The following is a 72,089-nucleotide window of genomic DNA, read 5'->3' as shown; positions in this document are numbered from 1 at the left end:
GCCCTAACCAATGAAGGTGCAGTCATCAACCTCAAAGGGATGGCCTCTGGATACTGTGTGGCATGGTCCACCAAGACCAGGGTGAGCCTGTTGTCTAAGGCTGTATTGGGAACAAGCGACCAACAATATTGATGTCAACCCTCTCAAAGAGAGCACCATTGCCAGGCAAGGTAACCAGGGCAGCCTTACTCTTCTTCTCTGCTTTCCTGATGGCCTGGCAGGTCGGACAGGACCTGCAGAACCTGGCTTTCTCTAGGGCCATAGAAGTGGGGGAAAAGTCTGGCAAATGTCTTGTCCTGCTCCTGATGTCCTGACAGGGGCATGTTATGAACCAATTCCAGTAGGAAGGCACCATAACACTGGGGGACCACCACCGCATGGGCTTCCCCATGTTCAGGAATAGGAGGTAATTCTCCCAATTGATAAGGTGAATCCAGAGGTATTACGTGATGTCTTGGCCTCAGCTTGCTGCCTCAGGCTCCCCAGAGGTAGCCACTCTTTCTGCTTCCAGACTCAAACAGGCAGGCCTAACATCTCCCACTTTGCTCACGTCATTGCATTACAGACAGTCTACATGCATGGCAGGGCTCACATCTACTTTTAGAGAACTTGAGACCCCCACCCACTGAAAGGGAACAAGAGCCACTGGGGAGTAACTCTCACAGTTGTCTGCGACTATGACCTTATGGAATGTATTAAGAAGGACTTGCTCTGAAGACTTCAGGTGACACCTTACAGTAGTAAGGCTGGCTCCTGTGTCCTCATAGCCAACTCCCTTTGCTCATTGATGATGACCCACTGCTTATACTTAAAAGTATTTCAAGGCATATGGGTTTTGGTGCCATACCTCTATGCCCTAGAGATACTAGCGTAACCTATTTCCTCTCCCCCTAAGTTAACTGGGGCCACCTTCTCCCCAAGTGCTACATTCTGCAACCTAGGTGTCAGCCCACTAGTAGGGTGCTGTGCCCTCTAGTGGTGTCTGTCTGGTGCTGCCTATACTTGTAACACACAATACACTGGGGGTGATCCTCCCTGTCTGATTGTTAAAGAACCCATTCTTCTTTGATTCAGACTAGAACAGGATAATGTCATTCCCTTTGAGAATTATTTTGAGGTCTTTTTGAGAACTCCTTATTTTTTAAGTCTTTCTCTTTCTTCTGGTGCAAACTCAGACTACCCTTCTGGTGACCCCCCAGACACCTTTTTAGACAGTCTGGTGCTAACCATGAAGTCTCCCTCCTTAGCAAGTCTCCTGGGGTCAGTGAGCTTACTATCAACCAGGTGCTGGCTGAGCTCTGTAAAACAGATATTGAGCATGTGCTCTTTCTGTAACAGATTAAACAACCCAGTAATATCATCAACTTTGCTGTCCAGCACCCAAACTTTCAGGGCCTTGCTGTTGTAAATCTACTCAAGAATGTTTCTGCATCTTTTTGTTTTCCCAGAATCTAATGCAGTAATGTTCTGGGGTGAGCACAATCTTGGTGACAAGGATGGTTTTCACTGGGATGTAAGTCATTTGGTCCCCTACCTCTAGTGTAAGCGGGGTATCCATCCCCGCACGAGGCATGTGCTTTCAGAGAATAGCCTCCAAAACTCTTCTGTGACCCCGTGCATCTTAAGGACCACCTCAAAAGCAGCAAACCACCTATCTATGCCATCTCCTGCCACACAGATGGGCACTAGATCTTTATGTATGTGACCCTTAGTGCTGCCACCATACACTGTGGGGTTGCTGCCACCATTACTGCTGGATGCCATTTGCTTGGCTCTGATGTCTAGCTTTTTGAGACTCAACTCATTGGCCATTCTCTTCAACTCCATGTCCAATTTCTCCTCCTTTAATGGTCTCTCAGACTTCTTTTGTTTGGCTTCCATCTTTAGTTTGGCAATCTGCAGCCTAACCACCTATTCAGTCTTCATGTATGCCAGATCCTCTGGGGACAGGCCTTGTGAAGAAACACTGCACAAAGATGCAACTCAGGAAACACGTCATCCCACACCGCACAGTACGGAATCTCAGGGCTTCCATCCAGATTCTGCTGCTGCACCTCCATATAATCTTCATCATTCACACCCTCTTTTGCCATCAGCACCTGTGGAACCTGTGCTCAGGCCCTCAGAACTTTCTGAAGCTTCAAATGCTCTGGGCCTTTCTTGGTTTACAGTTCCATGTCCTTACATAATTGCTTCAGCTCAAACAGAGTGTAGCCCTTCAGGTTGATGAGCTTGAATGACATTTCTGAAGGTATAGTCATAGGCAGTCATGTAGAATGAGAGTGGATTTGGAAAAAACAAATAGCCAATCAAGAACTTAAAAAACAACAATCAGTATCAAATTACTTTCTGGGATTTTAGTATAACAAAAGAAATGTACGACATACCAGTTCCAAGTTTGCCTATCTTTGGGTGGATTATGGAAAGAGGTGGGCAGAACTTGTGGAGTTGAAATCCATGTAATTCTGCAGAGTTGCACAAAAACTCTGTGAAATTCCACAGAGTTCCTCTGCCCACCAACTAAGCACCCTAGGTATATTTGGCAACTCCAACATTTGATATTGCTTTTTTCTAAACAAAACTTTGGCCTATGGTACTTATTCTTTTACAAATTAACTGCCGCCTCCAGGTGGCAGGTGCTATGCCAGTTATTGGGAGAAGCTCCAATCCCCATGCCATTCTCTTGAATGCTTTGGTAATAACAGCTTTGCTAGAATCCCAAAACACATTCCTTGACTGGAAATGAAAGCCCTGCCTTGTCCCTCTGCAAGTGCTCATCTCAGCTCCAGGAGGAGCATTGGATATGCTGCTGCTGCAATTTCCCGCTGCTGAAATGATGAAAACTGTCAGGCGCACCGCCGGTAAGCTTGCAGCTGTAGGAAATTAGCCTCTTTCTAGCTTGGTTACCCCTCACTTTTGGCCTGTTTGTCAGTGTGTTTGACTGTGTCTACTGGAATCCTGCTAATCAGGACCCCAGTAGTTATGCTCTCTCCCTTAAATTATGGTTATTGCATACTGGTAACCCAGTATTTCGCCCACAATTGGCATACTGGTGCCCCCTTACAAGTCCCTAGTATATGGTACTTAGGTACCCAGGGTACTGGGGTTCCAGGGGATCCCTATGGGCTGCAGCATATCTTTTGCCACCCATAGGGAGCCCATGCAAAGGCTTCTGCAGGACTGCCATTGCAGCCTGCGTGAAAAGGTGCATGCACCCTTTTACTGACATTTACACTGCACCAGGTCACTTATAAGTGACCCCTATAACAGGCCCTCCAGCCCTGAGGGCAGGATGCAGAGTACCTGTGTGTGAGGGCACCCCTGCACTAGCAGAGGTGCCCCCACGACCTCCTGCACTTCGTGAGTGCAGGGATGCCATTTTACGGGTGTACTGGACATAGGTCATTCCCTATGTCCAGCTAGATAATGGTAACTCCGAACATAGGCATTTTTGGTATCAAAGATGTAGGAATCATATCCCCATACTTTTACAAGCATTGGTTGCATGAATCCATGCACTCTCAGAGCTCCTTAGAGGACCCCCAGTAGTGCCATTACACCCTTCTGAGGTTTTCCAGGCAGATGTCAGCTGCTGCCACCTCTCACATGGGTTTCTGCCCTCCTGTTGCTCAGGCAGCTTGAGCCCAGGAAGGCACAACAAAGGATTTCCTTTTGGGAGGGGGGTGTTACACCCTCTCCCTTTGGAAATATGTGTTACAGGCTTGGAAGGGGTATCCTCCCCAAGCCACTGGAAATGCTTTGAAGGGCACTTTTGGTGCCCTCCTTGTGTAATCCAGTCTACACTGGTTCAGGGACCCCCAGTCCCTGCTCTGGCACAAAACTGGACAAAAGAAAGGGGAATGATCACTACCCTGTTCATCACCACCCCATGGGTGGTGCTCAGAGCTCCTGCAGAGGGTCCCTGGGTTTGGCCATCTTGGATCCAAGTTGGCAGGGAACTCTGGGACCATCTGACTGGCCAGTGCCAGCAGGTGACGTCAGAGCCCTCCCCTGATAGGTGCTTACCTGTTTAGCCGAACAATCCCTCTTTCAGGGCTATTTAGGGTCTCTCTCTTGAGTGGTACTCTAGATTCGGATTGCAAGACTCCAGCAGGAATCTTCTGCATCTTTTACTTCACCTTCTCACTGAAGAAACTGCATCTGTACCCTCCAGGAGCTCTACAAACTGCAACAAAGAAGAAACATTGTATCTTCAGCTCCTGCCAGCAACTGCAACTGTTTTCCAGTCATGCATCCTCAGAGGACAGCCTGCATTCAGCCTGCACCTGAAGAACGAAGGAATCTCCCTTGGAGTGTAGGAGCGACTCCCCCGCTTCAGCAGGCACCCCTCTGCATTGATGACGGCAGCATAGGTTCCTTCTCCTGACAAGTTGCCTGGATCCAGCATAATGGGTGGTGGACTGAAGTGATCCCAACGGTCCTGACGTCCTTCTGTCCAACTTTGGTGTAGGTGAGAGCTTGCCTCCCCATGCAATACAGTACCCCCTTTCACTGTGTGTTTTGCAGTTGCCAAGGCTTGTTGGTATCCTTCCACAAAGTTCTTCATGCACAGTGCAGGTCCAGCCCCCAGAACTCTATCCTGCGATGCACAGCTTCCTGTGAGGTTCTCCGGCGGCGTGGGACCCTTTGTTGTAGTGCTGTGTGGGCCTCCTTTTGTACCTCCTTTGTCCCCATGCTGTGGGACTCCTGTGCATGCTGCCTGGTCTTCTGAGGGCTCTCTGAGTTGCTGAGAGTCCACCTGGTCCCGGGCAGCGCCATTTTCTGCTAACCGCGAGCTTTGCGTGTGCCATGGCTTGTTGGCGGAATACAGCGACGCACACCTGACTGCAATCATCCATCCAGTGTGGGACATCATCTGCACCAACCAAGAACCCGCATCTATCTTCTTGGGTGCAGTACTGACTGTTGTTCTTCGCCGGTAGTTCTTCTTTTTCACCTTTATCTGGATTAAGAGAGGCTTCTGTTCTCCCTTGACTCTTCTGTGCTTCTTGGACTTGGTCCCCTTCTGTCACAGGTCTTCAGGTCCAGGAATCCATCAGTGGTGTCTTGCAGTCTCTTCTGGTTCTTGCATAATCTTCTTTCTTCGTGTTCTAGCAAAGTTCACCCCTGGGCTCTGGGGTGGGTTCTATAAGTTACCTTTGGTGTTTTCTAATACTCCCAGCACTTCTCTACACACTACACTTGCCTAGGTAGGAAACCAAAATTTGCATTCCACTTTCTGAGTATATGGTTTGTGCCCCCCCTAGGTTCATTTCTAACTATTGTGATTATCACAATTTGCACTGTTTTCTAACTGTTGTTACAGCTATTTCGGCATACTAGTGTATATGATTTGTGTATTACTTACCTCCTAAGGGAGTATAGTCTCTATGGTATTTTTGGCATTTGTGTCACCAAAATAAAGTACCTTTATTTTTGTAATGCTGAGTATTTTCTTTCATGTGTGTGAGCACTGTGTGACTACCGTGGTATTGCATGAGCTTTACATGTCTCCAAGTTAGGCCCTGGCTGCTCATCCACATTACCCCTAGAGAGCCTGGCTTCTAGACACTGCCTACATTCCACTAATAAGGGATAACTGCACCTGACATAAGGTACAAGTACCTTAGGTACCCACTACAAACCAGGCCAGCCTCCTACAGCTGCCTCCTTGGAGAAACGACAGGAAGCAAACCCAATGAATTCATTAAGATGGGAGAAGCAATTATTAATAATAAACATCAACCTACAGTGGAAGTTTGCATAAAAATGGCCTCTACCAAAGGTTTTATCTTTGTTTGGTGATTAACTCCAGACTGCCAAGAGAAAGCACTGACTTTTACAACATAGTTTGCATGACATCTTGAGTGAGTCAGGCTACAACCAGTAGTTCCACCTCTACTGCTCAAGTGACGCTATGCGCAGCACTTCAGCAACTTCTACTTCTGCAACCTTACTCTGAAATGATGTTTTGGAGCTCTGACACTTTTCAAAAACTTTTTAATGTTCCACTCCTCCTTGCAGGGATCGGGGATATGCCCATTGTGCACTCTAGGAAAGCAGGGCTTATATTTATCACAGCTGTGAGGCACACTATTACAATTAGCCAGTTTTGCTTATACTTGAGTTTGCCAACCTCAGAACAATGGATATCCGAGTTGGCACTCTCACCGGCATTACTCGGTGCATATTGTCCTATTCTGTCATGGCTTGCTGTGTCTATGGAAAAAAATATGCCCCAACCCGGAGCATCTTCTTACCTTTATGCAATACCATTAGTTTACAGACATTGGATTACACACCTGACTCCCCCAAGTGCAGCAGTCGGGAAGATTTTTGAAGTCCGTCTGCAAATGTTCCTGAAGGAGGTCAGTGAGGTGGGTAGCGGCTCCAACTCCTCCGATGCTTCAAGAATGTCAGGGTTGCCAGGAAGGTACCCGAGGACTGGAGAGACCAGGGTGTTAAGAGCAGCTCAATGCTTGCAATTTTCCACTGACTACCTTCCCTTTGCTGGCCCCGGGCTGACCCAGAGGCATGACAATAATGCTTTCCTGCACAGAATCCTGAAGCTTCTCATGTACAGAATGTCTGAAGAGACCTACAACATGTACATGGCAAATGAGGGAAAAAGCTCATGTCTCAGAGGTCCAGCTAAAGAAGAACTAGAATGCTAACCTAACATTCAGAATGCATCAGCGACAGCAGCCTTCATGACGGATGTTTACTTTGTACAGCTGTGTAGAGACTGGGTGGGAACCAGTAAATTCCGTCGGTGGTGGATGACAGAGTATTTGCCAAACTCCACACTCCAAGCAGAGCGTGGAGTAGCAAAATGCTGCAAACTCTACCGGCAGAGCGGAGTTTACTGCATACCCTTACGGACTGAAGGGAGATATATTAATCACCCTCTGTGTATATAATTATTGGTGGGCAAGCAAGCACTGACCTTGATTAATGTATACTTTATGTGCTGTATATTTTTGTGATAGGTACCTGTAAGATGTGTATGTATTTTTCTTTGATTCTGTGATGTTTTCTTGGTGAATGATAAATATCATAAGATGTATTTTTCTCTATGTAGAAGATTTTGATAATACACACGAAAGGTCCATAAAGACATATGGCTGACGGTGATTTATTGTATGGTTTGCAATTAAGTTGTATGCTAGCCGCCTTCTTGTAGGTTGCAATGTGAAGTTGAACTGTAAGTGCTCCTGATGCCCTAGATATATCCAGCCTGGCTACAGGAACAATGGACTAGCGTGACATTCTTTGTCTGAGAGCAGTTCTCTGCCTAATGATGTATTAGTGGGGCCGGGCTCAGCTCCACCTCCTTGCTGCCTGAGATAGTTTATCCAAATGGAATGCCACACCTGATCCCTGCATTGTACAGCTCTTTGGGAGGAATATACAGAGGCCAACTGCCTCTCACACTTAGGCATGTGACCTGGGAACAGGCTACAGGCATCAGATGGTTGGGACAAGCAAAATGCTAACTCTCTAAAAGTTGCATTTTCTGAGTTGTGGCATAAAATTTGAAATCTGAATTCAAATTTTTTTGTTTAAAAAAGTGGAACAGTCCCATTCTGAGTGGGTACTTTGAAACAATTTCCCATTTTTTCGTCCAAAAAGGGAAAAAGTGCAAACTCATCCTTTTCTTCAAAAAAGTGACAAAGTTCGATTCTGAGTGGGGACTTGGAAAACATTTCAACGTTTTTCAACCAAAAAGTGAAAACATCTGAATTCTAATTTTTTCTCAATTAAAGAGGATTTTAAATTACAATTCCTCAGATACCAAACATGACTTTATCACCTGTTCATAATCAAAAGTTAGCACTTATTAAATGTAATAAGGTAGCCCAATGTTATCCAATGGTAGAGGAAGGCTTCACGGTATTGAAAAATTAATTTGTGAGTTTTTCACTACCAAGACATTTAAATGTAAACGTACATGCCCAAAGTTTTATTTACAATGCACCCTGCCCTATAGGGTGTCTAGGGCCTGTCTTAAAAGTGACATATGTAATGAACATTGAGTTTTAGGCTTGGCAAGAGGGTTATATTGTTAAGTTGACTAGGCAGTTTAAAAATGCATTCAGGCTGCAATTGAAGACTCTGAACATGTAAGCAGCTACCTTTTGCTGCAGGACCACTAGTACCATTTGATTTACAGGCCCTGGGTATGTGGTATACCACTTTACTAGAGATCTCAAAGTAAATTAAATATGACAATCAGGTGTAAGACAATTTTTCAATGTTTTAGGGAATGAGCACTAGCACTTTAGCACTGGTTTGCCATGGCAAAGGTGCAGAGTCCTAGGGACAGCAAAATCAATTCTGCAAAAAGAGTAGGGATATTTGGGGTTGAGCTTGCAGAGATGGCCATGTCCAATAACGTGCTCAATCTCAATATGTTTATATCACCTAGGCTCGATTATTGTAATGCCATTTATCTTGAGCTACTGCAGTGCTTGATATATGAGTTCCAATAAGCTCAAAAGTATGAGGCATGATTGGTGCTAGGTTTGAGAAAGTTGGACCATGTATCTTATGCTTTAGCCTTAGCTGCCTGTTAAGAAGCTTTTTATTTTCAAAGCAGTATGTCTGGTGCATAAAGATGTTCCAATTGAAAGTGCAAGTGCATGCCAATAAACTCTGTACAAAACAAGCAACAAATAAAAACGGGTAAAGGTAAAAAAGGGAAGAAAAGAGAAAGACCTGGATTCAAGTGCACCGCGGTTGGGCAACCACCTTATTTTTGCACTTTTGTTTCACATTGTTGCCCCATCTCAGCTGGTGTGGCATGCCAAGACTACACGTTTCCTCACTCACAGCGAGCCAGTACTTAACTTGTAGAATAATAAGGGTAGAGCCCCAAGGGTTTGCACAGAAGCCCATGGCGTGTGCCAGTTACCAAGGTGGAGTTTTCTTGATTCCATACCTCATTAATCAATCACCAAACACTCCTTGCCTCTTTAGCTCACTATTGCAGGTTGGTTTTCATCTCAGCTTTCTCTTGCACTTTTATTCCATCTTTATCTTCCTCCTTTTCCCCTTTGTGTGTTTTTCTGTTGCTTGCCCTGGATCAGTTAGTTGACAAAATATAGGTGTGAGTTCTCAAAATGAGTGGTGGTGAGCTAAACTTACAACCACTGGCACAAAGTAAGCACTGCAGCTACCTTCCTGACTGGAGGTGATGGTAGGGAGTAAGGAGTCCTGTAGTTAAACCTGAATGTGTGAGTGACAACCATGCTGAGGGCATGAGCTAGGGCTATGACCTTAATGTTTAATTCTTGAATTAAACATACATTGTCAGATGAGTCGATAGGATCACAGTGAGAGCGTGCCAAAGATCAAACAATTTGGTAAAGTTGGAGACCAAAGATGCAGTGCTGATTGTTCAAATAACTATTGCTTTGCTGCCACACTACATTTTCGTGAATATACACACGGGTGGGCACTGTCTACCCAACTTTCCCATAAGTACTATCCAGTCAGGGTTTTTTTAGTTCTTTTTTTTTCTTTATTACCACACACTTGCCAACAGCTTTTATACAGCCATTCAGTACTCTCAATTGTGAACAAAATGAGAGGAATAATTGCCCAAGAGCACACATTTTAACAAAACAACGATGCAGAGATTAAAAATCGAACTCACCAAACTATTACTGGGGTGGCAATAATTCTAATGGAAAGGCCATGGGACTACCTCCCTAGGGAAATGTCACTGTAATCTTGACCCTCCACAGATATATCATTCAGTGTTTATTACCAGGTTATTCATGTACGGTGGTAAAGCCAGGATTCAATTGTAAGTTCAGTGGTATATCCACCCACCCTAATGAATTGCCCACCTTCTTAAGAGTCCTGTCAAGGTGCTTTTTAATAGAAGTCATTAACAGTGTTGTGCCTGTTTCCACCTCAAGCAAATCAAAAAAGGGAGAAATAGAGTGTGAGCAGATGATTTTTCAATAGCTGGTTAGTGGGCTGTATCTTTGGTGGATACCATTGTTGACAATTGGCGTTCCAGTCTTGAAAACTATTTAATTTCATTAAGTGATAGATTTATTCATTTTGTATACTCGCCTCTTTTAAGATGCTAGCCGCAAGCAGGCATGACTTACTCCAGCAGATGGCAAATAGGTTGGTACTCAAATACAGTAAGATACATTAATCAGACTCAAAAAATTCAAGATCCATTAGAGTGAGATCATTTAAAATGCCTCCTTGTGAGAAGGAAGTTATGGAATTAAACCACAAAAATGGGCTCTGCAACTCATAATCTCCCTTGCTCCCTAACAAATGCCCTGTGATGTGTCCATGCCGGCAGTGTCTCTATCCACATAGTGCATTCACGCCTTTAAAGTGTCACCACACAAGTAAAAGTACCCTGTAAAACTGTAATTGTCACTCCAAGCTCATCACTTTTTGCTCTTCACTTGAAAATACTGTTATCACCAACTCCAACTCTCAAGCCCTACAGCTTGTTTGATGAAACAGAACCAGATCAGCTGAGATTATGTCTCCATTTCTGTGCACCAGCCGGGCACCATATTTATGGAATGGTGCAAGCCGGTGCAAAGGGTAGGCAAGGGTAAAAAAAATATGACTTTAGTCGGGTGGGGCTGGCGGTATAGAAGAAGGGGGCATAGCACCAAAAAATGACTTTAGACAGGTTACAGTAAAAAAAAATGACTCTAACCAGATGAGCGTCAGATTAGAAAAGGCAGGAGTCATGCCCATCACCCCAATGGCCAGCACAGGGGACAAGTGTCCCCTGGGCATGGCCACTGCACCCTGTGCCATGTATGGGGGCCCATTACAGGGCCCCCTATGGCACTTTAAAAAATAAAATGCAATACTTACTTTTACTTATCTGTACTTACCTGGGATAGGGTGCCCCATCCTCTGCAATTCCTCTGGTGTGGGTGGGGATGCCCCTGGGGCCTGGGGAGGACACCTGTGGGATTATTCTATGGTGTTCCACAATGGAAATAGGCCCACAGGTCCCCTAATGCCTGCCCTGACCTAGGAGTTAAAAAACGGGACAAAAGCAAGCTTTTCACCATTTTTTGATCTCTCCTCCCTCCCATGCACCATTTTTGCACAGGAGTATAAATATGGTGCTAAGGCCATAGAGTCATTTTTTGCATGGGAACGCCTACCTTGCATCTCATTAAGGCAAAGTAGGTTTCCACTTCCAAAAAATGACTTTAACTCCATACATTTGGTGCTAGACGGGTCTAGCACCAAAGTATAAACATGGAGTTAGTTTTGCATCAAATTAGAGTAAACAAATGACCCTGAGTAATTGCGTGCTATTTTGTTAGGGTGTGAATTGCCATATTGTATTTAAAGAAATTTAACAAAAAAGTAACTGGTTGTAACTTCAAAAACAGTAACAATACATGAATTGCCTAATGGATTTTACAGTGAGGTGCCCTCATTCCAATATTAAGTGTAAAAAAACACAATGATTTACCAGGAAAGCTCTGACTATGGTGGTCAAATATATCATGCCCTTCTTCACAATAAATATCCTTATATTGAAGATTAAGGTGAAATGTGAGTACATTTTTTGGAAGCTTCTTGCCCTCTCTTTTATTTATGAACAACCTTTTCCTATGTGCTTTATGAACCCTATTTTGGGGGGTTAGTAAATAATTTACTTAATATAAAACAACATATTTCATCTCTTCAAAAGTAGATAAAATAAGTTCACTCCTGGTGTCATTAAGGCATCTACAAAATTACTAGGATCCTAAACTCTGAGGCTTTTTAAAATACTTTAAGACACTAAGGGGGTCATTCTTACTTTGGCGGGCGGCGGAGGCCGCCCGCCAAAGTAACCCCGTCAGAACACCGCACCGCGGTCGAAAGACCGCTGCAGTGATTCTGAGATTTGCCCTGGGCTGGCGGGCGGCCGCCAAAAGGCCACCCGCCAGCCCAGGGCAAATCAACCTTCCCACGAGGACGCCGGCTCAGAATTGAGCCGGCGTAGTAGGAAGGTGCGACGGGTGCAGTGGCACCCGTCGCGTATTTCAGTGTCTGCATAGTTTCCCGCCATGAACAGGATGGCGGTAGGGGGTGTCTGAATCCCCATGGCGGCGGAGCGCGCTAAGCCGCCATGGAGGATTCAGAAGGGCAGCGGTAAACCGGCGGGTGACCGCCGGTTTACCCTTTCTGACCGCGGCTGAACCGCCGCGGTCAGAATGCCCTTCGGAGCACCGCCAGCCTGTCGGCGGTGCTCCCGTGGCCGGTGACCCTGGCGGTCACCGGCCGCCAGGGTCAGAATCAGGCCCTTAGTGGTTTCTGCTGAGGTTTCACCATCCATACACACTGTCAGGCTTTTCTTATATTCTTGCACATTGGTCATTTGTCAGCACTAGAATTATCACACTCAGACATACTGCAAAGGAAACTGCCTTATGAAAGCACAAAAACAAGAAACTGACATCTTTGCAGAGGTCACTTGCAAGATATATTGCAAGGTCTTTCCTAACAGCCCGCCTTAATGAGATACGTTAAACATGGTGCTTTATATATTGTGCAAGCTTAGGGTGGTTTTGTCTAGGAGCAGGGGTGGCTCCTCTGCAATGATGAAGGAGCGCCAACCCACTGGCTGAGCCACCAAATGAAAAATAAAACTATAGTTGCACTATCTCCCAGCAGCACAGGGAAGGGGTAGAACAGGGCCACAGGAGGTGGAAGGGAGGAGGAGGAGAGATTGCACTTAAGTGCGCATGCGTGTTTGGCCGGCCGTCTCAGGCCGACCAAACACACATGGAAACTTAGGTTTCTCCAGCCCGGCTGTGTTTAACAGGCGGGCTGGAGAAACTGCACAGACCCCAGGGAGGTGTCTGAGTGCGGTCACTGCTGCTCAGACCACTCCTGACACTGTTTTCATGTTATATTGAGCATGAAAGCAGTGCCAGGATTGCTGGGGAGCCTCCTCTAGTGTCCCAGGGAATGCTGGGACACCGCAAGAGGACCAAGGCGGCTGGAGGGGGTGGGAGATGGACGGTAAGTGGTTTTTTTTAAACGTTTCTCCCGTCGTCCCCTGTCGCCCATCCTCCCCTTGACATTTGCGGCGGCCACCGCTGTCAGGGACCAGCCACCAGAACATTGGGTCTTACACAAAGGTGACTTGCGTGTGGCAATGTGCAGTTGTCAGTATGTGTCGTCCTAGCCATACACGCTGTTATACCAACAGATGGCACTGTGCTCCATCTCCCTTCCGCCATTGACTTAATAGGCAGGTTGGGGGGTACGACATGGCAGTCTGCCCTCAAAGGAGGATGGACTGCATGCAAAAAAAAAAGGAACGCGAGGTGGCAAAAATCACCTTACCTGTGGTACACAAATACCCAAAGATGACCATACATTGAAAAGACCGATCCTAGTGAAGGTAATTTTGTTTTCTCTTTCAGGAGGCCTAAGCACCTCCCTCTGTTTGATTGGAGTATACACAAAGTCCAGGTTAGATAGTGGTACCTGGGTTTGAGGGCAGAGAGCACAGGCTTAATTACAAGGGGCTATATACCGAATTTGCTAACGTACTGAGAAACGCTACTGTTAACAATGCATTTGAAATCTAGTACCAAAAAAAGTGTACATTTATTTTCAATTACGCTACATATTGAAAAATATGGAGTAAAATTTGATACAATGAGCAGGAATGTTTAACAGTGTTTTTTCTCCTGTAATACATGTGTGGCAAACTATGTTTAAATGGGTTAGTACTTATAACCAGGAGGATCCTAACATGGTGTAGCACTGCCTAATATACTGTGGTCATTTGTCAGGAATAGTATTAACAAATGTTGTGCCACTTTCTAAATGGGGTTAAAAAATGTTGATGCTTTACAAATTCCTTTAAAATTATTTTTCTTTTCCTAATGTCACCTGAAATAATCCCCAATTTCAAGTTCAGAAGACTGACTGGTTTTGTTTTCCGGTGGGTAGGATGAGAGGTTGGGAACTCTATTTTCAGAATAGAAAGTTTGAAGAGCATGCATCATTTCTGTGTGATGATATATGGGAGCTGAAGAAGGCTTGTTTTTGATGATCACACCCCGCTGTGATGGCCCTTTCCAGTTCAATTTGCATTGCCCCAGTACTTTTGTATAACCCAGAAGTAGACTTGTCCTCCGAGTCTAGCCCCTTCCAGCTTCACACAGCATTAGCTCTAGCTGTCCACTAATTCTACACTTCTTGGTTTACTCAGAATGTAAGTCCACCATGTGAACCTCTTTAACTCGAGCCCCCACACCTAATATCGAATCCTGGAGAGAATGTTTTTGAAGCAGCTAAAGGGCCACTTCAGAATTTAGCTTGATGTTCCAAACGGTCTGCAGTTTGTTCCCTCACAACTCCCCAGCCAAACTGACCTATACGTCTAGATGAATTCTTTGACCCTCAGGTCGTCACACATTTTTCTACCTGTAGTTGCATACTTTTGCACCTTCATATTCAGATCCTCATTGGTTTATGAAGGATTTGTTGACTCTTCCTCTAAGCTTCTTTCGAAAGGTATTAGCCTGGAGTATCCTCATTGTTTGGGGCACATTTCTACCTAATATGGTTATAAAATAATGAATGTTCTTACTTTTGTAAGATTGTACCAACGCTTTCTGCTTACATAGGCACATTGTTAGCCTTACTTTTTGTCATAGTCAATTTTAAATTCAATTGTGAGAGACAATGTTGCTGAAGAGTTGTGCATTTATACTAATTACTGAAATTTCGATATAATTTGATGATTCTTGTAGTGTACTTATCAGCCCTGGCTACTGAAATTTTGGGGTATTATTGCAAAACTTTCAGATTGTAATATAGCTTGCCTTTGGGTAGTGGTAATTTATTAATTTCAGTTCTGGTATTTATTTGTAGTTTTGTGGTGTCTGTTTTCCGGTACCTAAATCTATTTAAGTTTTTAAGTCAGTCTTATTCAACAAACATTTGCTGTTTCTGTATATTTTCTTCTGGTTTTTAATTCTTTGTAATATGTAGCAATTGGACTCACAAAATACTCACAATACCAACATTCATATATCACAATTTATTTATTCTCTTGAGTTCCAAAAATGTTAAGGTCCACAAGTAACTTGTATAAAAACAGTTCTAATGTCATTTCTTCAGACTTTCTATAGTAAGAGCTGGTTTTTTTTCACTAATACCTTTGGCACTGTTTGACAAATCTTCACAAAACTTTCTAAAAACAAAGTTCAACCACCTCAGCTCCTTCCTAAAAAAGGGGAGGTTCTAAAAACATATTGTTCCTATGTTAATGGCCATTGGGAAATTTGAGAATTGATACTGAAAAAACAGCTGAAAGTAGACTTTTCATTATTTGGTCTAAATCCGTTGAGTCATTTACAAGAAATGTGTGTGTAAAGAGGTGCTCAGGGTGGTCATGAAGGGATGAATACTTTTGTGATATCTGGATGGTTGGGCCTCAGATTGGCTGACAGACATTTTCCTCCTGTAGGCCTTGTCAGTCCTACGGGATGGGACAAATTGTTTGGCTGGCTGTAATTTGAGGAAAAATGATGCAGCTACCATTGCAGGACATGAGGCTCAGTGCTTGTGTCGTTATCTAATCCAAAAATCTTTTAAGGGGGCAGGGTGGAGACACCCTAAGCCCCTGGTATTCATGAGGAGGGGCCAGAGGGACCCCCAGTTTGTACTGTATTTATGACAGTCCTTCAACAGGACCCATCACAGCTCTCCTATGATGTACCAGGGTACTCCTGCAGGAGTCATACTGCAGGATCAAGAATGCTTCTCTTTGTGTAACTTGCAATGTGCCATGTACCATGCAGGTGACACTTGGTCGTGATACTGTGGGGGTATCCTACTTCAATTAAAACATTTGAAAAAATAATGAATAATCAAGATGTGGGGTGGGGGTCTGTGAGGGATTGGAACTTAGACTGTACAGCCATTGGTCTGCAGAGAAAACTCGCAGCTTTATGCAGACATTGTAAGAAATTATTTTTATAATAAATATGGAAAAGACAAAGATTATGTTTTTTGTCAAAAACGTAACACATTTTAAAAGGTTCCTTCAAAAGGTGAATTCTTACAAATGCCTAGGGCTGCTTTTCAGTTTAAAATGGGATCATGAGAGTAAAAACCCTTTCTTGGCTTTTTATGATGCAGAAGTCTTGCTTTTAGATTCATTGATCTACTAAAAGCACGTTGAGAGTAAAACTTTAAAATGTATACTTTGTATACCAATGGGAAGCGTGATTCAAGCTCTCGTTTCGATTGAAATCTAATATCTCAATACTTCAGGGCAGGCTCCAATCTTCTAATGTTTTTCAATACATTATCCTTATGTGAACCTTTGTGAAAAATAGCTAAGATATGCTGGAAGGAAATCTTCTCTAGTGAAAGGAAACGTGCCATGGGTCTGATGAAAAGAATTAATGCAATTAAAACTATGCATGGCAAATTTGAGACTGTAGAAACGTGGGTTCCATTTCTAAGTATATATAATTTGAAAGACTCCACTATTTAATTGCCCCAAAATCTGGAAAGGAAATATTTATCTGAGAAAATCTCAATCATGTTTACATTAAATACATTAAATCATGTGGATCTTTTCCCCTACCAAATAAATCTAATGGATCCCAAGCTGTGTTTAGAAGTACTTAGGCTATGGTTTGCTAGTAATCAAATCTTTTCAAGATCTAAAATCTAATATTTTCTATGTCTGAACAGTATAAACATGTATGTGTTCATGTTTCCTTAAAATTAAATGCTCACCATGTCATATTGTTATTGACTGTCCATTTCATATAACAGCTGGTAGGAAGTTTCTGTAAGAAATTGGATTACTGGTCGAGGCGGCTGAAAGACCAGCTCCGTTCTCCCATCCTGCCAATAACAGCACATCCAGGCACATTTAACCTCTGTATTTTGTGTGGCTGTCTAGGAGGAATAGACAAAGCCCAACTGTCACCTACACCCAGTCATGTGATTCAGTGACAGTCTGCAGGCACTAAATGGCAAAGAGAGGAAAAAGACAATGTAATACATTTTCTATATTGTAATCCAAAATCCGACTTCACCTTAAGAGAGGATTTCTCATTACAATTCCAAAGACAACAAACATGAACTGGATACCTGTTCCTATTTGGAGTTTTTCACTACCAGGACATGTAAATCTTAAAGGTACATGTCCATCTTTTGAAATAATCGGTACCCTGCCCTCTGGGCTGTCCAGGGCCTTTCCTAGGAGACATAAGCATTAAAAAGGAAGGCTTGGGCCTCGCAAAAGGTTGATGTTGCCAGGTTGACATGGCAGTGTAAGACTGCAGCATCAGGCAAGTTTGCAAGGCTCCTTAAAAGGTGGCACAGCAAGTGTTACAGATCCACAAGTAGCATTTAATTTAGGCCCTGGGTACATGTAGTATCACTTTCCAGGACTTTATAAGTAAACTAAATATGCCAATTCAGTGTAAGCCATTTCTACCATGTTTAGTGGAGAGAACACAGGCATTTTAGCATTGGTAAGCAGTAATGGAGCAAGATAAGTCCTAAAAGCCAACAAAAATGGGTTCAGAAAACAGTAGGGTGAAGTCAAAACGTTTGAGGATGACCCTGCAAAAGGGGGGGCCAAGTCCAACAGTTATGGATGCGGTCAACACAGAAGGGAATTTTACTTTTGATTAACATGCACTTTTTTTAATGTCAGGTTGGAATTGCATGGCTTCCAATTTTCATTAAAGATAGAAATTTGGTTTAGGATAGTTTTTTGGATTTAACATTGTTTTATAAACAGATTACATTTATTCTTCTTACTGTATATATATTGTGTTGTATTTCAACATGTTTGATGGAGATATGTCCTATTAAAGTTACATTTACTACTATCTCTATCTTTTGCTGAAAGTGTTGGCATGAATAAAAGTTGAAAGCTGCATTCATTATTGATATAAATATGTCTTGGATGGAGAAGACACTGAACCTCAGCAATAATACCTGTTATCATTGCCAAATAAATCCATATCCTTCCAGTATCCAGAAATACTGCCTACCACATTCACCAAATTGCACAACTCAATGGCAAACAGGCAAACAATTATTTTTCTCTACACTTATAAATATCAAAATATGGATATATAATTTTGTATAGAGCATTTTTTACACAATGAGTTGTTTCATATATCTTATATAACGGGTGCTTAAATCAGCAAACCTGTGTAAAGGGATTTCATTAACTGAAGAAAAATTCAATGTGAAGCCAGCCGGAAAAGTCCTAAACAATGGGTCATCAACAACTGGGATGTTTCCAATGCAAGCCAAACAACACTTGCCACAACAATGACTGCCTTTTTCTCTGCCTTAACCATGCATGTGCCAAACTATGCATATGTGTGGGTAAGGCAGAGAAAAAGGCAGAGAGAACGTGGTGAGGTAAGTGGGGCTGGGGCAGGGCTGGGGGTAGTTTTTAGGCTTGGGGTCTGGATTAAGGGCTTAGGGTGGGTAGGGGGTTGGGATATTACTTTTTAGTGGCACGGTGGGGATGTTGGGGAAGTTTATTTTCTAGGGCTTAGGGTGGATGGGGGTCTGGATAATTTATTTTTTAGGGGTGGGGTGAGTAGTATATTTTTTTACGGCTTAGGGTGGGAGTTGGGGTAGTTTATTATTAAGGGGCAGGGAAGGTTTAGGGAAGGGCAGGAGGAGAAGAGGATGGATCGGAAGAGGACGCCGTCAGATAGGTGGGGATGCATTTAGTGCATTAGGTAGTTTATTTTTTATGGTCGGGTGAGCGGTTGGGCCAGGTTTTTTTTAGAGTTTAGGGTGGGCGGGGGCTCGGGTTTTTTTTTTTCAGGGTAGAGTAGTTTATTTTTTAGAAGTGGGGAAGGAGAGGAAGAAGGATTGGGAGAGGACCTGGTGAGGTGAGTGGGTTGGGGCAGGGTTTGGGGGTAGTTTTAGCGGTGGGGTGGATTTAAGGCTTAAAGTGGGTGGGGGATCAGAGTAGTTTACTTGTTAGGGGTGGGAGTGGGGGGTCAGTGTAGTTTATATTTTAGGGCTTAGGGTGGGTGGAGGGTTGGGTAGTTTACTTAAACTGGGGCAAGGTTTTAGGGCTCAGGATGGGTGGAGGTGTTGGTATAGTTTAGTTTTAGGGCCAGGGTGGGGATTGGCGTCATTTTTTTAGGACTTAGGGTGGGTAAGAGGTCGGGTAGTTTAGTTATTCGGAGGGAGCTTTTAGAGCTCACGGCAGGTGGGGGTGTTGAGGTATTTTGATTTTTAGTTGCAGGGGTGGAGGGTTGGGGTAATTTTTTTAGGGCTTAGGGTGGGTGTGGGGGTTGGGGTAGTTTAGTTATAAGGGGTGGGGGAAGGTTTTAGGGCTCAAGGCGGGTGGGGGGTGTCTGGGTAGTTTATTTATTAGGGGTTGGGCTAGTTTTGGGCGGCAGGGCAGGTGGGGTGTTGAGGTACTTTTTTAGGTTAAGGGGGTGTTGTAGGACACAACCACACATGCCGTTTTCACATATGCCTTTACTAAGCATGCTTTTACAATGGAATTTGTTGTTATAGGATGCGTGGTAAAGGCATGTGTGGAAAAGACACTGTTGTGTTTTCAGCCATGCTAACATTCAAAAATCAAACTTTAAGGCTCCTTGATGATCATAGAATATGGTGCTGGTGGTGTTCTAGAACCTCTGGCACTAAACACTTTTTCAAAGTGCTAACCAAAGACAGAAAGCCAGCTGGACTGTAACCATCCCACAACCCATAACTTGAGTGAGATGTGTTTTGGGTAAAGATCAGTTATATAAACTATCACAGGGACGATTAACAAAAGTCCAACCCCTCTTTCGTGATACAAAGGCACACTCAACAACACTAGGATACATTTATTTTGAAATTAAAATGGCATCCTAGAGCACAATATGAATTGTAATTAAATAAAAACAAATGAACAGTAACTGCAAGAATTGTGAGTAATTTGAAAACAGAACATATTCCAACAGTTTGGCTTTATATCCATCCCACCCCCGGCTTTGGCTTGCTAAGCTAAGCTGAGCAGCAAAAGAGAAACCTGATTTGAGTTTTAAAGATGATTCATACACTCACACCTTCTTTGAACATTTTATTGTTCAATATAATAGCATAGTCTACTACTCTTGTCTCTAATGGAAGAAAGGCTGATACGTCCCCAACAAGTGAAGACGGAATGTGCCTCCAGTCATCTCCCAGCAAAAGTAGGTGAAGAGATTCTTCATCCCCTAGCTCATCTCTGTCTTCTGACATGAAATTCCTCTCTAGCTCTCAACACTCTGATCCTACCTTTTGCGACATTAACTGGTCATGTTTGGATCTTTTTCAATAAATAATTGGCAGAAAGTGGCCTGATGTCCTTTAAATACTTTCATTCTGTGAACATGTGCTCATTGGATTATAGTAATAAATGAGACATTGAATTTAGCTTCCCTGAAACTTTGTTCACTCTTAACAAAATAATATTTTAGAATAAAGAAAGCAACTCAGATTAAGCACTGTGAATATATTCAGCATACTTGATTATCACATTGTAAGGAAAAGTAACATCATGCAAACATGTTTTCTATATGTGTCATTCATACACACATGATTAACAATTGTGACAAAAGTTGGAAACCTAGAAGAGAATAAAACAGGCATACAGAAAGCACCTCTATAGAATGAGTCTCTCAGTGCCTTACAGAAAATATTTATAGAAATATCTGCGAATCTAGATCACTTGATCAAGGATGTAACTGGAGAATTGTCTAATGAAATTAATTATCTATACCTACCTTTATGTGTTTTTTTAAAGTAGTGGGATATGCAGGATTTCCTTCAACATGCAGTAGAAATGCAGATAATGTGCCTTTTGATACCCAAGCTAAATAAGCATGTGTGCCCTAAAGTAATCTCAACACTAATACATGTAGTACTGCAAGTAATTTAACAAGAGCTTTTCTTGCATGCAGCCTACTTTTAGTAGGACAATGCAGAGTGCAATTTGTTCAAGGAGAATCCGTATTATTTCGCTTAACCTGCACCTTTCTTTGATCTCATTCTGGACTCACCGTTAAAGTATCACAACCTGAGACTTTTCTGGGACAAGTGGTTGTGGTTATGGTGATTTTTATGTTGTTTCAACATTTCTGTGAAATGTTTGCATTTCCTTTTATTCTGCACAATCATTTGGTGATATACTAGGCCAGATTTATCAAGGTTTTGCATCACCCTTGTGCCACAGAAGGGGATACAAGGGTGACACATAAACCTAAGTGACATTTTTCAAGCCACGCAAGGCCACCTTGCTTGACCCGGCATGGCTTGCTAAAGTTGGAGTAATGCAAGGCAGAGCAAATTGCTGCCTTGAGTTACTCTGCTCCAGAGAGGTGATCAATAGGTGGAGCATGGGTGTTACCAAGCATCCACCCATGGATTTTAGCGCACTCCCAGATTTACAATTAATGGTAGACCTGGGAATGCGTCAAAACGCTTCACCTCCCCAGGTGAGGAGTAACAAGGAGAAATATCTGAATTTCGCCTCATTTTTCCCCATTTCTACGTGTGCTGGTTTCTGCAGTTTACATAGAAAGACGACAGCACAACTGAGGATTGTTTTTGTGCAGGATGGTATGCCTTCCTGCACAAACACAATCCTGCCTCAATGCAGGCATCCTTGCACCATTATGTAAGAGTGCCTGCATTGGTGCTAGGCAGCCAAAAGTGTGCCAGCACTTTCAAAGAAGAGGAATGGGCCGTGTAATGGTAAATACAGCACATTTCTGCCCTTTACCTTTCATGCAGCTCATCACTGTGGCTTGCTGCTTTGCACTGAGTGGAAAAAGTGATGCATATGTGCCACAATAAACGCTTTTTTAACATACTTCACATTATTATAGTATGTATGGGGTACTGCTAGCCCTGTTTGCTTGCAGTGTTTCTCTCCGAAAATACTTAGTATCACAATTTCCACACTACATGGTGCAAATTGTTTTTGTGCTGTTCTTATGTCAGCTTTACATGCAAAAAATCTTTTGTCTACAAAAGTTGATCGATGTTACAATTTACGTCACTTTGTATTTCATAGTGTTGCTTGATCTCACATAAGTGTCCATGACAAACCAGAGTAAATCTGAAACCCAAATCTGGGACACTTAACCTTAAAAAAAATCTGTTCAGGACAATCCAAATTTCCGATGATCTCTCAAATAAACCAGTAACACCTTTCTTAACTCTTTGTTCAAGGAACAATGTTAGCTGAAATAGTGAAAGCTTTATTTGTGCTGACGTGTCATCAATGACGGCCTGCTCCTACTAAGAGTGCTTCCTTGTTTATGCAGCTGTGCTGCCTAGCGCCTGTCTGTGGTGAATGCTACGGCATCCCCTTGTTCATTTCTATCATAAGGCTCAAATACGGCCATTTTCTGAGGGGCGAAGCAATCATATTACCAGAGCCTTAATCTTGTATTTACTTTTTTACAATAATGCTGCTTCCCAGAAATAGAATTTCTTGCTGGGTTTCATTGACCCCCACTGCCTCAGCAATAATACGACATGCTCCTGACTCTGTTGGATTGTTTATTGACCTGTCAGTGCAATCCAAAACCCATTACATGTAACACACCGCCTCTTCTGACTGGTTAGCGAATGGGTTTAGCCATCAAAATGGATGGTTCACTGTCTGTCATCATGTATTGTCAACTTCCAATAACCCCGGAGCCATAGGTTCTATTGATGATAAAAAAAAATAAAAAAAAACATTTAATAGCACAAGCTTAACTCGGGCCCAGACAGAGTTGCTTTATATAAATGATGACGCCATTCGTACCTAGTTCAATGCGTATAGTTTGCCAGAAATACAAATAGTGGAAATCTCCATTAAAAGTACCCATACACAAAGATATGTTCGGCCTGAAGACATACTGTATGTTATGGCTCAAAATGACTGGATTTATTACGGATAGGTATTCACAAAAGGATACCTAGCACCAATAAAAAACACGCAAAGAGTGGGAAGTGTTCCATATTGTGCCTTCGCTCATGAGTAGGGACAGTAATAGAGCTACTGCAAAGTTATGAATTTTGGGAAGATTAAGGGGCATATTTAAGAAATGTGGCCCTGCACACAGTGCAGGGACACTATTTTTGTGCCCTATACCACCCCCCTACCATCAACATGTGTGCGCAGTATTTAAAATATGCGGACCATGATGCAGGGTAGGGAGCGATAGCGTAATTTTTATGACTCTATTGATGTACTCTGCAGGAGTAGTGCCAAAATGTTGGTGCTACTCTTGCAGAGTACATAGGGCCCAGTCTAAACAATGGTGTGGCCCAATTTAATGCCTGCTCTGAGCAGGCATTAAAAGTGATGAAAAAAATGACGCAAGGAAATCTTTTAGATTTCCTTGCGCCATTTTTTCGGTCCCCCTAATGGGTGAAACCCCCATTCCCATACATTATGCACAGGCATAATGTAACGCAAAGGGTTACAAAGTGGTGCAATGCATGCATTGGGCCACTTTGTAGATATTGTGTGGTGATTTTGGCCACATTATGCTAATGTGGCGCAAAGAGGCACTAGGGGATCTTAAATATTCCCCTTACTATCTTACTAGGAAACTCAAATACTTGCCTAAAAAATAGAAACTCTACCCACGCAGGCCGTTTTCACCTCACCTGGTCTCTGCTGTATTTTAGGACAGCATTTGAGGGCAAAGGGTCAGAGCACAGAAGAACGGACCTGTTCCTAAGTCTGCTCCTACCCGGGGCTCAGCTTGTATGAGGACACTCATCTGGAGTGGCCTCTTTGAGGATTTGGCAGGTCTCATTCTAATCTATTTCTCCTTTGGTATATAGGTTCTCTTATGAGTTTTTGGGACTAGACCCACCCACTTTTCTCTGAGAGGAACGTGGACTCTCTCTTCAAAGGAAAACTGTTCATTCAGCTGTATTGAGTGGGGCTCCTTGATGCTCGCTCTGATCTCTTGTGACTGTGTTGCATTACAACTGTCTGCAATGCTTTTGCTGGGGGAAAGAGACTCAAGGCTAGGAACTCTTTTGGGCTATTATTCTTTGTTCTTACACATTTTCAAAGTGGAAGCCTGGAGCATCATGGTGCAAAATGACTTTCCGTGGCATTGGTTTGCTTCCTTCTGTATCAATACTCTCCAGACCATGATGGTGCTGTGTGGGATGACATTGGCCTTGGATCCGTTATGCCCCTACACTGTTTCCACTGGGTTGACCAGCAGAAATGGCGTATTATGAAGATTTCCACCAGTCAGCCCGGTGGAAACATCGTAATATGGCGATGGTGAGGCCGCTGGTTCGATGGCCACCTCACTACTGCGTATTGGAGTTGTGGCGGTTCAACCACCCAACTCCTAACTGGGCCCTTAGAAATTGTTCTCGATTGAGAAGTACAGAGAAAGTGGGGAAAAACAAAATAGAAAGACATTGTAAAAGGCATACCGGACCAAGGAGGCTGCTATGCACTATTGTAGTAATTGGGGAAAGGTGCATATGTATATTGTGAAGCTGAAAACTATGCCTGTACGAACAATAATTTCATATAAAGCTATTTTAGAGATAGATTTCTGCAGTAAAGCTTAGCTAAATAATTAGGAACATTTGGAACAAATTTCCCCAATGCATTACATAAAGCTAGAAACTGCTATTTACATGGGACTTTAGAATTTCCTGTGATGAGCGAATTAAATAATTTTAATGGTAGAATAAGCGATACATCATTTCCCTAATTGGTTTATATGAGACAGTGGAAAACATCAGTGTCATAGCACACTGGATTTTTCTAAAAGGAATTTTTTTCTCTTTAAGGTCCTAGAAGGAGCAAAAAATAGACAGGATCATCACCTAAGTTAAGCAGAATATACCAAAGGAATACGAAGAAACAAATTGCGTGTGTCTTAACTAGAATAGATCTAGAGTATCTGCTAGCTAGACTAATTCTAAAATACGATATAAAGTAATGAAAATAGATAAGGCTGCAGAAGTACATAAAGAAGTAATGGAGTTTGGACAGAAAGGATTTGAATTTGGAAATTGTTATAGGGGATCAAATGCTGATAAAAGCAATGTAGTGAAATGTAATGTAAATAGATCACAGATAAGTAAAACTGGAGTATTTATGAGATCCCTAAATGAATATAGGGGAGGTTTGTTTGACTTTGTTTTAGACTACTTGTGAAAATTTTTGCCATGCACCAAGATAAGAGATTTTCCCATATGGCATTTTCCAAATATGTACTGATTTTAGATGAACAAAGACATTTTAGAGACATTAAAAATTACATTCCCGCATACTTTTTAGGGTCACGCCATTCCAAAACCTGAGATCAACTACCCTCAGAATAATGGACATTTTTCAATCATTTACATTTTAAAGGTAGAAAAGAAAACATGTAGATGGGGGCACTCATTCAAGCACATCAAGTTAATCAACATTCACTCCATCCTCTTAGGAATACGTAGCAGTATTCAGAGTTGGTAGATGATGGGTTTAATCTTTGTTATTCATACCCTAAAAAGTAAATGGCTTCGAAAAGCATCTTTATTCTATAAATGGTTCTTCATAGAATTAGGTATTTGATAGAGTAAGGGTGTTTTTCAGTTGGGTTTTCCAATGAGAAACAGAAGAAGGAGAACTCAATCATACTATGAAGGGAACATCAACAACATAACCAACTGAGATATCGATGTTTTCTGCTGGGAGTGAGGAAAAGCATGTTATTTAAATTTGTTAATATACACAGTTTATCTTTTCAGAGATCAGTTGTGACATTTTGAGTTGTGAGACTCATAATGTCACAGTATGTCAAGAAGGTGAAAGTTACTAAGACTTGCTAGGAGAGGGCATCTGGAGATAAAGCGATGCTAGATTTTAAAGAAAGAGTGTGGGAAAGTAGGTATGTTTTTGATAATGTCGTTCTTGTAAATACAGACGTATCAGATTTTCTTTGCAAGTTGCTGGGGAACAATATTTGAGTCACAACTTGCATGCACATTCTTGATAACTTATAACATATTGCTATTCAAAGCTATGGCTGAGCCATTGTGCTATGGGGTCATAATTGGTAATGGTGGGCTGATTGACATTCCCTTTATTGTAGTTTATTTGTACACAAAACTGTTTAATTAGGTGGGTGATATCATATGCATGCACGGTGCCTGCTGTTTGTGGATGATATTACATTTAAGAGGAACAAGTTTATCCTTTTTGCTTGTGTCCTGAAACAAGACAAAATGGGAACAGTCATCTTTAGGTCGAGCATTGCAGAGTGCAAGCGCTCTTTTTCTGACATGTTGGTATGTATCTGGGCTTTTAACCACGCCCATCACTATCACTCATTCATGGGCTTTGTCCTTCAAAAATCCTTTATTTTCGTTTGTAAATGCTTTACGTTTGGCCCTGCTTGGGCGGTTTAGTTACTGCCTTAACATCGCCCCTGTTACTTGGCTAATTACACTTTTGCTGATACGCATGACTGCGAGAGAACTTCTTTTTCCTTTTGTGTGCTCCTTCACGCTGATGCCATGCTGCTTTGAATTGGCTTGCTTATGTGAAACTGTATTACTTTTCATTTTCAATTTATGTGGCAAGAAAAGTCCGCTTAGAAGTTTACAACGCTGATAGCTTTAACTCGAGCAAATGCGAGACCCATTGCATTGCAAATGCTTGTAATTAGATTGTAGGTTAGTGTTCACAGGAAGTGGGCTACCTCGTGAAACTGAAGCAGTGTTTTGTTCCAGAAGCTGCATTATACACCGTACTTCCATCTACCTCCTCCTGTCTTAGCTTTCACACGTTCTCAGTATGGATTTTTGGCTTCTTCTTCTCTTGGTGTCTGCTCTTTTTCTGTCAGTCTGTGTCGTTTATTATGTGTAACCAGGTTTACAACTACTGTAGGATACAAGAACGAACAAATTTGTGACTGAGGGAGTTCAGCGCTGAAATCAGCATCTGCAGGGCCTGCCACATCCATAAATGAATAAATAAATAAATAGATATCAGAAACAAGATAATTAGAAGAGTCCTCACATCCGAAGGGCATTAAGTGTAATTAGCCGAGGAGTTTGATAAGCTTGATGAATTTGGAATGAACGTAACGCTAGAACAATTAATTTACATAGCATTTTTAAAATGTATTTTAGTGTTTTCTTTTAAACATTTTGATAAAGCACAGAATTGTACCGCATGCGCGTGATAGCGCGTCCAGTCCTTATAAATTACTTATATTTGGACACGCCGGAGGTCGGTGAACCTTTTGACCGGGTTGGGTTCTCCTCATCCAAAATTAGTCGGATCCCTCAAATCAATGATCAATAATCATTTATAATCAATAACCAATACTCGATTAGTAATCAATAAACAAAATAAGAATCAATAGTAATCAGTAATTTGACACACCATGACCTTTCAGTCATGAATAACCACACCTGTTTATTAAAAGTTAATGAGTTTATTTCCCTATTTTAACAAAGCTAACACAATATAAGTAAGTCTCAAAATCAAATGATATATGTATATATTACTAGCTGTCAATAACGACAGAAGAAACGCAATCTACGCAAAATTTGGATTATAATGTACTCAGTTATAGCAATGCAAATCACTATTAAGAGTAACTGAATTTGACTAATTGCATACATCGGTCAGCATAACAAGATTTCAATTCAGCATGGTGCATCAAATGAATACCTCAACTAACCTCTGATTAGCATTGGCATGTGGGGCTTCATGCAAAACGAATTTAGTCAACACAAATTTAGAAAACTTCTAGCTTGGGCTCTGTCAAAATAAGCAGTTGGTACCTAAGAAGGAAAACACAATGCATGATACATTTTATCCTTTTATAATTACCAATTACAATCAGCATTCAAGGTAAGTCTTCGTCCTTCAGGTATCGGTTCAATCAGCATGGGGCAGACTTCAAAGGGGCAAAGTTTAAAGCAAATTTTCCCTGCAGCAGCAAGGAGTACGGGGGCAATAGTTATCGTATGTGCAAGAAGGGGTAAAGTTAAAGTTAAAGTCTCTAGGGTGAGAATTCTTAAAAGTCTCTCTCTCTCTCTCTGGGATAGAGAAAAAGCATCCAAGGGTCATCAAAATGGCTTCTTGAATCTTGCTTCAAAACGGCATCCAAGAAAATGGCTGACTTCTCGTTGCCAAGTGGGTTTAAGTAAGAAACGTTCCAAATTCTTCAGGGTTTTCCATTGGCGGGTCCATGGGGTGGTTTCTCTTTAACCAATGAATAGTGTCCTTCTCTTAATGTTCACCTACGCATAAGGTGTCCTTGGAGTTTTGGAACACAAGTAGCAACAAAGTTGCCAATTAATTCTGCATCAGTGTCTTTATTGTCTGCACCGGCAGAAACTGACCTTGCTTCAAAGTGGATGAAACTTGCCTAGCACGAAACCTAGTCATTTCTACTGGAAAAATACAGCCTTTAAACTTTAAACGCGTTTTTGTTAATACAAGTGAAAACCACGCAGTTAAATTTGAGACCAGGCAACTAGGCCAAAGCCTCTGCTAAATTTAAACTAAGCACATAACAGTTTAATGAGAAAATCATAAAATACATCTGCAATTATGACGGATTACTACATTGTCGATTCTTCATGATTAATTAAGCTCGTGCATAATAATGACGACCTACTCTGTGGGCACATTTTCTACATACTTTATTTTTCTTTGCTAAAATCACATTGTCCTATACAATTTTGTTACATGGTATATGAATGTTTATTAGCCTTTCTTTTTCTGCTTCATCACGCATCAACCCTCTATAACAACTGATGAAACCGGGAGTTTGCACATATGTTAAGAGGCCCAAAACAAACCAAATACCGTCCACTGTCCGTTGTCCCGATACTATCACCGTGGACTATGGAAGGGAACTCATCATAGCCCACAAGTTTCACCGTCCATAGTCCTGGTACTGAAGCTGTGGACTCACTCGACATATCCAAAATGGCACCCATTGCCCATAGTCTCAGTAGCAGGACTGCAGACAGTTCGCTCATATTCCATAGTCCCTGGTCCCGATACTGAGGCTGTGGGTCGCAACAGCTGTGGTGCTTACTTCAGTCAGAGTTCGAGAACCCCACTTATGGTTTGCGGACCTGTATTTAAAAACATATTTTAAAAAAAATAATGCTACTGTTTATGTATTTTTTAATGGCATTTATACTACTAGTTCGCTCACTGTATCATCATCAACTTATCATAGGTTTTTTTCCGCTCCTTATATACATGTATTATTATGTGCATTTATTTAAGTCATCCTTTTAAGCGCAGTGATCACTGTTTTGAAACGCTGTCAGAAAAACTAATATTAAGACGTATACCAAACAATAGAAAACATCCTGCCAAGTTTTTTTAGCATCTTTATTTTTCAATTTGATAGTGTTACAAGAAATGAAACAAGATCAGTACTGGAAAGTAAAAACAAAAACATCAACCAGTTGCCCGCAAAACCTGTCAATAGAACTGTCACCCGCATTGTATATGCTAGACTCTGATTCTTGATAAAGAAAAGCATAAAAGCTTGGTTCTGTGTAACGGAGATGAAGCCACACATGAGAGCACGTTCAGCATATTTTGCATTTTATCAAACCCTACCCTAGTGCACAGTGTTTAATTTGTAAATAAAAATGTGCCGGTGCTCAAAGCTCTTCTCTGAAACTTCCATCTGGTGCAATTAAGGGGCATATTTATGCTCTTTTTGTGCTGGATTTGCATTTTTTTTTACGCAAATCCAGCGCAAAGTTAACACCATATTTATATTTTGACGCCAGACCTGTCTAGCGTCAAAATAATGGTGTTAACGTCATTTTTCGGATGCGTGAAACCTCCTCGCGCCAATGAGATGCAGGGTAGGTGTTCCCGTCCAAAAAATGACTTGAACACCATAGGGCCATATTTATCCACCCGGGCAAAAAAGACGCACGGGTGGGAAGCAGACCTATAAAATGACATTAACACCGACTTGCATCAAAATTTAACGCCTTGGTCAGGGCAGGCATTAAAATTAGGCTAACACACCACTACTTAAGGAAAACACACAGAAGCAACATTATAACCCATAGGACAAGATGGAAGTGATACTGATACAGCTTGCTAGACGGCGCAGAGGACAGCAACAACTACAGCAATTACTACCACTACAACCCAGCCCACAAAGGCAACACAGAAGGCAGGAGAGGCTCTTCAGAACCAGGACAACCCTCCTTGGCCTCAGAAACCTGGACATAATTAGGACTTATAAACTGAACCGGCAAGCCATACTACATCACATTGAGCCGCAAATTGCAGCCAGCCTGCAGACCCCACACAACATACCACCTATAACAAAGCTGCTCGCTGTCCTGCACATTCTGGCAAGTGGCTCATTCCAAACAATGGGTGCACTGGTTGCTGGTGTCTCACAGCTATTGTTCTCTGAATTCCTGCCAAAGGTCTTATATGCCATCATCTCCCTGGCCCCCGCCACATCAGATTCTCCAATACCCAGCAAAAGCAGCAGGAGAACAAACAGGGGTTCTATCAAATCCATGGCTTCCCGCAAGTGCTCGATGCAATTTGACTACACCCATGTCCGGCTCGTACCACCTGCAGCAACCGAGCACTTATACCGGAATCGCAAACACACGCATTCCATTAATGTACAGGGCATAGTGGACCAATGCAGATTATTCATAAACATTTTGGCCAGATATCCTGGGAGGGTCCATGATGCCTACATAATCCTGGCACAGTATGATCAATGAACAGTTCCAAGACGGACAATTTGGAAATGGCTTACTTGTGGGTAAGTCTACAAATCTAGTAATGTACACACAACACCCCAACCCTGTTGAACACACAAGACATACACCACTACAGTAACATATGGCCAGGGTTACACACATGTGCAGGTGATAACATATATGCAACATGCTGCAGTACAGCACAATCAGTGCAATGCACCAATACACACACACACACATGTATGTAACACACCCACAACTTGACAGGCACAGCACAGGAGGGACAAGTGAAGACATGTACCCTTTGAAAACAGCAGAACTACACCTACCACTACAAGTGGCCTCAGGTTGCCCACTATGTACACATCACACACCACACCAAACAAACAATAGCACAGACACATCAAGGGCATACACCATGCCCATGTCATGTAACTTCCAAATAGGCACAGATGTCTCAAGTCATATCATGCTAATCACTGCCAGGACAAATATCAAACACCACACAACTACCTACTGCATCTCATCAACACATACCTAACTTACCTGTAGTGTGAAAATACATCTGCCTGACGCAGTGGCTCACACACATAGGTGGTATACACGATCAATCACCAACATATACCCTGTGCCAGATGTGTTAGGAGTGGAACCACAGTCACTGTAGTGCAACCTCACATACAACACTCACTGACTCACACCATCATGTCTGTACCAGATACAAGAAATGGCCTAACAGGGGGCAGAGACACAGTCAGACAGTGCAGATCATGGATGTCATAGTGGGAACCAGTAGGAAACAACAGGACATCACTGACCTCACATGCACTGTGCCAAGGGACACATTTTCTAAGTAGCTCAGCTACATCCCATATCCTGCACTGTACATGTGTCGACAGTAGAAATGCACATTTTTGTTTTGGAAGTTAGGCGAGACACTGCTAGTTATGTTGGTCATCCAGTGACAATGGGATACACACCCTTGGACACCTCATGGCTGACACAAACATTAGCTGCCACTCTGGAACACCAAGGGAACAATGTAATAGCCCACATTTCCATATTCATGGCCTGCATTGTATGTGCATATTGGCAGATGACCATCTCTACATTACTTTAAGCCACATTCTAAATTGGCCACCCTCCCATGTTGCATGTAGCATGGAAGGGGTGTGCAATGTTTCTAGCTGCAGGTCTGTCACTACAAGATACATAGCATGAAGGTGCAGACTCACATGTTGCTCTTCCCTAAGACCTGAGGACGTGGCAACAAAAAAATACCATCCCAGGGGTGCAGTATGCAGTTTGCAAATAGGAGGTAGACGGTACTATGAACTCAGATGAATGTGGCACAAATGCATGCTGCACACGGCTGCACACACAGAAGGAGCCAATTGACTATCAAAAAAGCATATGTTCAGGACGGTGTACCGTACAGCACAGATACATCCACCTCCACATTACAGATAGTCAAGTACCCTGGTGTAGGGTAGGTAACATTGGTGCACGGCTACACATGTGCAACTGGCGCAAGGACAACAAAGGGTTGCAAAGTAACATGTCACATATGGGGCATCCTTGCATTGTTGAAATGTTGCAGGACATTTAGGAGACATGTTGTGCATTCACACTAACCAATTTCATAGGCCCTAAGTGTCACACCTCACCTGCAATGACACATGTCAAAAGGGATGGGATGTCCAGGTGCTTTAGTGCTACCATGTTGCGCCCACATCTGACCCCATTGTGTTGTCAGGATGTGTAATGACCCCATTACTGATAGCACACTGATACAAAAGTGCATTACAAAATGCATGGTACATACATAATGACTATCAGTGTGTAATCCAAATCAAGTGTTCTAGGTCCTTGACCCATGCACAAGATTGTCATGTCCAACAACCTAGTGCTGAGGAACGACCACACAAGGTTATGAACTCACACCAAAACACAAATACAAATGAGCCACAACCACATCCTAATATCAACTGCCATGCTACATGACTTACATCTGTCAAGCCTTCACAATGATTTACTCCTGTAATCTTTTGCAGCGGATTTGGCATACATCCATGGATAATGACCCTATTTCACAACCCAAGCACAGCAGCAGAGCGTGCATATAATGAGGGACATTGGAGGACACCGACCATTGTGGAGAGGTCATTTGACATTCTGAAGTCCAGATTTAGGTGCCTGGACATCACAGGAGGCAGCCTCCTATATGCCCCAGAAATGGTCTGCAAGATCATATTGACTTGTGCCATCCTGCACAACATATTTGTACGGATGAACGTACCATTATATGAGCAGGTTGATGACCTGCCTGAGGAGAAGGGGGATAATGGCGGAGAAGTAAATGAGGGGGGAGACCACAACACAGCTGCTGGTCTATGCCGCAGACTGCAAACTTTACAGAACTTCCTTACATAATCATCACGTAACTCACCTTGTAAGTTTTGTCAATAAACATCTCACTCATCCACACAATCTGGCTTTGGTGTCTTCAATCTCTCCAACATATACCTTAGGATTATGAGTCTAACCTCAGGGAGCATGTCACAAATACAAATACAAATCTGAAGAATACTGTAGCAACGTCACATGGGGAGCATAAGAGGTAACTTCTACCATCACACACATCACAATTAGCCCCATCACTTGAACGTGACAACTGAAGGACACAGTTTATGGACCACAACATTTCATTTACATCCACGTTGCCAACTTGTATGACAATAGAACATCACACACAACAACAACATGTCTAAAAATGACATAAATAAAGGGTCTTCGCATGAGGCAGTGGATGTCAAAATATGAGGATACTGTATTGTTTGAACTGACCACGAACACAACTCAGTGTGAGATTTGTAATGACTACATGGAGCATGTATGACAAGGTGGGGACATCTTTGGTGACAATGCCCAACATGATTAGCCCAGGTATGACAAGCAATGGGAGAAATGGAGCATGTGCAGTACATTCATGGAAATCACACCTGCCACTGCCATGGTGCCCAGTCCTGTCACATGGTACACATGACCTCACACGTTGCACGGACATGTCTATGGAATGCACATCAGAATGGATGAGAACATATGCAGCTATGGCTGTAGGTCCACCACAAAGTAATTGTAATTACAAAGCAAAATGTTAGGATTGTCAACTGGCTATTGTGGTCAATACAGTAAATGGTAGGAATGTAGTGTGTCAATCACAGTAGGTAGAAAAGACGCACACATGTCGGACATATGTGTAGTCCACACACGTCATCTATATATTCAAGATCAACATATGGGTACATTTGTCGCATAACATTTGCCAATTTGCAAGCATCAGCCATCATCTACAATCCCTGAGCTGTGAATGTCGCATGAAATGTGATGCTCTGTAAGACAACTACACACAGCACATACCATGATGCTTGCATAGTACGGACTGCCATGTATATGTGGATACACTGTTGTCACACATACAGACATATGCATGACGTGTGTACATTTGCATGCTGTTGATTCTGTAACGCACTCATTGGTGTAACACAACAATCACACACAAATCACATTGTGCAATGGACTACCACATGTGGTCATACACAAATGACATACTGCCGCACAGAACTTACAATTATTATGTTGATAAAGGGTGCATACATCAACAAATCTCAAAATCACGCAATCACGATTAGAGTAAAAAAAAATTACGCAAATGCGTCGAAAATATCTGCAAATGCAAACTACATGACCCATGGGCACTTAGCGTATTTTCCACCTTCGCACTCCTTGCAATGCTTATTTACTGTGAAATCGATGCATGAGGGTAATGCGTCTATGTAAATTGATGCACGTAAGTAATGCGTCAGAAATACTCACACAAATATCAGATGCGTCAAAAAAATACACGCATAACAGAAATCATGTTGCAAGGGCACAGGAAGTGATGTAATAGGATATCCTGTTTACAGGCATGGTACAGTGGGTGTACTTTCACTTTCTCTATACAGTCTGTGCCTCTTTAGACTGTGTGGTTGTGTTTTGGAGTTGGTGGTGTCTTCTTGTGATTTAGTCTATCTTTTGCTGTCCCTCTTGTTGTGTTTACTGTTGTATTTAACTGTTATTTGTCCCAGTGTCTGTGAATTTGTTGTGTTTAGTGTATTTTACCTTGTAATTGTGCTGTCGGGTGTCTGTCTGGGTTAGTAATATAGGTGGGTTAGTTGGGTTATTTAATTTTTAGGTGTTCAGTTTCCTTTCATTATTTCTGTTTCTCCATTGTACTGTATAACATTTTGTTCTACCTGTACCCCAGCACAATGTCTGGCAAGGGGAGGCTGACCACATTGGGGAGGAGGAGCTGAGAGGCTTTATTTGGCTGGTAGCCCACTACCTCCCATCGATGCTAGAGATGGGTGGCCGTGTGATCAAGGGCTACCTTGCGGAGGCAAGGAGGCTGTGTTGGGGAAAGGTGCTCCACAACCTGAAGAGGGTGTACCACACAGTTGCAATGACCATCAGCTGAAGCATTGTTGTGCTGACCTTTTAGGCTGGGAGCAGGATCTTCTGGACCATCTTGGTGTGATGAATGGTGGGCCTGTTGTTGAGTACCCCATTGGTTAACTAATTACTGTTCACTGCACTTGAATGCCAGTAGCAGATGTGTTGCCGTGCTGCATGAAATGCTTGTGGACAGGCTGCATGCAACCAGAATGAAGTGTCACTATGCCAGTATAGACATAGGCTTCACATATCCCAACATTTAACCAATGGAAGTCAGAAGTTCAGATAGTCATGCACATCCATCACTAAGTCACACATTTCATGGGCCATGGCAACATCTAAACCCCAGCATTGTGTCATGTATGATAAGGTTAAACACTACCAGCATACCATTTGTGAGTGGATTGTGATAACTAGGTATGACAACCCATGCATGGTGCAATAATGTCAGAGTTTCACATACATCAGCCCTGCCATTGTGTTTACAAAGGGGGAATAACCGCCTTAGGGGGCACTGGCAATGGGCCATTTGATGCCATCAGACAACTGTGACACATCAGTCATGGATTACTCAATGCATGTGAATTGCAGACTAACCATTTAGCTGCTTGTCTGCCACAAAGTGCCTCTGTGTGCCTTGCAGGACAAGCCAGAACACCTGAATCAGTTGTATTGCAGAGCACAAGGGTCATATCATTTATCTGTCATCCAACTCCCCCTCATACCATGGAGTTCCATCTTCTACAGATTGGCCAAACACGGTTGTTGCAGGGTGTAGCACTACATGAGTCTCAGGCCCAGTGTAAGAGTGGAGATGTATGGCTCTCATACACCAGAGTGACAGTCTCATTGTGAGTATGCAGTGGTATGTCTGTTGCACTGTCCACAACCTATATGAATACCTCACTCTTTTGAAATAGTATTTAATGCCATATGTTGTCCACTAGTAGTAACATTGATGTGATACTAACCATGGTTTTCTATCCATATATTTCATGTGGACCTCCCCCTACACATAGGTGAAGTGGCTAAATTTGAGGACCCCGATGTATTCAGTAAGTGTGATTTTCTCTGTCCTGTGTAGTGTTGAAGTGTGTAGTGTGAGTGTGTCATGAGTTCAGCACCCATTGCTAAGAGTGATGAGCTGTAACATGATCAGAAAGCAGAGTGGGATGGATGGTGAATGTGTCACATTTAAGTGGTTCCCCATGCACGAGCAGAGAGTTATATCTTGTGAGGTGTGTGGCGCTCAATGGTCAGCACTGTGTAAACAAGGAGATGACAAGCCACAAGTAGCTCCTTATGTGACTTAGATGTGCATGTTGTGTACGTAATGGCACTGGAACACACCGTCATTCACACAATACAGTGCTGCACCATTTTCTTTACAAATTGGGGCATCCCTGTATTGTGATGTACATGTAGGAATGTGTAGGCATTTTTCCACCAGCATGGTGTCAATAATCTTGTAGTCCACCTACGTGACAACTAAATGGAATATGATAGGCGTGCATGCAGGTCAAATACAATCATGTGCTGGCATAGTTATGGGTATGTGAGGAATGGTATTGGCTGATCAGGTATTGATGGGTGTCTACACCTGGACACATGAATGTTGAAGTGAGAGACCTATGGATACCAGCTTCATATTTTGTCATCACCCAAATTATGGTCCACCACTGACTCCATGTATGAGTGGGCATGCATTGGTGGATGACCTGGACAGTTGAGATGTTGATCTGCATGGCCATACCGCCTGGGGCACAGAGGGTGGGATCAACAAATGTGTAGGTAGATGTGATGCTCACTGTGCAGGTGACAGTCCTTTTGATCAGGCTTGAATGAGTACCTAGCAACACTGAGCCCTTATGGTAAACAAGATAAGCCCATATTCACAATAACAGCATCAAGTTTCAGGTGATGTATGTTTGAAAATTTGACACTTAAGAAGAGGAATAGTGTCCCTGATCAATGTGAATTTGACGCTGCCTTACCATTGTCACACATTGTTACCTAATCTTGTTATGGATGCCTATAGTATAAGGGAAATGGTGCTAAGGCAGCTAAGGTTGTCATTTCATCCATCAGGGCCATTGTATCATCTGGATTTTGAGTAGCAGTACATGTGCTATTCGATGTTGATAGTAAGCTGATTTACTGTACATACTCCACACAATGCTGACACTGATGGTTGCCTGTCTCATTTTTATAGCTGCCAACATGAAAAACGGTCAACTTTGTGCATTTCAGAAGAGGGCAGTGTGCTATAGGCACATTTTGGCAGTGGAATCTGGGTTCAGGAGGATGGCACACCACTATCGCTCAGAGGGATCCACAGGTGAGTGCCGGGCATTCAGCCAAGGGGGACCCACACTACCCACACAGGCCAGACCTAGCACAAATGCTGTGCAGGGGCCTACAGCTGCCAACATTACCAATGTTCCAGCTATTGCACCCACAAGTACCATGACACAGCCAACCAAATCAGCTGCCATCGACATGAGTGCCATAAAAGATCTTCAGAGGGATGTACAACTGGTTCTCCAAAAGTTGGACTCCATTGAGCAGGAGGTGGCCAAGAATAGCAAGGCCATTAAGAATATAAAAAAAGACTCAAAAGGGCCAACCTTTGAAGAACATTGTCACTCCTCCCAACTTGACTCCCCCATCCTCTTTTTCTACTTTTTTTATGGGTATTAGGGGGGTAGTTGTAGGTTAGAATAGGTTAGTGGGTTAGTTAGGATAAGTAGGTTTGGGAGTGGGTTTACTACTTTTTATATTTTACTATGTTGGGGGGTGATGTTGGGGCTATTATATATATTTATATAAATGTGTAGTTTAGTGTATGTTGTCCTGCATGTGTCCTGTGATATAAGTGGGGTGGGGGCAAATGTTTAGAGTGTGTAGATAAATGTGTCAAGTAAGTGTAGCATAGAGTAGTTAGGGTCTGTTCTGGGTTATGTATAGTTAGAATAGGTTAGATTAGGGTAGGTGTTAATCACTGTTGTTTAATTGATTTATTTATCATAATAAATGTTATTGGGTACTCCCTTACTTCATGTGTTATATGCTTAGGTCTCAGGGTCTTCCCATGGGTGTACAGAGCAAATTGTGTGTTGTCCTGGGGACTCCGTCCTTCATCCAAAACCCTCTCTTGACATTTTCAACACCTCCTTATGACTGAGCTGTTACACTGGCAGCTACAACACATCTACTTACCTGTGCACCTGCCATCCAGTGTTCCCATCACTCAAGCTAACTATGTTGACCATGTACAGGACAGGATAGGTGTTAGAATTCAGCTAACATTGTATGTGTTTTGTTTGTGGTTTTGGGCACTGTGGGACATGTTAAAACTGCCTACATATCATTCATATCCTGCTAAACTGACCAGTGGCAATAATGGATGAGTTTGAGTCCCTCTGTTTCACACCAATTTGTTCTAGTGGTACTCCCAGCTGACGAAATTGCCCGATTACTGTTTCACACCCATTCTTGCAGTATGTAGTGGGTGTAGCATACATGTTTTCAAAATATATTACATATTCAGGGATTCAATCGTAGGGGATGAGGCCAACATCAACGTACAACATGTAGGTACCATGTGCATAGATATGTGCCCACATATTCATGCACTCTTGTACTAACACTCTGTGACTTGAGACATATTACAGCCATCACAAACACTAGGCATAGTAGAAGTGTCACAACACACATAAACATGCTGGTTGTGTAGGTGGTGTTTATTTACAAGTGTAACAGTGCAAAGTATATACAACACCCAGGTCTGTGACTCCATTTGTGGAATCCATCCGATTGGGACACAACAGTCCAGGGTTGAGGGACATGTTTTGGTAAAGTGTCTTTCAGTGCAGGAGTACATACATTGCCAAATGGAAAGTTAGGGACAAAAGCAGCCCATAGCAGAGAGGTCAACAGTGTGTTGAGGTGGGGTGCATATCTGTCATAGTGCCAACACTGGCATGATGTCAACCACAGGACTAAGGAAAACACTGCCCATTTGGCATGGGCTGGTGCTACCGGGAACTCCGAAGGGTGAAGATGATCTATTCCACATCTTCATCCTCTAATGTGTGTGGTGCCTGCTCTACCCTTGATGGTGGTAGTGGAGAGATAGAGGGGGCCACACACACACCTCAGTGGTTGCAGATGTGGACTCCCAATTCCCGGCAGCTGCCATCTGTGGCACTACATATGGCATCACTGCAGCAAGGAAGAGCTGCTGGTTTTTAAGTATAGCTTCAACCTCCCTGTGGTAGGCAGAAATATCTGCCCTGAGGGAGACCAATTCCCTGTGCATGGAGCCCTTCTTTTCCTCAGGCACACTGCTGCCAGTTTAGGAGGGCAGTTGTTGTGGCCTCTCCCTCAGTTACTCCTGTACTCCATGCATTGGGGAGTGTGTACGTGGGTTGGCTGTAGTCTGTTCTGTTGCCATAACCATGCACGTCTGCATCCCCTCAAGGCTGGCTGCCATTGTTTGCATCCCCACCCACACCTCCTTGGCCATCTCCCTCTGGACTCCCATCACTGTCCTCTCAAAGCTGGTGCCTGTGTCCTGGGAGTCCTCTGCTGTGTGGGTGCTGTAAGGTCGTATTCTTAGGGTGCTAAGTGGGGCCTGTGGGATGTCTGGTAATTCAGTACTCCTCCCTGCGACTGGAGGTGGTGTCTGCATGTTCACAAGCACTTCTTGGAGGGTTTCTTGGCTGATGGTTGCCAGCTGGTCATCCAGGTCATCAAGGTACTCCAGGACAGGCAGATCCGCAGCAGAGCCATCACCCGCTGCAATGAGATGGTGTAAAATCAGTCTGTCTGTGTTATGGCAGTTGACAAGTCACGTCACTGACTTTATATTTGAGGCTCATTGTCATAATAGGCACATGTTGATGCAGAAATGGTGCAGCATGGTGCCATGCAAACATAATCTGAGCCACACTGCTTCACTTTGGTGACACAAGATTGTACCATATGCAAGTGATTATGGGGCACCCCTGTGTTGTCCCACGTACTGGTGCAAGATTCGGCTGCCAGCCTAATTGTGGGCATCCTTGCACCATTGTGTAAGGATGTATGCGTTGAGGAGTGTGACTGTTAATGTGTGACAGTGTCCCTTCATGCACATTAACAATCACCAATGACACTTTGGCACTTTTGTGTGAGCGTAGAATGCAGCACACTCGGAAAAGCCAAATCATCATTTACATATGATTGTTTATGTGCATGAAGTTACACCTTCACGGTCTTAAACAATCATTTCTGGCATTTTGCTCTTCCTGTGGATGCTGCAGATTGCAGCAGAGATAGGAATTGAGAAATGAAGGAGGTACAAATGTATTCCTCCTCGTTGCACCCTGCTAATGCCACCCCTTGGGCTGGTGTAATAGGTTTGGCCCTACCTCAAGTTTACAATATTCCATTTATCTGAGGCAACATTGAAATATATTGTGTGTTGCGGTGGAACGCCCAAAGCAATAACCATTGCACCACCCTCCACACACTGTCATGATCAGGTGCCTACATATTTACAAAGTGACATAATGCCATAAAAAGTGTCTTAATGCTACCTTGTCAATACAGCGCAGTGCTTAGGGCCACTGGAGAATCACTGAAAGTGACGCTCCAGAGCCACTAGGGGCCTATGATGCACCCATTAGTTTCAATGGATTGTTCCAGTACATCATAGCTAGAGTCTACAGCCCTATGCCCAACCTGCATGTCACATGAATGGAAGCCCAGTTACCACAATTGTCTGCGTCATATTTTCTAAGTGTGGTGTCTATCCTTATTGTGTCTTGATAGCCTCTTTTCTTGTTCTACCCTACCTTTGCATCCATTTGCATGGTGTTGCCTTGCAATGTGTGTTGCTGTGCTCATTTCACCACACATGCCATTTTTCACCTGACCCAGTCTTACATGTTTCACATACACCCATGCTGTGCTGAGACCTTGCACCACCCCAGGGATGGCATAGTCACCACACTGTGCTCTTGTTGCCATTGATGTCTCCTCATGTTGTGATTTGTGTTGGTGTGCTACTTTGCATAGCACTCATGGACCTGTCAGAGTAATGTTTCTTACTCCTGACCGGAATTGGTTGTTTATCTTACTGAACACCTATGTCCTCCCCCTCAATGCTTCTCTCCTTGCACTATGATACTTGAGTGCAGCATGGTGACAGTACAGCTTATGTGACAAAATCACAGGTTTGAACACAGGGATGGCCAATATGGATATGAAATTTCTGTTGTGTACATCATTCTGTTTGTGACAGTGCCTGATGGTAAATGTGTCTATGGACATCACCAATTCTGAGGAGTTGTATTCCGGTCAGGGCCTCAGGTACATTCACATCTCATGTGCAATGTCCAAGGGGCACCTGGCTGACACTTTGTAAATGTTCACCCCCTACAGCACAGGTGGTGGTGGCAACTGTTGTCAATGTGTAATACCCCCTGGGCCAACGGCCTGGACATGGCAGGTTCCCAGCAGCTGAGAGACTGGCTATGGCACCAGTCCTATGACACCAGACCAGTGATATGTTCAACACTACCCTCAAGGTTTATTTCCAAATTTCCTCCAGCCTCTGCATGGCGGTGTAACCCCCATGAAATGGTTGTTGGTGAAGTGGTGTGGTGTGCCCCTGGGTGGCCCTGAACAGCCTCTGTACTTGGCATGGGCAGTGCAGGGTGTCCCATACCTTGGCCCTTTCCACTGCCTGATTTGCAGGGCTGGGTGCAGCATGTCCTGTTTCACCCAATGCAAGCCATGACTGGCACTAACTGTTGATCCATTTATATTGTCTAGTGTGTGCCCCACAGAGCTACCATGTGCAGACATATTACCAGCCGCCATCCCAACGTGTGACTCATACTGCCACGTGCAGTGGGTACACTGTACCGGCAGTCTTACCAACATTGGGCTTGCCCATGCACCATCCCCCACCCGTTGATGTAGAATTAACCACCATTATGTGAAAGCTATTCCCCATGTGTTGTATGAGTGTGTTTACTTCCCAATTCCCATGTGTCTGACATGGTTGTGTCCAAATAGTTGTGGGCTCAGCCTGTGACTGTTGTGACCTACTGTTTGCTATCTGTGGTACATATTTTGTGTATTGGCACATTTCAGTTCAGCATCAATATGTGTGGTTAAACACAACTTCAGTTTAGTTGGTCTGGGTATTGGCATGTTACCAATGATTCCAGTCCAGCCTGCTATTGCACCAGCACCTGTTGAGTTAATTGTTCCATGCACCCAGAGGACGCCCTGACTGCATGATGTAGGGATGGCTGCCTCATGTGGATGTGTTGTCTAAGTGGTGTGGTGCTAACGGCACATGCCTGGGGACTGTTGGGACTGTTGCAATGACTGGTGTGCTGTGAGATGCAGCACACATGTGTTTGGGCAATGAGGCAAGGCTGTTAGAAAATGTTACAGCAAGGGATGCCACTATGTAGTTGCCCCAGAAATGGTGTTGACTGACTACCTGGTCTCTGAGGTCTTGGTCGTGTAAATGGTGTTGATGTGACTACATGCAAGGGATTTAGTGATATCACAACCATTGGCACAGTGATTATTCATGCCATCCATCCCATGTGCTGCATTTGTACATGTGGGTACTTAGGCCTGGTGTTCTTAATATGTCCATGTTGTGTATGTTTAAATGGTGCATGGCATTCCCAAGGAGCAGGTACATGGGTAAGCTTATGTTGGCATGGTGCAAGTTGCTTGATGTGCATTGTATCCCTCTGCGCTCCTTTGACATGCATTTTGGAAGTCCTATGTGCCTCCCCTTCTTGCACTTGACGTTTAAGCATATATTTCCCCCATACAACTTACCCTGCATTTGTTGTGTTTCCTCGTATTCTGCACTGTTCTGTCCTTGTATCTCTGTGACAATTTCTTCCGGAATGACTGCTGCAACCATATCCTCCATCTCATCCATGTCCTCTTGCGGTGCTGGACTCCCACCTCCAGTTTGCAGTCCTGCCTTCCTGTTCCGTGCCATTTTTTCCTTGGTCCTTCTCTTGCAGTCAAGCCAGTGTTTCTTGCACTCAGTCACTGTTCTCCTAACTTCTACCACACTATTGACGTTATCCACAATCTGCTGCCAGATTGCCTCTCTCCTTCCAATTGGCAATTTGAAGGTGACAAAGAGTTGATTTTGATGCTCTGTCACCTCTCTCACCAGTATTTTGTGCTCCTCTGCACTGAAACAACACTTCCTCTTTTTCTTCTCCCTCCTCTGGGTCTTATCCGTGTCATCCTGGCTGGTTCCTGGTTGATTGGGGTCTCCCTTGGTCTCTCCTGGCTTCTGGGATCCATGTTGGGGCTCCTTTGCACTGTTTGCTCCGTTAGTGTCTGTTTTTGACACTATTGCGGGCAAAAATGGTGCATTTCCGCTTTGCGACGTGTTCCCATGTCGTAAACCGGATTAGAGTAATTTTTAATTGGTTAACATCAGTTTTCCTAATGACAAGGTGCAGTGGTTAACGTGGGAAAAAATTACTCTAAATATTTTTTAGTGCCACCCAGTGTCAAAGTATAAATTTGACATCCGAGTGGGATTAAAAAATGGCGCTAGTCAGGGCTATCCTTTTTGATGCAAAACTGTGTTAGCGCAGTTTTGTGTCAAAAAGTATAAATCAAGGCCTAAATGTGTGAGCACGGAATACTGAGGCAGCTATTCCTGAAGCCATCTCGGACCTCTTTAATACATTTACAGCCACTCCCTGACCCTTCAACTCACTCTTGCAGCTTTCTGCTTTCTTCCTTTGTGACACTTTTTTGTTTTTCTCTTCCTCCGTCTTTCCCATCTGTGTATTTTGTTCATAGTAAATGCTTGAGGCAGCATAAATAGGTGCTGGCCCTCAAACATAAGTGCCCCACACCGGAAAACAGCGGCTCAAATTAAGCACTGCTAGTGCACCAGGCCAGTTGGTCTCATACCTACTCATCAGTGCTAGTGTTCACAGTCGATCCAACTTCATTATCCGTGTAGGTCTGAAAGCACTCAGGTGCTTTTGCAATATCATCCTGAGGCTTTTGATCAGGTCAGACTAATGTGTGGTTCTTCAGCCACCTCCCACTCCAGGACATATCTCACCACCAACTCACTTGCGTCATCTGAACACTCATCCAACCAATTGCCACCCTCCTCTTTGCCTAGAGAAGAGCAAGCTGAATAAATTTGTAAGACATTTTTCTGCCCTTGGGTTGGGCTACCACACTCAGCATACATGTCTGAGGTGTAAATGGAAGGTGAAGCCTCGTAGCCCCCTTGAACAGCAGATCCACCTCATCCTAGTAAGTCCCCACTTCCCTACACTACCAGGGCAAATGTAAGAATGAGGTCCACCCTCCCAGAACATAGGACATTGTGCCTCCTTGTGCGAGTAAGTTTTACTGACGGCATGTGTGGTAATGTACGTGCGGTGCAGGTAGTTGAAATGTATAAGCTTGAATCTGCATTTGCACAATATCTTGCAGACCAGAGCATAGGCCCTATTCCAGTCCACATCACCAGAGGGCTCAGAAAGCTCCCTTTTGCAAGCCTTTTGAGTCTGCATCGGTGGTTGAAAGAGATCTCCTAGATGGCCTTATAAGGAGTGTTATCAAATGGCTAACCTCTGCCAACCTGAGAAGCCCACCCAACACCTGTGATGGTACAGGGGTTACCAGAAATGTACACCACACCTCTCGAGCAGAATTCTATAGTTTTGCATAGCATAGGAACTGGCCGCTCCTGATTGGAATGTATTCCAAGCTTTCTGAAAAATAATAAAAACCTCACCAGGGTAGAGATCTCCAGCTAGTGTGCAGCCACCTCCCAAGGATAAAGCAATGGGCAAGCCACCCACTGAAAAGACTTGAGAGACTGTGGCTTTGCACTCCCCAGGATAAAACAGTGGGCAACCCACCCACTGGAGAGACTTGAGAGACTGTGGCTTTGCACTCCCCAGAATACATCAATGGGCATGGAGCCCCCTCGTGGAGCTGGCGTTGTGCACTCATCCGGCTGAGGTGCCCCCCCTTCGCTTCCCCCTGAGGTGCCCGTGTTTTTTTCGATCTAAAGCCCCTGCAGTGTTCTCTCTGTTTCGATCCGGTATCTTGTGTAGGCCTCGCCCATGCATTTTGGGCCCAGTGGTCCACGGACTATATTGGTACCTGGTTTGAATTCTTGGTGTACATATTTGTTTATAGTGTATATACATTTTTGATTAATGGATTTTACATGATTACAATCGTTCAACTAATTTCCTTTTGTCCTTGCGTTCTTCCAGGGGTGGTTGGGGGGTGTAAATGTAATGTTTCTGCAGATATTGGTGTGTGTGTTGTTGTGGGTGAGGGTGGGGGTGGGGGTGTTGCGTGTGTGTGTCACTTTCTTTTCCCTCCCCCCTCCCCTGTGTCGTAGGTGCAGTACTCACCGTGGTTGTCGCCGCCGTCGGTCGTGCTCCTGGAAAAGGAGCAGGAAAACAATTGCAGGGAGTATTTGGAGTTCAGGCTCCATGGCGTCCTGGTTCCTCGTGGAATGTGTAGAGGTGAGTGTTTCCCCTTCCAAGTCCTGTTTCCGCCGTGTTTTTGTTCGCGTTGAATCTGCCCCGGAAAAGGTGGCGGATTGGCCTGTCATAATAGTGTAGGCGGTACATTGCCTTCTGCCTGTCTGTTGGCGGTGACCGCCATGCTGTTTGTTTGTACCGCTGTGGCGATCTGAGTGTTAAAGTTGCTGTCTATGTTGGCGGTTTCCGCCACAGTCATAATTCAATTTTTTTTACCGCCAGCCTGTTGGCGGTTTTACTGCCGCTTTACCACCGACCGTCAGGGTTGTAATGAGGGCCTAAATCTCTTAACCCCTGCGCTGCCTAGGACGAGCTGGTCTCGCCCTCGGCCACGGTTGCCCGGTGCCGAGGACAAGACCAGCTTGTCCTGCTATGTGCCCTCTGGGGAGTGCTATCACTCCTCCCAAGGGCCAAGCACCCCCTCCCTTGGGCAGGGATGGAAGATGAATCACTTCCCCTTCCATCTCCCTCCCAACCCCCTGTTGCATCTGATGACGTCAGTGCTCCATCCCAACTTATCCCATGGCAAGCAAGAGGACATTTGATTATTTTAGGTTTTGGTTTTACATTTGGGCCATGAGAGCTTGGCTAACTCTCAAAATCGTCCCACTTGGAATGGTGAGGGCTGCACTTTTGTGACTTTGGGACGCTGCTATGTAGAAAAATCCACAAGACCTAGACACATCTGAAAAATAAACATCTGGGTGAGTCCAGGGTGGTGTGCTTCACATGTACCCCGTACTATTTTCTTACCCATAATGCTCTGCAAACCTCCAACTTTGCTGGAAATCACATATTTTCCCCACATTTCTGTGATGGAACCTTCCGGAATTTGCAGGAATCCACAAAACTCTGACCAACCAGCATTGTCTCATCTATACCAATAAAAATTCTGCCCCACTTGTCAGCCTAAAAATGTTTTTTTTCAAACTGCCCTTTTGGACCCGCTTTGGTTCCCCCTCAATTTCAACATGTTTTTGTCTCTTCCCGGTCACAGGCACTTGGCCCACCTACACAAGTGAGGTATCATTTTTACCGGGAGACTGAGGGGAACGTTGATTGGTAGGAAATTTGTTCCGGTGTGTTGATCCCACACAGAAAGGCTGCAAAAATGTGATTTTTTAGCTAAATTTTAAGGTTTGCTGAGGATTCTGGGTAAGAAAACAATAGTCGATCCACTCAAGTCACACCTCCCTGGACTCCCTTGCGTGTCTAGTTTTCAGAAATGTCTGGGTTTGGTAGTTCCCTGTATGGCTGCCGAACCCATAACCAAAAATGCAGGTGCCTACCCCCGCAAAAACAGGTAGTTTTGTATTTGATAATTTTGAAGTGTGCAGATAGTGTTTTGGGGTATTTCCTTTCACGGACACTAGGCCTAACCACACAAGTGCGGTACTGTTTTTTATCAGGAGACTTTGGGGAATGGTGGGTGGAAGGAAATCTGTGGCTCCTATCAGATTCTAGAACTTTCTGTCACTGAAATGTAAGGAAAAAGTGTTTTTTTGACAACATTTTGAGGTTTACAAAGGATTCTGGGTAACAGACCCTGGTGAGAGCCCCGCAAGTCACCCCATCTTGGATTTCCCTAGGAGTCTAGTTTTAAAAAATGCACAGGTTTGGTAGTTTTTTGTGGGTGCCGGCTAAACTAGAGATCAAAATGCACAGTAGGCACTTTGCAAAAAACAGCTCTTTTTTCAATGTAAAAATGTGATATGCACATGTTGCATTTCCTGTCGCGGGCTTCAGACCTACCCACGCAAGTGAGGTACTGTTTTATCGGGAGACTTGGGGGAACACAGAATAGCAGAACAAGTGTTATTGCCCCTTGTATTTCTCTACATTTTTTCCTTCCAATTGTAAGACAGTGTGTAAAAAAGATGTCTATTTGAGAAATTCCCTGTAATTCACCTTCTAGTATGGGCACTCCCGGAAATCAGAGATATGCAAATAACCACTTCTTCTCAACACCTTATCTTGTGCCTATTTTGGAAATACAAAGGTTTTCTTGATACCTTTTTTTCACTCTTTGGCCCATATTCGTAGTTTTTGACGCAAATCAGCGCTTGGGCAGATTTGCGTCAAAAAGTTTACTGCCGGCTAATGCCATTCCAACGTGCCAGCCGGGCGCCTTAGTTATGGAATGACATTAGCTGGCACTGCGTCCTGGTTAGCGTAAAAATAAATGACTCTAACCGGGCAGCGGAGGCGAAGGGAAGACTGGGGGGTGTGTGCCAAAGAATGGTGTAAGTCAGGTTAGGGTCAAAAATATTGGCTCTAACCTGACTTGCGCCATTTTTTGATGCACAACCCCCATGGAAATGACTCCTGTCTTAGCAAAGACAGGAGTCATGCCCCCCTGCCCAATGGCCTCCAATGACGCCGGATGATAAATAAGGCGCACATGCCTTGGAGTCATTTTTTGCACGGGAACGCCTACCTTGCATGTCATTACCACAAGGTAGGGTTTCACGTACAAGAAATGACTCAAACTCCATAAGTTTGGCGCTAGACGGGTCTAGCGCCAAAGTATAAGTATGGAGTTAAGTTTGCGCCGAATTTGAGTAAAAAAAAATGACGCAAATCCTGCGCAAACAGAGTATAAATATGGGCCTTTATATTTCACCAAATGAATTGCTGTATACCCAGTATAGAATGAAAACCCATTGCAAGATGCAGCTCATTTATTAGGTCTGGGTACCTAGGGTTCTTGATGAACCTACAAACCCTATATATCCCCGCAACCAGAAGAGTCCAGCAGATGTAACGGTATTGCTTTAAAAAATCTGACAAAGCAGGAAAAAGTTACAGAGTAAAAAGTGGAGAAAAATGGCTGTTTTGTTCGCTCAATTTCAATATTTGTTTTATTTCAGCTGTTTTTTTCTGTAGGGAAACCTTGTAGGATCTACACAAATGACCCCTTGCTGAATTCATAATGTTGTCTATTTTTCAGAAATGTTTAGCTTTCGGGATTCCAGCATTGGTTTCACACCCATTTCTGTCACTAACTGGAAGGAGGTTGAAAGCACAAAAAATAGTAAAAATGGGGTCTGTCCCAGGAAATGCCAAAATTGTGTTGAAAAATTTGGTTTTCTGATTCAAGCCTGCCTGTTCATGAAAGCTGGGCAGATGGTGACTTTAGCACCACAAACACTTTGGTGATGCCGTTTTCAGGGAAAGATCCACAAGCCTTCTTCTGCAGCCCTTTTTCCCATTTGTTTAACAAAAAACTAAATCTCTGCTGTATTTTGGTTAATTTCTTGGTCTCCTACAGGGGAACACTCGAACTCTGTGTCCCTCTAGAATTCCTAGGATGTTTGCAATAAAAGGACACAAATTCGGCTTCGGTAGCTTATGTGGACAAAAAGTTATGAGGGCCTAAGCATGAACTGCTTCAAATAGCCAAAAAAAGGCCTGGCACCTGAGGGGGAAAAGCCCTGACAACGAAGGGGTTAAACATATGGTCTTATAGAAATACCAACTTTCTGAAAACTTCAGGCCCACAGTAAAGTCCCAAAGAGAATTATATCTAGATCCAGGAGGCTTAGCAATCCTAATACTCCTTATCGATCTCCTTACCATCACATCTTGTCCTACAGATAAAGCAGTCACCAAATTGTGACCAGCCACAATGCAGACCTATAAATATTCACTGTCCTGTAAGCCAAACCTTTCTCATACTATAAGAAAATTATTTACCTGGACTACATCAACTGAAAGGGGCTCATGATCCCTTTCCAAACACCAGCATGACCATTTTCTCCATGCCAATCTATAAGCTTTTCTTGTTCCTGGCGCCCACAGCTCCTCAACAAGTCCTGAAGCCTCTGAAGAAAGACCTGGTTGCCTCCAGACGCTACTGAAGTATTCCATGCCACCAAAGTCAACTGTCCAGCACTGAACAGGCTGTGATCCTCCCCTCGATGACCTCTCAGAACCTTCTGAATCCTTTGAAGCAATAACGTAAAATCCACACTCATTGCATCACTGGATACCATGCATGGGGTCTCCAAAGAGGAGAGACCAACACAACTTTCTCCTTCTATCTGGGAATCATCACTGTCTCTTGATCAATAGTTGCAAATTGAGGAAATAGATACAGACAAATACTTCTCCAATCCTGAAGAAATGTAGGTACCCCTGCCGACTCTGGATCTGAGTGCCAGCTGAAAAAAGTTTATGCCTGCACATTCAGCTTGCTTGCAAGGAGATCTACCTGAAAGGGACCCCAGAACCTGTCTCGCTCCAGGACTACTCTCCTCTCCAACATCTAATTTGCATTCTTCAGTCCAGGAATGTTCTCCACTTGCACAGTCAAATCCCTCTCCAGACAATACTCCCAAAAAAAGAAACTTTTGCTAAATCTGCTAGGCCCTTTGATCGTGGGCCCCCATCCTGTTTACATATCTGACAGCTGATATATTGTCCATCCGTAACAGAACCAAACTATGTACCTTAATATTTGTGAAGCGTTTTATTGCAAAAGAGCCTGCCAATAACTCTAAACAATTTATATGAAAACGGTCTTCCTGGTCTGCCCAATACCCACCAGTTCTCAAGGAACCAAGTCTTGCACCCCAACCTTCCAAGCTTGCATTGGATTCTATGACTAAGTCCTGATTCTCTCCAAACACTGCGCACCCATTCAAGGCTTCTACATTCCTCAACCACTAAATTAACTCTTCTCTTGCTTCTGAAGTTAGAGCAACTGTTCTGAAAGATCTTCAATCCACTCCTTTGGCGTCCAACTTTCAGCCTTTGCAAGGGCCAACAATGTAAAGGACCAGGGAAAATAGCCTATATAGTAGAAGGCAGTAACCCCACAATGCGGACCAACATTCTGAAAGACACCTGATCCAAGCATAAAATTGCCCTTATTTCCTTCCTTATAGTTTTAAATGCCTCTTTTGAAAGCTTCAAGACTCCATTTACTGTATCCAGAATAAAATCTACAAACTGCGTCTTCTGCATTGGAACTAACACTGACTTCTTCCTATTTATCACAAACCCCAGATCTTCCAACAACCTCACTGTTAACTCTGTTTGAGCTTCTAACGTCAGCTTGCTCTGATACATTTTTAATCTGTTGTTTAATTAAATTATCCTATGAATCCCTCTCAGTCTCAAAAATGCTGCATCTGGAGGAAGGGCCTTTGTAAGAGCACCAAAGCTGAAGGGAAGGCACACAAATGTCCACACCTTTTGTTTCCAACAAACCCTTAGAAACATTTGATGAACCTCCCAAATTGGAACTACAGTATAAGATATATGCATTCTTCAGATCCAAACGGGTCATCCTATCTCTTTTCTGTAAAACATCTCTCAATAAATTAATTCCTTCAATTTTTAAATGATGATAAACCATACAATCATTCAGTTCTCTCAAATTTATGACAGGTCTCATGCCCTTGTCTTTCCTTACTACCAGAATTTTTTTTCTCACAAATCCGCTTGTCCAATCCTTCTCCTGCACAACCTTTTGTAACCAAGTCTCAAACTTGTAAATCTATCTAGCTCACTTGGTCTGTATTAAAAACCAGTCATTTTAGCAAGCAAACCTGAATAGGAAATCCCAATTGTGCAGAGAACTATAGACCAATAATGAAATTTTTATACCTTCCAAAAATGATAAAACATGATTTTTTCAATCAATGATCTTAGTTTTTTAAGTCACAAAACTTTCATAATCCCATTTAAACTGGTATCCACATGAGTTGCAGTGTTGAAGGGGTTTTGACTTTCAGGGGCATGACTAATTAGCACAGGATAGAAAAAAGCAGGAGGGCTAACCGGGTGAGAATTAAATTATCTTTCTCGAGGTGTTGCTGAAAAGTGAAATATAGCAATCTGGGTATGGGTTCATAGGGAGGTTGTATGTGTGTTACAGGGCAAAGAATATGTGGGCTGAGGGCTACTGTAAGTGCACAATAGAGTAGATGGGTAGGATATATTGAGGATGGCTAGTATGGTGAGCATTGAAGGATATTAAGAGCCAATAGCTTAACAATAAAAAGAAGCAAGAAACATATTTGAGTGATGAGGTGTATGATACTGAGGGCGGCTATGTCACTGAGATTTAAATGTTACCATATACGAGTATAGCATTGTTACTTTCTGGGAGATGTGTGTGTAAGGACTGAGGGTAACAGATATGTTTAGCTGCATGGTTTGGTCAGAATTCACTGTTATTATGGATGTATGTTCTACTTCTGAAGGGTAGGAGGGTGAAAACTAGGGGCCAGATGTCTAATGCATTTTTGCGATTAGAAACGGCCCAATTGAGCCGTTTGCGATCTCAAAAATCCATTTTGGTATGTATTCATTCCAATTTGCGATTGGGTAACTTGTTACCCAATCGCAAATTGGAATTGCGACTACATATCGATTTGGTATTAGGTAGGGGTGTGTCAAGGGTGTCCCTTCCTAATACCGAATCGGAACAGTATGTAGGAATGTTTTGTGACTGAAATGCAGTCGCAAAACATTTGCATTTTACCGCCTACTTCAAGTAGGTGGTAACCCTTTTGTAAACGGGAAGGGGTATCCAAGGGACCCCTTCCCCTTTGTGAATGCATGCAAAAACATTTTTATGAACAGGCAGTGGTCCCAAACTTTGCATTTTTCTTTTTTAGATGCATCTCATTTTCCTTGAAGAAAAACTGGCTGCATTTAAAAAAAAAAGATTTCTTTATTTAAAAACAATCACAGACATGGTGGTCTGCTGAGCACAGCAGGCCACCATCCCTGTCATTATAGCCATTCCCAATGGGTCGCAAATTGCAACCTACCTCATAAACATTAATGAGGTAGGTTGATTTGCAAGCCATTGGGAATCGCTAAATGAAACTCCTGGAGTTTCATACATTCAAATAGCTATTACGTAACTGAGATTCCCAGATAATCACAATTAGGTAATCGCTATTTGATAAAATGATACATCTGGCCCTAGATGCTTTGTGGAGAGCATAGCTAAATGTTGAGGGATATGACTATAGTGTAACACACATAACATGGCTATGACAGCATCCATCAAACGTTTTTTTGTCTTATTGAAAAGTCTGAGCAGAGAGGACTTTTAGAGATAGCCTGGCTAACTGAAAAGAGATATGTGAATGACTACTGCACATTTGACTTTCTGGAGAGGTAATGCTACTTCACGTGAACTAAAACAGAAAAGAGTTTTGTTAAAGATGATCGAGGGATACCAATGGAGCATGACTGCTTTGACACACTGGGAATGTCTCTCATAACAGTGGTGAGCCTCACTGTAGTGATCAAACACCGCACTGAAGGCCTTATTTATGATGCCAGTAGCGCAGGGTGGTGCAGATAGTGCCTTGTTGTGCTGCCCGGCGCAACGGGGAAAGAGCAGAAATGTGCCGTATCTACAAGATACAGTACATTTCTGTCCTCTCCCCTGCACTGGTGCACAAATTGCGGCCCAGCTCCAATACAGGCATCCTTGCACCATGGTACAATGATGCCTGTGTTGCAGGGATGAGTGTTTTTGTGCAGGAAGGGACACCTTCCTGCACTAAAACAGTCACAAGAGGTGTTTTCCTCTTTCTATATATGCTGCAGAATGCAGAAAGAGGTAAAAACAGGGAGATATGAAGATATTTCTCCTAGTTGCATCATTCTTATGGCACCCCTGAGGTGACGTAGGAGTCTGATGCATTCTCAGACTTGTAAATCTGGGAATGCATCAGATTCCTACGGCTTCCATGGGTGTTTAGTGGGAATTTCCCCAGCAACACAATGGAACGCCCCTTTCACGCAGTGTTATACCTGAAAGGGGTCCGTATTTACAAGGCCATGAAAAGTCACTCAAGGTGGTTTTGTGTGGCCTTGTAAATATGGGTTGGAACACTGTATCACCTGAACGTAAAAAAAGGACATAAATGAGGCCCTGAGAATTATATCTTTGAGTCACAAGAGCACTGATCCTTTCACAACTCTCATCAATTACAACATATTTCCAAAATTAAACACACTCCACAATTTGCTATGCAATGGGTTATTTTCTCTCTGTTTTTGATTATATACAAGTGTTTGCTCTGAAAGTATTGTGGAAGAACCCTGTGTTAATCATAGTTATACCATTTCAGGGTTCGGTAAAGTTCAACCTATGAATGTATGGAACTCCCCAAACAAAAGTTCATCTAGTTTGTCGGACTGAAAAAAATAATATAATCTATTTTTTTCCATCTGCAATGTCATTTCACTTTTTTGAAAATTCACTGATTAATACGTGTTGGAACTGACAATGTCTTTGAAACCTTGTTATTTGGGCCAAACGGCGGTCTGTGGTTACTGAACAGTGTGCGTGTTGGTCACAATTCTTTAGATGAGGTGTTGCAGCACTTCAGGGCTTCAGGTAATATTACACACAGTGCTTAATTTGTAATACAAAAGAGTTGGGGCCCAATTTTTTGTTGAAAAGCTCATACTTAAAGTTGTGTGCAGCATATGTGCAGCAAGAAAAACTTGCTTCCAAGGTATAAATATGGAAACATACAGAGGGTGGACCTGAAAAGGGGGAATATCTTCTGCACAGTGGGCGGAATAAGAAGAAAATTAAATGGGGGAGAACATGGTGGGCAATGCAAACCTACTGACACATACAAAAGTGTAGGTCAAACTCAATATACAATTATGCACCCGACAATACTCAAATTGTATGCATATTTCACAACACACAAACCTGAAAACTATGGGATGGACTGCTCACTAGCAACACCAGTACCATACATCAACCCACTATCCAGTTAGAGATCAGCTATGAAAGTAAAAAGTAAGCCACCTACTGAGACTAGGGCCCTCATTACAACTGTGGCGGTAAATGCTGCCTACCGCCGTTCTGACGGCTGCCAACATACCGTGCCCGCGGCGGTATTCCGCTACGGGTATTATGATCCACACTGAGAAATCCGCCACTATACAGACACCCACACAAGTCCGCCACACCAAAGGTCAGTGATAAACTGCCAATAGCAAAACCCACACCGTTACACTAACAGGAATATGCCCACAGTATCACAACCCACGAATCACCGCAGCGGTCTTTCAATCACGGTAAACCATTGGTGGTACACACCGCCACGCTCAAAATACAAACACACCAACAAAACTACACCACATTGGACAATTCAAACTACACACACCTGACACACATACATACACCACACCCACACACCCAAACCACTATAAAACACACACCCACATTACCCACAACCCTTTCAACAGAAAAAAAGATTGCCAACATAAAGAGATACAAGCCAGGAGCACCCACTCAATCGGAGGTACAGAACACCATCACACATACACCATCCACACACATCACTCCACACATCACCCCACACATCCTCACACATACACTCACACCACAACCATGGCACCCCAAAGACACCCCAGGTTTTCAGAGTAGGAGCTAAGGGTCAAGGTGGAGGAAATCATCTGGGTAGAGCCACAGTTATCGGATCACAGGTACAGCAGACGTCCATTGTTAGGAAGATGGAGCTATGGCAGAGAATCGTGGACAGGTTCAATGCCGTGGGACAGTACCCAAGAACTAGGGATGACATCAGGAAGAGGTGGAACGACCTACGGGGGAAGGTGCGTTCTGTGGTAGCAAGACACCAGGTAGCAGTACAGAGGACTGGCGGTGGACCCCCACCTCCTACCCCACAACTAACAACATGGGAGGAGCAAGTCTTGGCGATCATGCACCCTGAGGGCCTCACTGGAGTAGCAGGAAGACTGGACTCTGGTAAGTCAAATCTTTACTACTTCACCCCACAACCTGCATGCCATCTCAAACTCCTACCCTTACCCTCACACTCAGCACTCCAACACCTCACATATTCCCCACCATCACAACCCACCCATTCCAATACCAAGCCCTGCATGCAACACCAAAGCATTAACCCCCAACACAGACCTGCATCGACACCCACCAACACAGCATGCCCATTAGAGAAACTCACCCAGCCCACAAAATCACCACTCACACAAGGCCAAGCTGACAGGGAAATCACAACCATACATAAGATGGCACACGCTGTAGAAGACCCAGCAGCTGCAGGAGGGACAGTACCTGGGGATCAGGGATGACCTGACAAACATCTACACCATCCTGGTCACCATTGCAGGGGGGCTGGCTGACATGGCAAAGACCATGAGGGAGGCAGTGGCACAACAACGGGCCCCTGACACGAGCCAAACCGATGAACAGCCTTCCACCTCCCCCGGTGCTGGTGGACAGGAGGCCCCGCCAGAGGAACAACAGGCCACCAGCACCCCACCCCCTGCAGAAGGAGAACCACCCTGCAAACAGTCCCTGTGATCCTGGCAGAAGCCAGAGAACATTGCCAAGACCCCCACCAGGAAATAAGACTCTCTTGATTGTCACCCTTCTGTCCCACTCTGTCACCCTGTCCACCTTGAACTACCATTGCTCCCCTTCCAATGCCACATTGGACAATGCACCTGTGATACCAAGAGACTGGACTCTACCCTGTACTGTCCTTCACCATCACCCCAGCCCATTGCACATCCCTCTATACTTATGAGCACCTAAATAAACAACCTTGGAACAAACACTAATCTGGAGTCTGACAAATGATTCACAAATGTATTAGTACAACTTTATCAAAGCATTGCAACTCAATGTACAGTGAAGTATACTTTGTAATGAATGACCTTTGGATGGGCAGCAGTACACATAGCAGGAGCAAGAGTGGGGCACAGAGATCTGAAAATAGAGATGCCAAAAGGAACAGTTAGTGGCCATAGACATAGGGTAAGAGGCTGCCTTGTACAATGTCCAACAGATAACTGAAATGTAAAGTGAACGTACAATGTCTTACCTTTGTGTCACTGGAAGTACTGCTGAATTATGTTGCTTCTGTTGTCAACATCTTCTTCCTCTGCCTCCTCTTCCTCACTGTCCACAGGTTCCACCACTGCCACAAGACCATCTCCAGGCACATCCTCCTGCAGAAAAGGAACCTAGCGTCTCAAGGCTAGGTTGTGCAACATGCAACGATGATCTGGCACACCTTCTTGGGTGAGTAGTACAGGGAGCCACCTGTCAGATGTAGGCACCGGAACCTGGCCTTCAGGAGGCCGAAGGTCCTTTCTATAATCCTCCTTGTACGCCCATGTGCCTCATTGTAACATTCCTCTGCCCTTGTCCTGGCATTCCTCACTGGGGTCAGTAGCGATGAGAGGTTGGGATTACCAGAGTCACCTGAAAACATCGAGGGACAACTGTTAAACACACACTAACCCTTTGGGACAACCCCATGCCCAGACACCTACTCATTGTGTGTGGGGACCTTGGGCTCACCTATTAGCCACACCCAGTGCCTCTGGAGTTGGCCCATCACATATGGGATGCTGCTATTTCTCAAGATAAAGGCATCATGCACAGAGCCGGGATATTTGGCATTCACATGGAAGATGTACTGGTCCGCCAAACACACCATCTGCACATTCATAGCGTGATAGCTTTTTCTATTCTTGAAAACCTGCTCATTTCTCCAGGGGGGGGGGACAAATGCCACATGTGTACCATCAATGGCACCAATGATGTTGGGGTTATGTCCCAGGGCATAAAAGTCACCTTTCACTGTGGCCAAATCCTCCACCTGGGGGAACACAATGTAGCTGCGCATGTGTTTCAGCAGGGCTGACAACACTCTGGTCAACACGTTAATAGAACATTGGCTGAGACATCCCTGATGCCATGGCCACTGTTGTTTGGAGCACTGACAGGACCTGCACTAGAGGGGGGATACCTGTGGGCTGGCGGATAGCTGACATTAGGCCTGGCTCCAAATGGGAACACAGTTCCTGGATTGTGGCACAATCAAGTCTGTAGGTAATGATAATGTGTCTGTCCTCCATTGTCGCAAGGTCCACCAGGGGGTTTTACACCAGAGGATGCCGCCATCTCATATTCAGCCTCAGCGATTGAAGCCTATGGAAGAGAACAGTAAGCAGAGGGTCATATTCACACATCCATTGCACTAATGTTGATTTCTTTACTTTACAGAAACAAAATGTGAATCAGGCAATCAGTTGCTGTGGCACTGTCTGCTGTGATGCAGTGAGGTGCCATGCCCTGTTCCCCCCTGAAATGGCGGATGCCTGACCTGTGAGGAGGAACAAATGGAAATTAGGTAATTGTGCTGGCGTTGTGCGCCATCGCGGTAGGTGGTCGATGACCGACGCGCAACTTCACATTGGTTATCATTGGGTCCTATGGGTTCCAAGAGCCAGTGGTGACGGAATACACCACTGCTGACGTCACCACCATTTTCTATCTATCCACTCACTTGCTACCAGACCTACAACAGGGGAGGATCTACACTGCAAGTGCTGCTGTAACCTGTGTCTGGAAGTGACAATGGTTCATGTGTCTGGGGAAAGGGCCCCTGCAGAGAATGGGAGGGATCTGGTGGCCATGAGTGTGATGGTCCTGACAGTTGACTAATTCCCTTTTCTGCTGTCTTTTCCCTGCAGGTCAGTGCCCACCAGAAAAAGGGTTTTGGCGTGCCATCGCCAAGGAGGTGCGGACCCTGGGGCTCTTTGACAGGCGAAGCGCCCACTGCCACAGGAGGTGGGAGGACCTGCACCGCTGGGCAAAGAAGACGGCGGAGGCCCAGCTGGGGCTGGCCTCCCAATGAGGAAGGGGTGCCCGTTGCGCTTGTTCCGCATCCTGGTGGTGGCCTATCTGGAGTTGGATGGGCGCTTGAAGGCTTCACAGCAGCCACAAGGGGGTGAGTACAGATTCTGACTCCTGACTTTGCACGTGTTAAGAGTTACCTGGGTGGGAGATGTGGGCTATGGGTGCACCTGGGCCAGGGCGAAGATGGCATGGTAGGTCCCTTGTTGGGCAGGCTCAGAAGCACTCCTACCCCAATAGTGCTAGTGGGCATCTACTACTGGGCAGGGTACTGTGGGTTTCTGGGGTGCAGCTTGTGTGTGTTGTGTACGCCAAAGGTAGTGGTGTTGCTGGCATTGACCAAGTGTATCCTCTGCCTCTCCCCCCAGTTTTGTTTTGTCACCCTGTCCTTATGTGCATTAGCATCATCTGGCAGAGGAGCAGAGGCACCGGGGACGGAGGTACCTGCATCCCACATGGGCCTGGAGGCCGAATCCACCGGGGGTGAGAGCACCAGTGGGATGGAGGGCAAGGGGAGCACCACAACGGGGACAGGAGGGGAGACCACAGACAGCGACTCCTCCTCTGATGGAAGCTCCCTGGCGGTGGCGGACACCTCTGTGCCCACCCCATCAACCGGTACAGCCGCCACCCCCCCACCAGCACCGCCCTCCCAGCAGCCCCTCAGCATGTTTCCTGTGCCCGCTCACCCAGGAGGGTGGGCATCTCTTTTGCCCCAGTCAGCCCGCTGCCCTCAGTGAGGAGGCTATTGACCTCCTGAGATCCCTCACTGTTGGGCAGTCAACCATTCTGAATGCCATCCAGAGTGTCGAGAGGCATGTGCAACAAATGTATATCTGGAGGGCATTCACTCTGGCGTGGCAGCCCAACAGAGAGCATTTCAGGCTCTGGCCTCAGCACTGATGGCAGCCCTTGTTCCTGTGTCAAGCCTCCCCCCTCCAGCTGCCTCCACCCAGTCCCAATCCCCTCAACCGCAGCCTATCCCAAGCACACTTTCAGACCAGCATTCACCCAAATCAACACACAGAAGTGGCTCAGGCAAACACATGCACCACACATCATCCCACAGGCACTCACACAAGCACTATCCCCATGCAGACACACCAACATCCACTGCCTCCACTGTGTCCCCCTCCTCCTCGTCATCCACCTCCCTCCCAGTATCGTCTCCACTCACACCTGCATGCACTACATCCTCATTCACTACCTCCATCACCAGCACGCCTATCACTACTCACCCATCACTGGCAGTCACCACCTCCACAACCATGCACACGTCCCCCGTGTCCTCTCCCAGTGTGTTTGTGACTCCTCCTCCCAAAGTACACAAATGCAAGCACCCACCCACCCAACAGCCATCCACCTCACAACAGCATCAAGCACACGCACTTTCACCCAAACTCAGCAGACAGACACCTCCTACAACCACTCCCTCTTCCTCCACTCCCAAACCCTCTCCCTCTTCCTGTCCCTGTGTGTCTAAGAAGCTTTTCCTGGCAAACATTGACCTGTTCCATACGCCTCCCCCCATCCTTCCCCTCAGGCCACGGTGTCCAGAACCCAGGCCAGCACCTCAGCCACCAAGTCGGCGTCTGATGTGGTACCTGCAACTCCCAGAGGCTCAAAGGGGGCACCCGTCAGGCCAGCCAGTGTGCCACCAACCCCTGCAAAGCACCAAACCATTCCGCCACCGGCCAAGGTAAAGAAGGGGCCAGCATGCAGCAAGGGCAAGGAGCACGACCCACCCAGCAAGGCCGCCTCCAAAACTCCAGCTGCCAGAGTCAAGGTCACAACAGCATCTGCCAAGGTGAGGAAGGGGCAGTAAACCCAAGGCAAGGCACTTCAGCTGACGGAGACTGAAGGTGAAGGCCTGTGCCCACCAGCAGACCTGCTGGCCCCTCCACCTGCACTGCGTACAGCACCGCCAGCAGCCCCGCCGCAGGCACTGCCGCAAGCACCACCATCTGCACTGCCACCAACTGCTGCTGCCACCACTACTGTCAGCAGCAGCATCCCCAGTGGGCAGCCATCCGAGGCTGCAGGTAAAGGGCTGGAGCCTCCCTCCACCACTGGCAGCACCGGCACATGCACCAAGGTCAGCACTGCCAGCAGCCTCGCCGCAAGCACCGCCACCTGCACCGCTGACAGTAGGACCACTACCAGCACCAGCAGCCCCAGTGGGCGGCCGTCCAAGGTTGCAGGAGACGGCCTGGAGCCTACCACCACCACTGGTAGCACCCCCACCAGCACCGGCACTACCACCAGTTAGCAACCTTAGGCGCTGCAGGATGGATTCTAGCCCTGCCTCCATGAACTATCATGCTACCTGTTCCCTGCAAATCTCGTGCCTCAGGCACCCAGGTAAGGAAATGTGAACTGGCACAACCCAAGTGCTGCATCACTGGGCACAAAGCCCCCTCCGGAACCAGTGGAGATATGCATCCACTCACCTTATCCTTGGCAGGATGAAGCACACTGGGCACAAAGTCCCCTCCAGAACCAGTGGAGATATGCATCCACTCAGCCCCTCCTTGCCAGGATGAAGCACACTGGTCACAAAGACCCCTCCAGAAACAGTGGAGATATGCATCCACTCACCTTATCATTGGCAGGATGAAGCACACTGGTCACAAAGCCCCCTCCAGAACCACTGGAGATATGCATCCACTCAGCCCCTCCTTGGCAGGATGAAGCACACTGGGCACAAAGCCCCCTCCAGAACCAGTGGAGATATGCCTCCACTCACCCTATCCTTGGCAGGATGAAGCACACTGGGCACAAAGCCCCCTCCAGAACCAGTGGAGATATGCATCCACTCAGCCCCTCCTAGGCAGGATGAAGCACACTGGGCACAAAGCCCCGTCCAGAACCAGTGGAGAAAGGCATCCACTCACCCAATCCTTGGCGTGATGAAGCAGACTGGGCACAAAGCCACCTCCAGAACCAGTGGAGAAGCCAGCCACTTGGGAGACTCTGGCCTTGCACTCCCCAGGACCAAGCAGTGGGCAAACCACCCACTTGAGAGACTTGAAAGACTGTGGCTTTGCACTCCCCAGGACCAAGCAGTGGGCAAACCACACACTTGTGAGACTGTGGCCTTGCACTCACCAGGACAAAGCAGTGGGCAGACCACCCACTTGGGAGACTGTGGCCTTGCTCTCCCAGGACATCGTTGTGGGCAGACCACCCACTTGTGAGGCTGTGACCTTGCACTCCCCAGGACATCGCTGTGGGCAGACCACCCACTTGAGAGACTCTGGCCTTGCACTCCGAAGGACATCGCTGTGGGTATGGAGCCCCCACGAGGAGCAGTGGCATAGTACCATTTCCGGCTGAGGTGCCCCCCCTTCCGCATCCCCCTGAGGTGCCTGTGTGTTTTCGACCTGATGCCCCTGCAGTGTTCTCCCCGTATTGAGGCAGGAGTCAAGCGTGGGCTTGGCCCATGATTTTTGGCCCAGTGGCTCACGAACATTTGTAAAGGACAGTGTACGACCTTCTGTACATATTGTATATTTGTGTAAATACTGTTTTTCAAATTCTAAAGTATATCTGCCTGTTTATAATATATCACTGATTTGACTCTATTACTTTTGTCATTACGTTCTTCCAGGGGGTTACGGGTTGTAAATGTAATGTTGTTGCATGTGTTTGTGTGTATGGTGTTGTGGGTGAGGGCGGGGGTGGGCGTGTTGCGTGTTGCGTGTGTGTTATTCTCTTTTTCCTCCCGCTCCCCTGTGTACTAGGTGCAGTACTCAGTGAGGTCGCCGCCACTGTCTTTGGTGTTCCTGGTAGATGAGGAGGTAGACCAGCATGGGCAGGACCTGTAACTCGGGCTCCCTGGTGTCCTGGTTCTTCGTTGAGTGTCGAGAGGTGAGTGGTTTCCCTTCCAAACACTGTTTCTGCCGTGCTTTTGATGGCGTTGGTACCGCCCCGGATAAGCTGGCGGATTGGCGGGTTGTGATGGGGTGGGCGGTATATTGTCTTCCGTCTGGTTGTTGGCGGTGACCGCGGTGCTGTTTGTTGCTACCGCCGTGGCGGTCGGAGTGTTAAAGTGGCTGTCTGTGTTGGTGGTTTCCGCTGTGGTCTTGATCCCATTTTTTTAACTGCCGGCCTGTTAGCGGTATTACCGCTGCTTTAACACCGACCACTACGGTTGTAAGGAGGGCCTAGGTCTTTTCACATTGTTTTTTGCACTGCTGTTCTTCCTGAAAAAAAACTACTCGAGAAGAAGAGAGAGGATGTACACACAGATAGTCATTCTCTTTGCTGTATCTGAGAAAGAAATGTGTTGTTGGGATACTGCTTCCCTTCAGGTGTGCTGTGATTTTGGATATGATTGCACAGTTGTAATAGGAGAAAAACACCATTAGCCCATTCCTATTCCATTCCTATCCTTTTCAAGGGATTTACTACACTACACTTCTGGCCACTAAATCTTTCCGTTGGACCAGTAGCTTTAGGTCAAACTTCACAAAGGCACGTTTTTCCCAGTGCCTCCATTATCTATTGCTTTCTATCATCAGCCACGTGCAGCAGTACATCACCAATCCACAGTCACAGTTGGTCATACAACTAGTGGCGCTACATTACTATGTCATTGACTTGCTTGTTAGGAGCACTTTAACCACTCTGGCCGACTGAACAGTTGACATAGGCATCAGTGGAAGCAATGCACAAGTTGTCTGTGATGCTAGGACCTGCTTAAAATGTGTGTGCATGATCTTTCTTGTTGAAACATAAAAGATGTTTCATCTCACAGCCAGTAATTTCACATCAATTGACTGCCATGGATCGGATTATTGTGAACCATGGGTCACCTGAGGAATCCCATCTCTGCAATGCAAGAGAAAAGGCTGAAGTAGCACCTTTTTGGTTAGGTGGAAAGGGTGTTAACTTGGTAATCCTGCAGGGCAGGAAGTAAATGTAGGTAACTCCATGCCACTTGTGACTCACAATCCAAATAATGCCTAATGGAAACTGATTGAAGTCAGTGATGTAGGTAGCACATCCTGCACTGGGCCAGAAATCTCCTTGACCTCTCAAATATGGGTGTGCAGCAAAGGAACAGCCATGTAGAAGCAGAGGAGTATCTCCAAGAGCTGTTCTTCACCTTCTACAGTGGATAGAGTTTCATTGTCAAGCTCCATTCCTTGAGATGGTATGAATGAGATGCTCTTGTTAGCTAATCTGCTTTTGGTAGAATGAATACACATGCGTAGTCATAGAGACATACAGCAAATTACATCACGTGGCATGTATTGTGCTTATGGGCCAGAGACACAAAGAATATCTAATCAAAGAGAGTGAGATATGATTCATGTTGTTTGTAATTGGCAGTCTGAATGTTTATGCTTTCATTTCTTAACTGCCAATGCTACTGGGGATTTCTGTGTGGACAGATTTTGGGCCTGATTTAGTCTTGGAAGAGGGAAAAACTCTGTCACAAACGAGATGTATATCCCGTCAGCCATACTGCGATCCCTTTATATGCCTTAGGGATAGTAATATGGTTGATGGGATATCCGTCATGTTTGTGACGGAGTATTCCCTTTGCCCAGACATAAATCAGGCCATTGGCATATCAGCTGTTTGACCGCCGAGCAAGAACAAGATTTAGAATAGCTGGACTTGGAACAACCAACTCTTGTAGAAGAGTAGAAGATTATGTAACTTAGCTGTTAAAACGTGTTTACGTCGAGACATTTCTGAGATTGATGTGTGGTCATGGGGCCTTATACATGGTTATGTTATCACCCAAAATCATGCCCAGAATATTAGTAAAATGTGTTTGTTGCCAATTTACATCGTGCTGAGTGAGGGCCCACTGTGCTACTGAGGAACTCCAGATACTGCCAGACCTGACTGATGTGTAACAGAATGTTGACATCCTGCTTGTTGATTCAATCTGCTGGGTTGGTAGCAGTAATATGACTGCTGCTGTGAAAAAACGCATATTGGTACATATAAATGATTAATAGAACATAGTGAAGGCAGAGGAGTAACCGGCAGCTCTTCCAATTGACCGTACTAGACACTTTCCTGCATGACTGATGCTGGCACAATGAGGCCATTTCCTTTAGGTTTTTTTATATGAAAGCGGCATATCACAATGCCACATTTACTGACGTGACACTCAGGAGTTCATCAGAAAGTACAATGATAAATGAAGATATGTTGTTTATTACATGTAATCCCCAGACACTGACAATCTGTGGCATGACCCTTATGAGATTGACAAGTATAGAAACTTTCATCTGCTTAAGTCTAATTGCAATGTTCAAAGTTACAACCTGTGGATATCTTGACACACACATGTTAGTTTTATTCATACTGTGACATCAGTTACAGCAGTACTGATCATGACAAAGAGGTATGTTGTTTTATGAGATTGTAGATATGACATTTTTAAAATTTTAAAGGGCACCAACAAACATAGCTAAGTGAGACACCACTACCTAAGTTTGCTAGTGACAGACACTGAGGGGCCTATTTATAGGCCCGTAGCGCCACCTTGCGCCACATTAACGTCATGTATTTTGACTTTAATGTGGCCCAACAAGGCCAAAATCACTGCGCCGTATTTACAGAGTGTCACAATGCATGCATTGCGCCACTATGTAACACTCTGCGCTACATTATGCCTGCGCCAGGCGTAATGTATGCAAAGGGGGCATTCCTCCATTAGGTGAGGCAGAAAAATGGCGTAAGGAAATCTACAAGATTTCCTCACGCCATTTTTTACGGTGCTTTTAATGCCTGCTCAAGAACAGGCGTTAAAAGGGGCCTTGTATTCTTTATAATGGGGCCCTATGCACTCTGCAGGAGTAGCGGCAATATTTTGGCAATACTCCTGCAGAGTAAGTGTCATGAAGGATGACGCTATTGCCCCCTATCCTGCGCCATGGTGCGCCGTATTTTAAATATGGTGCGCACATGTTGGTGGTAGGGGAGTGCTGAGTAGTGCAGGGAAAGTGGTGCTGCACTCGGAGCAGCGCCACTTTCCATAAATCTGCCACTGAGTTGTTCATGCTGGTGATATCATACATACAGTGAGGCTTTATTGTATTGTGCAAGGTGACTTTCAATGCTTTGTCATCTGTTCAGTCTGAGTTGCCTGTCTGCATAGCCCTCCAACAGCAGTGGAGATTGTGACATGTGGCCAAGTAGCTGATAACAAAGGTCTACCAATATGAGTATAAACAGATTTTATGTGATTATATGTTAGGATATTTTGTGCCAGTTGTCCCACATTGTGACAGCATAAGATATTTAAAAGTAAACATAGGTGATATGGAGATCTTGTAGGCACAGTGGACATATGTCCATGTGATATTGTCAAGCAAACAGTTTGAGGCCACCTGGTTGGCAGATGGTTATGTACAGTGTGGTATTCTGGTTGTACCCTTCTTACACCTAGGTTTAGGACTTCCCTTAGTGCTTTTAAAGGTGTAGGCATAGGTCTAGAAAGAGAAAAGAAGCTGTTAACATAAGATTTTATGCCAATGAGTTGAGATGTGTTGTAACAGTCATGCATGCTCCTTGTGTGACTCACTGTGTGTGTGTTGTGTTCTATGTTTTGCACATGACCGAGTGTGTCTGATGAATGTGCAAGCTGGCTGTAAGCATTAATACATTTACAAGTGCTGAAATATGTTAGCAAATGGAATTTTGAGTGACCTCAAATAGGGAGACTCTTATGGTCTCCAGACCTGACAGTCCATGCAGCTGGTGGGAATGCATGGTAGAGCTGATACTCTGTTCTCTGGAGGTGAGCCAGGGGCATGACCTGGGCCCTCTGCCAGGAACGTCCACAGCCACCTCCAATCTGATCATCACTAATGCTTTCATCCTATCAGTGATGTCCTAATACAAGACCTGCTTCTCAGCTTCACTGAGGGTTTGTGAAGCATACCATGTAGTGTGCCAACAAACTTCACCATAAAGTTTGTCCTCTTCTCTGTGATGTTTCTTTTTATGTGGACTTGGATGGTGAAATAAATTGGGTGATTGGTTGACCGAGGTGTGTCTGTTCAAGCAACAACCACAATCCTTGTCAGAATAAGGCACACACAAACCCCAGATTAACCCCTGCTCAACCCCCTTGTTGCTCAGCACTGATTCATCAGGTTTAACTTAGAGGCAATGTGTAAAGTATTTTTGCAATGCTTTAAACAGTAACACAGTGAAGACACACCACAAAAGGACCCCACAACAGAGTTAGAAAAATAGAGTAGCTTTTAGCAAATGAAATAAGACCAAAATGATGCAAATCCAATTAGTAGAACCAGCAAAACTGAATTTTAAAGTACAAATAGCACCTAAAAGCACAAAGCGCAATTGAGGATATCAAACCAACAAACAATGAATGTTTATTTAGACTTCAAGTCTTTGAACAACATTAAATCCCTCTTTGAAGCAGCTTCCACGTAAATACAATAAAATCTCCCCAATAAAAACATTGAAAATCAACATTAAAATCTTTACAATTTTCCTCACGTAACCACATGGTAATAATCAGTATTTGGGTGTGCCTAAAGTACTTTTTACAGCAATCAAAAACCTGCCAATGGCACATGCAACATTCAAGAATTGCATTTCCGTCAAGAGTAAAACTGCTTGTGCATGATGTCTAATTCCATATTTGATAAAGTTTGGTCATAAAAATGTTCTCCATAGGGGCAGGGCAGTCCAACAATTCATTAGAATGTGCAAATTATTGCATTTAGTTCCCAGTCCTCGGGGCCATTTGCCTGCAGTATCCATCAAATTCAATTGTAGCTCAGATGAACAGTAACCGCTGTTAATTCTCACTCTTGCTCTTAATAATTCATGTCTTATTCTATGATTCGGCAAGAAATCCAAGTAAAAGAACAAATCTTCCTTTCCCCATGAATTCAGTATAAACTTGATGGAATATCTGCCTTCTAAATATGGTATCCTTTTCTCTAGACAATTCCGTGCCAGGTATTTTAATATCCTTCTTAGAAACTTACTTTACTTGCATACTCCTACAAATATCCACCATCCTCTTCCTAACACCCTTAGCCCATTTCATCTCACTTTTCACAATCTCATTCTTGGACCATAATGCAACCTTTTGCTCTTCTCCTGCCCCCAACCAACCCCAAAACCTAATTAGAGCTACTCGAGCTAATACACTCCAATATACCAATCCCAATTCCAATCTCAAAGCCTGAATCATTGCTAATGCTGGTAGGGACATGATATTTTAAAAACATTTCTCCTCCTCCCTGTCCCAATTATTTTTCTCACTCACACACAATAATTCTGTTCCATACAAACTTTATGAGGGTATCATGGCTGCATAGGCTTTTAATAACGGCCTGTGGGACATCTCACCATAGTCCCTATTAAATTACTTCAGGCCGTTTATAGATACAAGAGCTTTTACTTTTGTTGCTTCAATATGTACATCCTACCTTAAGGATGCTGTGAACCAAACCCCCAGATACTTATATTCGTTCACCTGATCCAATTTTGTGTCCCCCCCCCCAAATACCAACTGCATCCAGTGGTTTTCCTTCCAATACACAAAACTTTTGTCTTCTCCTTTGTCATATAATCAGAAATTGCATCCAATATTCATTGCAAACCTATCCCTGTCCGGTCAAATATCACTAAATCATCGGCATACAAGAGGCATGCCACATGATGCCCATCCATTTTGGGGCTTACACCTTTTTCCACAACCAATGCAGCTGGTAGATCATCGATAAATAGAGAGAATAAAAGCGGGGCCAACACACATCCCTGACGTAGCCCATTGGTAATTGGGATTTTATGGGATAGGGTCCCTCCTCATCTATGATAACTTGAGCACAATTAAGCATGTGCAATTCCTGGATGAACAACAACAGGCTCTGTGATATATCCTGCTTAATCAAGGTTTCCCAAAGGCGCTTACAAACCACCAAATCAAAGGCCGCATGGAAGTCTACAAAGCAACAAAACAACCAACCCACTTGCTCCATCGACTTCCAAGTGATGGACCATATGGAAAAACAATGATCAATATTTGAGTGTCCCTCTTTGAACCTGCCATGCTCAGGAGAAAAGATTTGATTTAAAGCTGCGTAGTCCTTAAGAATACTCAATACAATTTTCGAAAAATATTTTTCCCCAACATCCAACAGGTTAATCAACCTGTAATTCTTTGGGTCCTTTAAATCCCCTCATTTATGTATGGGCCTAATCATTGCAACTCTCCAACTTACGGGTAACTGGCCTAAATCCAATATATTATTAAACATTCTACAAAAACATCTGCCCACCAATCAGATCAGCTCTTTATTATAGCAGCTGGAAGATTATCCGGGCCAGCTGCTTGAGTCAATACCAATTCTGATATAGTGTTTTTAAGATTTCCTGCCAAAAATAGGGATCTAGGGCCAGATGTAGCAAGCATTTTGCATGGTGCAAACTGCGAAAATCGAAGTTTGCGCCATGCAAAATGCCCATCGCGATGCACATTCACAATTACCGGTACCTACTCGCAAATTGTGAATGCGACTCGCAATTAGGAAGGGGTGTCCCCTTCCTATTTGCGACTCGCATCGCTATGCTAAATTGCTTTGTGACCGCGAATGCAGTCGCAAAGCAATTCGCAGTTACCACCAGTGTCACACTGGTGGTAACCCCATGGGGACCCCTTCCCCTCTGTGAATGTTGCCCAAAATGCTTTTTCAGAGCAGGCAGTGGTCCAATGGACAAAAAACGAAACCAAATGGTTTTGTTATATTTTTTATTTTGCAACTCGCTTTCCTTTAAGGAAAACGGGCTGCAAAATAAAATAAAAAACTGCTTTATTTAAAAAGCAGTCGCAGACATGGAGGTCTGCTGTCTTCAGCAGGCCACCGTCCCTGTGAGTGCAGGGACTCGCTATGGGGTCGCAAAGACCCACCTCAATAATATTAATGAGGTGACCCCATAGCGAATCGCAGACGTTCTGCATCCGATTTTGCGAGTCGCACCGACTTGCAATTTCCGATTCGCAAAATCGGAACTACCTACATCTGGCCCCTAGTAACCTCATCTACCCCCATCCAAGGAATAGTTGTCCCTGCCACCTGCTCCAACCCAGCACTTTACATTTCTTTTAAGTACTGGGCCCAGGCATCTTCATTTACTATACAATTCATTCCACCGATAATTTCCCAGAGCCATCCTGCAAAAGTTTCCAAAACATTTTAATGTTTTTGCTATATATTGCTTCCAATAAATTCTCCCAATGCTTCTCATCATATGACCTCTTCCGATTACGGAAGGCTAATATAACTCTCATAACCACACCTCAGTCTAAGGCTTTTCTCATATTTTATTACTAGGGCCTTTAATTTTCTACATTCCTCATTACACCAGGCATCTCTTTTCCCCTGGGAGCTCTTAACGCTATGCTCTTGCCCCTTTTAACTTTTAGGACCACCTTTAGACAGGCAACTACTTGGTTAAGAATGTTTTTAAACCACCTTACATTGTTAGCTGGGGCCATACTTAACATAATTACTTGTTGGAAGGAGGCCACTGCTGCCAATGACTCCTGTAGTAAGAGGCTTCGGATAATCAATTGTTATGGGAAGAACTCTTTGTCTAAGTCTTCTTACTCCCCTACTTAGTTCCAATTTTAAAGGGTAATGATCACTGCCTCCTTCTTCCCCAACCCAAAACCGATTAATTGTATCAAAATTCCATGCGTACATAAACATATAATTAATAGGACAAGGCTGCACCCCATACTTAAACATACCATTTGCAGGCCGATATAACCCCCTCCGGCCATTAATGCAAAATAGGGCCTTTGAAGCCAAAAATGTTATTGCTGGAAAGCTGGCAGGATTAATATTATATGTCGAAAGCATATATGATATATTCTGATGGGGTTTAACTTATGGTTAAAGTCCTCTGCGATAATGAGTAAATCTTTATGGAACTTTCCACACAACAGATCTACCGCATCCTTGAATCTTCCTAGTTCAGATCTATGTTCTACCCCATGAGTATCCTTTACATATATGTTAACTTTTATCAAGGAGTCATATTCAGCGACCCAGTCCTGCGACTCACTCTACATGCCATCAGCCATCTACAATTTAATTATTTTGGAACAACCTTTTTAGCAATTCTATTGAGGACCAAAATTATTAGTTCCTCAGAGGGTCGCCCCTGGAGGCTTTTCTTAGCAATCCTATTTAACTGAACAAAGCCATCAAACAATTGGGTTTAGTCATACAGCCAGGTTTCCCGCATACTCACAATCTCATGCATCTCAACCACCTTTTCAAATCTCTCCGATTTGAACATGCTCACAGGACTGTTCCTATTCCCTGACAATACTCCTAGACTGTGTAACGACCCAAAATCCTAACTGATCTCACTCAACCACCCCTCGTCCTTATTACCTGGGGATGAAAAGGCCACATACCTATTCTCATGGCACATATCCTCCCAGGCCCTGGCCATACCAGGGGTCTGCACAGTTATTTCCAATCCTCCCTTATCTCTATACTCCTTGCCAATCAACCTAACTTGTCGAGGTCCGAGCCCTGCAAACATGACTAAGGTATGCTTTATTCTGACCGTCATATTCCAAAATTTAAATTCAATTCAATTCAGGTATCTGTTCCTTCAACACTTCACTTTCGGCCTGTATAAGTAACAACTTAACTAACCCTGAATACAACAGGACTTTGGTTACTTCCTTCCCCTGACTATTTTTCATAACGCCTACCTGTCTAAGGTCCTTGGCTCACGTCTTTCAGACCTGGGCATATGGAGAAGGCAAACAGTAACTTTGATCGAATTCTTGTTTTTTTCCCTTTTTTCTCCTTTTGGGCAGGTTCAAAATACATCCATAGATTACTACCTGCTCTGTTCCCTATAGATGTAGATGCCAAACCACCCCTACTCACACTGTCTTTCCTTCCTTTCCATTCCCACCCTTCCCCTTTTCGTTTCCCCCTGATTTTGCATACCCTTCTCGGCCTTTCCTTGCTTATCATATTCCATGTTCTCTCTACTCAGAGACTGGGGGTTTCTTCCTTCACAATCCCCTAAAATTCAGTTTACCCCCTTTTTTGACCACTCATCCTTCCCACTTCACCAGTGACCTTTTCGAAACATTTACTTTCAAGATCTTGTATTAGGGAGTTGCTCCTTGCCCCTTGGACAGGCACCATAGAATTTGTGGTGCTTATTCTCACACCCTTCACAGTCCTTACTCTTCTAGGCCTTGATATGCACCCCCTGTAACAAGTAGATTCCCCAAGTCTCTTTACCAGCTTAGGATGCCTTGACACATACACACTTTGTGCTCCTGCCTTCTCTTTGTATGGGACTTCTATTTCTTGCTTTTCCCCTTCAATCGATCTAACCATAGTCAGCATAAGAGCCTTTAACTGCTTCAATTTCCCTACCATAGCCTGGAACTGCTCTTTATGTGCTTTCAAAATATTGTGACTCATTGCAGAGACCTCTAGTAGTCCTTGCAAAATCTTCTGTAACATCAGCATAATATCTAACATTGGTGCTGAGGATGATGCTGTAAA

Source organism: Pleurodeles waltl, chromosome 4_1, assembly GCF_031143425.1.
Source record: "Pleurodeles waltl isolate 20211129_DDA chromosome 4_1, aPleWal1.hap1.20221129, whole genome shotgun sequence".
NCBI lineage: Eukaryota > Metazoa > Chordata > Amphibia > Caudata > Salamandridae > Pleurodeles > Pleurodeles waltl.
Note: the sequence above shows the minus strand (reverse complement) of the source record.